This window comes from Cibotium barometz, chromosome 36, assembly GCF_041138505.1.
Source record: "Cibotium barometz isolate CiBa-2024 chromosome 36, ASM4113850v1, whole genome shotgun sequence".
NCBI lineage: Eukaryota > Viridiplantae > Streptophyta > Polypodiopsida > Cyatheales > Cibotiaceae > Cibotium > Cibotium barometz.
The window spans coordinates 21,431,814-21,503,902 of NC_141081.1; positions in this window are offsets into that span (position 1 = coordinate 21,431,814).

Sequence of the window (72,089 nt, forward strand, 5' to 3'; positions counted from 1 at the left end):
ATGATTTATGCCCTCTCTTACCCAAATGTTTATGTATGGACACCTCTAACCACCGATGATGTAGGTTATGTGTTTCTATGATGCTCACAATATCTCTCAGTAGGCCATGTAGCCCTCAAGGGGGGATTGATGGGGAGTTGGGTCTCCATGACCAACAAATGATGATGATGATGCCCATGGATATGATGATGATGATGGGGTATGGGAGAGGAATGTTTTCATGTCATTTTCTTTTTTGCAATGTAGAAGCTATGCTCCCTATGAGCGATGCTAATTTCTTTTATGTACTGTAGAGCTATACTCCTTATGAGTTAAGCTTTTTCTTTCATGTAATGTTAGAAGCAAGGAAGGGCATTATGATATGCCATGATCAAGGAAGGGTGTTAGAAAAAGTGATCTATGTCATATCATAGACAAGGTCAAAGGGATGTGGATGAATGTGGTGAAGGCTAGGAGTTATCCCACATGCAAAGGCAAAGCCCATATGGTACTTGGACCTATATAAAGGGTCATTTCAATGTAATGTATCACAACAACTCATTCTCAAGTACACAATCTCTTGGTCAAGTAAGTGCATCTTGTGTTGCTTTGTATTGCTTTTGTCATTTGTTTATAATCATGTTTAGCATTATGTTTGAGCCTCCATAGGCTAGCCTAGTCCTAGATCCATGATTTCCAACAGTTATTTTGTCCTTGATGCGCCCATAAGTCTCCGTTTGCAGACGTGGGTATTGATTCTTGACTTTGTTGCTCAAATGTTGTCGAGGAAGGAGACTGCTGAATGTTTGCTTGAACACACAAACTCTTGTGTTGGTGTGCTGAATGCACGAGAGTGGTTGAGTGATTTGCTTGTTGTTGCTTAGGCCTCCATTCCTATCGACTTTTAGGTGAAGCTGTTAGGGTTGAAGTCGATGGTGAGGTTTTTTTCACATTCTTCGATTTTGGCAACAATATGATGAAATTACCATCATAGTATCCTTGTTGTTGAAGCACATGCACAGGCACCCATCTTTGATGAACATTGTAAGTTGAGGCTTTCTTCTTTGTGCAAACACACGGGACTTTGTGATGTGTTTGGGGACCCAAGCTTTAGTATTTCCTTGGTAGTACCCTTGTGCGTGCAACAGTGTTTTTGGTACCCACACTTGATGACTTGGTGGAGATTTTTGAGAAATTCGTATAGGCTTTTGTGGATTGTGTTGTGGAGTACTTTTCTTTTTCCTTGGCCTCCGAGTGTTACGTTGAGGAAGAGGTTTTGACTATCGAGGCACCCAAATTTGTTTGACACCTTCATAGTAGCCTTGAGCTACAAGTAGCTGCTTCTCCACCCACATTTTGATACTATTAAGATATCCTGATTGTGGTAGTCTTAGTGGAGTTCTCTTTTGGGTTGATGTGGAAGGTTTGGGGCCCTCCTTGACTTTGGTTGTCATTAAGGGTGCAAGTTTGAGACTCATGGACATTGTTGATAATGATGAGGTTAGAGTCTCTTATGGAGTGGTTGTCCATGATGAGTGACTCCCTTGGTGAGGTTTGTTGATAAAGATGCATAGGCTCCAAGGTATTTCCTTTGAGTTCCTTATGAGAGATAGGTTGTTTGGCTGTGGGAACTTATTCAGGAATAGCTGTTAATTGCAAGGTTTTTGCATCGAACTTCGTAGAGGTGAGGATGGGATTAAAGGAGTAGATGCTCTATCAGAGTCGGCTGTTGACGTAGATGGTAGGTCATTGTGTAGAGGGGCTTTTGTGGAAGAGGCTTGTATCCTTTTGCATTCAGCATCATAAATATTAATTAAAGTTGGATCCTCTTCCTTGCAGTAGTATGGTATTGTCAACGTCGTTGATCATTATGATGACTCTATCACTAGTAAAGCACAATGGTGCTTGGGCAGCGATAGTCCATTTATTCCCCAAGATTAAATCTACTTCTAAGACATACTCAACCACCAAAAAGTTGCAAGTGAGGGGGTCAGTTTCAATATACATTGTATCTTTTGCATACCCCAAACATGACATGTTCAAGTCTTGTGTAAAGATAATCCTTTTAGGATGTGCCGTGAGTGTTAGTTGACCTAATAAATCCCATAGCTCCAGGGTCATGAGATTGTGTTCTCGTATTGGATAAATCTATGCTTGAGTTGTGGTTATTTGATTTGCAATTTCCAATCCAACCAGAATTCTAGGGATCTTTTCAGTGAGATATGTTGGAAGTTCTAGCTCTTGCAAGGTCTCTTCCTCTCATAATAATAGCAATTTTACATTGCTTATAGGAGTGTTCAAGGTAAGTATTTGCATGGATTCATCTATTGAATACAACGATTCACCTATATTGAGATCTAAAAAAATTCCTACTGCTTGGCCAAAATCTTGATGTGAACTTAGCAACTCTATCACTCACAATTCTCCTAGGCAATCCATGCAATCTGAAAATCTCTTTCAGGAAGACTTTGGTGAAATCTACTACAGTGTAAGTCTCGTTTATTGGAATCAGATAGGTAACTTTGATTAGTCTATCAACTACCACCAAGATGGGTTGTAACCTGATTGCACTGATGGTAATCCAATAACAAAATCCATCGTGATACATTCCCACTTCATTTTATGGAATGTCTAAAGGGTGCAACTTTCCTGGCATCTTAATTTTTTCTGCCTTGACTCTTTGGCATACTAAGCATTGACACACATGATTGAGTACATCCTTTTTGAGTCCTGGCCAAAAGAAACTTTTTTTGACAGACATGTAGGTCTTTATGAAACCTGGATGTCCAGCTATCAAGCTATCATGGGCTTCTCTCAGAATTTTTCCATTTATTTCTTCAACATTGGGGATGCATAGCTGATTATTGTAATACATGCATCCATCTTCTAATTTGTATCCATAAACTCGGCTCATTTCCCGAGGAATCTTGCTCTCTATCTAAGGTAGCAATAGAGCCAAAGGTTTTGTCCTACATGATTCTTTCTTTTGCTTCACTGATCAAGGGATTTAATATTGGGGTTACTATAAGCAAGGAAGCTTTCCTATTGAGCGCATCTGTAACCACATTCTTTTTCCTTGGTCGAACTTAATCTCAAAATCATACTCCTCCAGAGTCTGCATCCATCTTCTTTGACGCATATTAAGGTCCTTTTGAGTGAAAATCCACTTCAGACTTTGATGATCAGTCATTAAAGTGAACCTCTATCCCAGGAGATAATGTCTCCATAACTTTAGAGTGTATACTACTAAGAGTAATTCCAAGTCATGGACAACATAATTCTTTTCATGCGACCTTTCTGGATTCATAAGCTACTGCATGATCTTCATGCATGGGTACACCTCCTAAGGCAAAGCCAATGGCATCTGTTACTACTTCAAAAGGTATGGAAAAATCTAGCAATTTAAGAACAGGGTTAGTTACTAAGGCAGCCTTTAGCTTATCAAAAGCACTTTGACATGAAGCCATCCACACTGGAATAGGATATTCTTTTTGAGAAGGTTGGTTAAAGGATATGCTATCTGAGCATACCTAGGTATAAAGATTCGATACCACCCACTTAATCCTAAGAATCCTCTCACTTCTTTCACTGTCTTGGGCTCTGGCCAGGGCTCTAGCCAATCTATGACTGCTTGGATTTTAGCCAATCTACGACTGCTTGGATTTTAGCAGGATCAAGAGAAATTCCATCCTTAGATACTATGAATCCCAAATAATCAACACGATCTACTCATGAGAAGATGTTATGGCTCACCCTAACCTTCCTTGAAACACATCCAAAAAGAGATTACCTGGTGAACTACAATAGTCATGTGAGGAACTTTCCAATGGCCGAGCTCGTAACCCTTGAGATCTCCAAGCTCTACAACTCCTTGAGAAGCAATTCCATCGCGTCTCGCAAGTGTTATCACACCGTCACTTCACTCACACACACTCACTAGCATACATTAGGGAGAGATTAGCAAGAGGATTAGCAAAAGCAAGACTCAATTGCACAATGGGAGAGTATGTTGTATTATGAGAGATATTCACTTATATACATGGCCATAAGTGTTCACACTCACTTAAACTGTAGGTAGCCGGCCAAGCACTTTAGGCTCATAAGAGGCCTAATGCTATTACAATGACTACTCTCTCATAAGAGGCCTAATACTATTACAATGACTACTCTCATAATATATCCATGAAGTACATCACTTTTAGGACTTCATCTGAATTTGCTACCACACGCTCTTAAAGTGGGAATTACCAAATACTCCGTCACACCATTACGGGCGCCTGACCAAGTTGTAGCTTTGAACACTATTACTTTATACCTTGAATGTAGGACCCTTTGGTGTATCTACCGTGACTCCTTGATAAGATAATGGTGGTAGGTCTTGTTAATCCTAGAATTGGATTAACATCCCACCCTTCCTGAGGTCCTCATCGTGATCGTGTGGAAGACCTTTGTGTGGGGAGAATAAACAAGCTTTGTTAATTTTGTTGCTCTTGAGTGACGTTCAATGGTCTTTGTTCCTCCGGAAGAAATAAGAAAAGCTAGTTAATGAATGAAGAGGTTAGTGGTGTAGTGGTAATTCCTAACGGGATGGGGGTGGAGTTTTTTTACGAATGATTGCATTTTTATATTTGTGTGAGTCCCTTTTTTTTGGGCTGAATTTGTTTTTGGCAATCATCAACAAGGTTACATGTGATTTTTGTTAGTGGAGACACTAATAGATATTAATAATGGAATATAAGAGAGGGGGATCCGGAGGAACGTAGACTTAATCATCTGAACGAGATGGTGATTCTCAGTTTTTCTTTTGATTCATTGAAGCGACATTCATCTTTTGAAGTAATTGGCTTTTGATGATGTCCCTTTGTGTGGCAGTATTCTTGTCAAATGTTGTAGGACATATTCTTGCTTTCTTCTGTCCAAGTGCTTTTTATGTTTTTATGTATATTTAAGTGCTCTTAGAAGTAGATTTAGATGAAGTACAAGAATTGAGTCATATAAACTGTTATTGAACTGCTCTGTGTCGAATTAGCCACTTCTTAGTAGTGAGGATTGGAAGACTTACGTTGACTTGCGAGGCTAGATAGATCATTGATTTGTGAAGATGGTAGCATCGTTTGGAGAGGTTTGTAATTTGAAGGAAAATTCTAGGCAATGGGTTGTACCATTGACCAGGCTTTCGCCCACCATAGCCCCCTCCATCTAAGGATATATCTGGAAGTTGTCGATGGTGAGGCTTTGGTGCAAATGCTCTCCAGTGCATGAGTATAGATATGTACTCATGGAGCAGCTGCTACATTAATTTAGCCAAAAGAATAGTAAGCAATAAGCTTAACAAATATATAGTGGCTATTGCGTGATACAGGTTAATCTGTGATGAGACTTAAATCGTGAAAGTGTAGGTTCTTAAGCCATGAGATGGAACTCCGTGAATTGTAATTCTGGGAGATGGAATTCCGTAAATTTGCAGTCTTTGAACTCATGAAGTTGCAGGTTTTGACCTCGATAGTATTCATTTTTAATTTGATTTTATTGGTCAACTAGATCATGACTTGCGAGCAACAACTTCTTGTGTGCTTATTTCTCACATCCAGAGGGGTGACAAGAGCATTGTTATTTCTCACATCCAGAGGGGTGACAAGAGCATTGTTATTTTGTCCTTGATGCGCTCATAAGTCTCCATTGCACATGTGGTGGGTATTGATTCTTGACTTTGTTGTATCAAGGAAGTAGAGGAGAGTGCTGATTGTTTGCTTGAACACACAAGCTCTTGTGATGGTGTTGAATGCACGAGAGTGGTTGAGTGATCTGCTTATTGTTGCTTGGGTCTCCAGAGTCTTGTTGAACTTTAGGTGAAGCTGTTGGTGTTGAAGTTGATGGTGAGGCTTTTTTCACATTGTTCGATTTTGGCAACAATATTATGAAATTACCATCAGAGTATCCTTGTTGTTGTTGATGTTGAAGCACATGCACAGGCACCCATCTTTGATGAACATTATAAACTGGTGGCTGACGTGCTTGGTGTTGAGGCTTTCTTCTTTGTACAAACTCAGGGGACTTTGTGATGCGCTTGGGGACCCAAGCTTTAGTATTTCCTTGGTAGTACCCTTGTGTGTGCAACAGTGCTTTTGGTACCCACACTTGATGACTTAGTGGAGATTTTTGAGAAATTCGTATAGGCTTTTGTGGACTGTGTTGTGGAGTACTTTTCTTTTTCCTTGGCCTCCGAGTGTTGCGTTGAGGAAGAGGTTTTGACCGCCGAGGCACCCAAATTTGTTTGGCACCTTCATAGTAGCCTTGAGCTACAAGTAGCTACTTCTCCACCCACATTTTGATACTATTAAGATATCATGATTGTGTTCATCTTAGTGGAGTTCTCTTTTGGGTTGATGTGGAAGGTTTGGGGCCCTCCTTGACTTCCGTTGTTGAGGTTGCAGGTTTGAGACTCATGGGCATTGTTGATAATGATGAGGTTAGAGTCTCTTATGGAGTGGCTGTCGACGATGATGAGGCCTTTGAGCATGTGGTTGTCTCCCTTGAGCATGTGGTTGTCTCCCCTGATGAGGTTTGTCGATAAAGATGCACAGGCTCCTTCCGAGGTCTTTCCTTTGTGAGAGATGGATGGTTTGGCTATGGGAATTTCTTCAAGAATAGCTGTTAATTGCGAGGTTTTGGCATATCGAATGTCGTAGAGGTGAGGATGGGATTAAAGGAGTAGATGCTTTATCGGAGTCGGTTGTTGACGTGGATGGTAGGTCATTGTGCAGAGGGGCTTTTGTGGAAGAGGCTTGTATCCTTTTGCGTTCAGCATCATAGATATCCATTAAAGTTGGATCCTCTTCCTTGCAGTATGGTATTGTCACCTTTTTGTTGTTGATTATGATGACTCTATCACTAGTAAAGTGCAATGGTGCTTGGGCAACGATATTTCATTTATGCCCCAAGATCAAATCTGCTTCTAAGACATACTTAACCACCAAAAACTTACAAGTGAGGGGGTTAGTTTCAATATACATTGTATCTTCAAAGTACCCCAAACATGACATGTTCAAGTCTTGTGTAAAGATAATCCTTTTAGGATGTGCCGTGAGTGTTAGTTGACCTAATAAATCCCATAGCTCCAGGATCATGAGATTGTGTTCTCGTGTTGGATAAAGCTGTGCTTGAGTTGTGGTGATTTTATTTGCAATTTCCAATCCAACCAGAATCCTAGGGATCTTTTCAGTGAGATATGTTGGAAGTTCTAGCTCTTGCAAGGTCTCTTCCTCTCGTAATAGCAATCTTACATTGCTTGCAAGAGTGTTCAAGGTAACTGTTTGCATGGATTCATCTATCGAATACAACGATTCACCTATACTAAGATCCAAAAAAGTTCATAATTCTTTAAAGAAGGTAAATCTTGATTGAACTTAGCATCTCTATCACTCACAATTCTCCTAGGCGATCCATGCAATCTGAAAATCTCTTTCAGGAAAACTTTAGTGAAATCTACTACAGTGTAAGTCTCTTTTATTGGAATCAGATGGGTAACTTTGATTAGTCTGTCAACTACCATATTGTATTATTGTATGTATTATATAATACAAATTAGAAGACTAATCAAAGTTACATATCTGATTCCAATAATAGGAGTCTTGCTCTCTTACATAAGTAAGGTAGCAATAGGGCCAAAGGTTTTGTCCTGTATGATTCTTTCTTTTACTCACTGATCAAGGGATTTATACTGAGGTTACTGCAAGCAAGGAAGCTTTCCTATTAAGCGCATCTGCAACCACATTCTCTTTCCTTGGTCGATACTTAATCTCAAAATCATACTCCTGCAGAGTCTGCAGAGTCATCTTCTTTGACGCATATTGAGGTCCTTTTGAGTGAAAATCCACTTCAGACTTTGATGATCAGTCATTAAAGTGAACCTCTGTCCCAAGAGATAATGTCTCCATAACTTTAGAGTGTATACTACTAAGAGTAATTCCAAGTCATGGACAGTATAATTCTTTTCATGCGGCCTTTCTAGATTCATAAGCTACTGCATGACCTTCCTACATGAGTACACCTCCTAAGACAAATCCAATGGCATTTGTTACTACTTCAAAAGGTATGGAAAAATCTAGCAATTTAAGAGCAGGGTTAGTTACTAAGGTAGCCTTCAGCTTATTAAAAGCACTTTGACATGAAGCCGTCCACTAGAATAGGATATTCTTCTTTTGAAGGTTGGTTAAAGGAGATGCTATCTGAGCATACCTAGGTATAAAGATTCGATACCACCCACTTAATCCTAAGAATCCTTTGACTTCTTTTAGTGTCTTGGGCTCTGGCCAATCTACGACTGCTTTGGATTTTAGCAATCTACGACTGCTTGGATTTTAGCAGGATCAAGAGAAATTCCATTCTTAGATACTATGAATCCCAAATAATCAACACAGTCTACTGAGAAGATGTTATGGCTCACCCTAACCTTCCTTGAAACACATCCAAAAAGAGATTACCTGGTGAACTACAACAGTCATCTGAGGAACTTCCTAATGGCCGAGCTCGTAACCCTTGAGATCTCCAAGCTCTACAACTCCTTGAGAAGCAATTCCACCACGTCTCCCGTCTCGCAAGTGTTGTCACACCGCCACGTTGCACTACGGGTCCTCGTCCCTCCTCTCACCTCACTTCACTCACACGCACTCACTAGCATAGATTAGGGAGAGATTAGCAAGAGGATTAGTAAAAGCAAGGCTCAATTACACAATGGGAGAGTATGTTGTATTATGAGAGATATTCACTTATATACATGGCCATAAGTGTTCACACTCACTTAAACTGTAGCCGACCGAGCACTTTAGGCTCATAAGAGGCCTAATGCTATTACAATGACTACTCTCATAGTATATCCATAAAGTACATCACTTAGGACTTCATCCTACTTTGCTACCACACGCTCTTGAAGTGGGAATCGCCATAAATACTCCGTCACACCATTACGGGTGCCTGTCCAAGTTGTAGCTTTGGACACTATTGCTTTATATCTTGAATGTATGACCCTTTGGTGTATCTACCATGACTCCTTGATGTTAGATAATGGCGGTAGGTCTTTGTGTATCTACCGTGACTCCTTGATGTAAGATAATGGCGGTAGGTCTTGTTAATCCTAGAATTGGATTAACATCCCACCCTTCCTGATGGCGATCACATCCTCGTGATCGTGTTAAAGATCTTTGTGTGGGGAGAATGAACAAGCTTTGTCAATTTTGTTGATCTTGAGTGACATTCAATGGTCTTTGTTCCTCCGGAAGAAATAAGAAAAACTAGTTAATGAATGAAGAGGTTAGTGGTATAGTGGTAATTCCTAACGGGATGGGGGTGGGTTTTTTTACGAATGATTGCATTTTTATATTTGTGTGAGTCCCTTTTTTTGGGCTGAATTTGTTTTTGGCAATCATCAGCAAGGTTACATGTGATTTTTGTTAGTGGAGACACTAATAGATATTAATAATGGAATATAAGAGAGGAGGATCCGGAGGAAAGTAGACTTAATCATCTGAACAAGATGGTGATTCTCAGTTCCTCTTTTGATTCATTGAAGTGACATTCATCTTTTGAAGTAATTGGCTTTTAATGATGTCCCTTTGTGTGGCAGTATTCTTGTCAAATGTTTTTGGGTAGGACCTATTCCTGCTTTCTTCTGTCCAAGTGCTTTTTATGATTTTTTGTATATTTAAGTGCTCTTAGAAGTAGATTTACATGAAGTATAAGAATTGAGTCATATAAACTCTTATTGAATTGCTCTGTGTCGAATTAGCCACTTCTTAGTAGTGAGGATTGGAAGACTTACGTTGACTTGCGAGGCTAATATAGATAGATCATTGATTTGTAGCTTTCTCCCACCATGGGCCCCCCATCTAAGGATGTACCTGGAAGTTGTCGAAATGGTGAGGCTTTGGTGCAAATGCTCTCCAGTGCATGAGCATAGATATGTACTCATGGAGCAGCTGCTACATTAATTTAGCCAAAAGAATAGTAAGCAATAAGCTTAACAAATATATAGTGGCTAGTGCGTGATACAGGTTAATCTGTGATGAGACTTAAATCGTGAAAAAGCAGGTTCTTAAGTTGTGAGATGGAACTCCGTGAATTGTAATTCCGGGAGATGGAATTCTATAAATTTGTGGATTTTGAACTCATGAAGTTGCAGGTTTTGACCTCGATAGTATTTATTTTTAAATTGATTTTATTGGTCAACTAGGTCATGACTTGCGACGAGCAACAACTTCTTGTGCGCTTATTTCTCACAACCAGAGGGGTGACAAGAGCATTGTTATTTATCCTTGATGCGCTCAGAAGTCTCCATTTGCAGACGTGGGTATTGATTCTTGACTTTGTTGCTCAAATATTGTCGAGGAAATAGAGGAGAATGGTGATTGTTTGCTTGAACACACAAGCTCTTGTGATGGTGTTGAATGCACGAGAGTGGTTGAGTGATTTGCTTGTTGTTGCTTGGGTCTCCATTCTTGTCAAACTTTAGGTGAAGCTGTTGGGGTTGAAGTTGGTGGTGAGGCTTTTCAATTTTGGCAATGATATTATGAAATTACCATCACAGTATCCTTGTTGTTATTGATGTTGAAGCACATGCACAGGCACCCATCTTTGATGAACATTGTAAATTGGTGGCCGATGTGCTTGGTGTTGAGGTTTTCTTCCTTGTGCAAACTCGGGGGACTTTGTGATGCGCTTGGGGACCCAAGCTTTAGTATTTCCTTGGTAGTACCCTTGTGCGTGCAACAGTGTTTTTGGTAACCACACTTGATGACTTAGTGGAGATTTTTGAGAAATTCGTATAGGTTTTTTTAGACTATGTTGTGGAGTACTTTTCTTTTTCCTTGGCCTCTGAGTGTTGCGTTGAGGAAGAGGTTTTGAATGTCGAGGCACCCAAATTTGTTTGGCACCTTCATAGTAGCCTTGAGCTACAAGTAGCTGCTTCTCCACATTTTGATACTATTAAGATATCATGATTGTGGTAATCTTAGTGGAGTTCTCTTTTGGGTTGATGTGGAAGGTTTGGGGCCCTCCTTGACTTCGGTTATTGTTGAGGTTGCAGGTTTGAGACTCATGGGCATTGTTGAGATAATGATGAGGTTAGAGTCTCTTATGGAGTGGCTGTCGATGACGAGGCCTTTGAGCATGTGGTTGTCTCCCTTGGTGAGGTTTGTCGATAAAGATGCATAGGCTCCAAGGTCTTTCCTTTGAGTTCCTTGTGAGAGATAGATGATTTGGCTATGGGAACTTCTTCATCAGGAATAGCTGTTAATTGCGAGGTTTTGGTCATAGTCTTTTACTAATAAACCTTGTACATAGTCAACTCTTCATCTTATGTGGGCATTCACTCATTTTTGGGTATCTTCTTTAACAAATTGGATTTATCTCCTCCCCACACATGGATTGATCCTATTGGCGCACAGGAATCTTAATTGGACCATAATCCAAAAATTTCTGAAAATCTAGACCCTTAGGCTAAGGTCCTTTATACCCATTTCCAATTAATTCCAATTGCACATTGGAAAGTTCTTTTTGAATTTCTCTTTCAGGGGAATTCATTTTAGACACTAGGAGGATTTTTATATCCAAAAATATCTCAATTTTGGACTACCTCTCTCTAGACATTTTCTCTCTCTAGATCAAAACAGGGTAAAACAAAATCTTTCTTTTATTTCAGAGAGGGGAATAATTATAAGATCAGAAGGGGAGGTTCTTACACCTGCACACCTCAAAAAGCTGGAGGGAGGAATCTTACAATTCCAGCCATAAAAAACATTCCGGCCGTGAAAAAAAAATTCGACCGTCAGACGTGGAAAAAAAACTCTAGAAAACACCCCTGTTTGGAGGTCCGTATCTCCTAAATCGTATATCCGATGAGAACGCGCTCTAGGGCTCATCGAAAAGCTGATAATCGAGCTCTTCGACTTTGGATTTGGTCATCCACAGTCAAAATTGAGCATTTGGTCTTCGACCACCAACCTCAAAATTTGACCCAAAAATCGAGGCAAAAAACAAACTACGAAAAATTACAAAAGACAACGCAAAACAATGACGAGCCATATTCGGCTACTTTTTGAGGGTCCAAATGAAAAAATCACAAACAACTCAGGGAAACAAAGTTGTAGTGCTATAACTCCCTCGTACATAATTTTTCAAATTTCTTGTTTGGAACACTCTTAAAAACGTGTTGCGAAACAGGAAAAAAATTCTTGAATTTTTTTTTCGTGTTGAGACAGTGATGGAAAATAGGTTTTAGGACCTCCTCTATCTGGGAAGTTCCTAGCATACGCTTTTTTCAGAAAAATATCTCTAAGAGGTCACGTGCGTATAGTGCCTAAGCTAATTAGGGCAAATGGACACCCATTTAATCCAACAAAGAGTACACCAAGCCTCTTGAGGCTATAACGGGCTGTCGGAAAGTATAAAAAGCAAAAAAACAAACTGTGATTGCTCATTGAGGAGCATTTAGGCGCTCCGACATGGCCACGATAGAGGGATTGCTAGGGATCACACAAGGACTAAACCCAATGACTGATATCTTCGAGCCATTGAGATGTATGCCACAAATTCACCTCCTAATGCCATTGGCCATGCCTATAACAAGCGTGTCATCAGGTTTTATACCCATCACTTCGATCCCACCAGGCTTTGGCTCCTTGCCTAACATTCCGGTAAATCCTATTAGTAAGAATCCTTTCATGGATGCCCACACCTTGGACATACTGACTAGTCTATGAAGGGGGGTGGCCCAAGGACTCATTGAGTCTCTTCCAAGAGCACTCACATATGGCCTCAGTGATATACATAAATACGGCCGTACAAATTTTTAAAATTATGGGCAAATATGATGAAACAATAGACCGTGTTCAATTCATTCAAATGTTTGAACAAAGATGTGAAGCCCTTGGAAATCCCAACTGTCCCACTAAGGTACATGTGTTGAACTTATGCTTAGAGGGAAAAGCTAGTCGATGATTCATCGCATTGATGCCGGCGATCAAGACCAACTTTAAAACCTTGAAATTAGCCTTTATACATGGCTTTTCTAGACAAGGTGATCGGTGGAGTGCAGTAATAAAACTCTATTCTATTGAACTTCAACTAAATGAATCCATTAGAGATTTTATCCTTAGGATAAAACTCTTGGACTCATGTTGTGAGTCATGGGAAAAATTAAACGATGTTCAGTTGAAGAGATGTTTCTTGGTGGGCTTGAAGAATAACAGCTTACACAACTTGATTATTGTATCCAATCTGGAAACATTCAATCAATGTTGCAAAGAAGCAATACCTTTAGATGACAACATGCTAGAAGATGATCATGCTACGAGGTGTTCCTCATCTAAACCAAGTGAAGTAATGGCAAAAGAAAGATCGATCTCGGAATTGACATTCCCATAATTTTATATAGTCTTACTTAAAACCTTACAGCTAACATCTCTAAGAGAGGATGAAAACCTTCAAAAACCAGACATCCTTAATGCCTCTAAAAGTAAGGAACGAAATGCCTTGTGTTAAGTGCAATCACTACACGACCATCCCAATTCTCATTGTGCATATAAGTCACCTATTCTTCTATACTACATATATTGTAAAACCTTTCACCATGATACTAAAAAGTGTCCCGCATCATCCACAATGGACTCAAAACCTTCATCTCCCATGCACCAAACAGAAACAGTCCAAAGGGTAGAAACTGCTTGGAAGCAGTTAATCAAACACTTCAGTGTTTCCATTGTCGTGGACCTCACAAGGTGGCAGACTACACAGTTTGGAATACTTCCAAGCCCATAGTCACACTGACACCTTAAGACCCATGTGAATGATGTGGCATTGATCACATGTTCCAAGATTTCCTAAGACAATTTGCATCAATGCAATTCGTCTCACAAAATACAACTCTTAACATGTTAAGTGTACAAAACGGGCAATTGGCCACAATACCTTTGAATGTGCTTACACGCTTACAAGCCAAGGCATGAGAAATAGTAAAAAAGAAAGACATTACCTCAACATGGGTAGATGAACATGCTTTAAAACAAAACCAAAAAGAGAAAACAAAACCTTCTAAAACCAAGAAAAACAAAGGACAACAAACTGTCGAAACCATGGTCGAATTAAAAGTCAAGGAAAAGGAGCCTGTAGAAGACATAAACCCAAAAGGAGATATAAACACAAAAGAGCCAAAAGCTATACTTGATGCAGAAGCATCTACCTCTCAAAGACCACCACACAAACCTCAACACCCATATGTGCGATGCAGGATACAAAAACCTAAAAGAAAATTCAATCTCGTCGCATGGGTAAACACGATGAAAAACTGACAAACCAAAGAAAGTCAGAGAATGAAACAAGTTCTAGTAAGTGAGGATAAAACAAGTTCTTACTCTTCGTTCAGTGCACCACATAGACCAATCAAGAAACTAGAACCCACCCAACCACCCCAAATGGATAATAATGATCACATAACATATGCGGAACGCAAAAAGCAAGCTCAGAAGAGCATGCTTAGCTTGGTTGAATGTCTTATAGGGTCACTGGTTGTGATTGAGCCTCATAATACCAATCCTATAACAGCAACCAAAATACAAAGCCTAGAGGAGTTTCGCTTCCCCTTTCAAGAGAAAGACATACTATCTACTACAGATTGGAACAGATTGTACGAACTATATGCTTGAGAAAGCATGTGAGGAATTCGATAATTCCCTTACAAGATTAAAACAGCCTCTCAAAACCTCATTCGAAGGAATACTCTTCTCTGATGTGATAAAGCCAGCATCACATCAGCACTTGCACATTTAAGGGCTCAACCTCAATTATACCAAGACATAAAGAACTCCATAAAATAGGACTGTGAGGCTTCACAAGTTTCTAAACAGACCTCATTAAATATTGTCAGAGAGCCAAGTGTGCCAGTGTACGCATCGGGTACTTTTGAAAAAGGTGAGACCCAATTGTTGGGGGCCTCTACTGTGAGCAAAGAATCAAGCAATTTGTAAGGTAAAGGGTGAATTTTGATCTTTTCTATAATTTCTCAATGTTTCTCTCTTCTCAACCCCTCTCAAGCTTGAGAAGCTTAATTGGAATGGTTTTTGAATGCTATTGAAGTTAATTGATGAATGGTAGTAAAGAATTACATAAATTTCCATTTGTGCTTAATTTTAATGGTCTTTATGTAATTTCTCTCTCTCAATCAAAGAATGGTCATTCTCATGACCTATTCTCAATCCAAATGAAGCTTCTCATAAAGATTTTCCTTAATCCAAGATTAATCTATGCTTGAGGCCAAATTAATGGCTTTTTTCTATGCTTTTAGTTTATGTATTTCATGAAAATTGATGATTCAATCCATTATGGATTAATGATCCAATTAGGGATCATTCTAATCAGTTCCTTAATGTTAAGCTTTATTCTTTAAAATAATTGAGATTTATCAGTCATAGCAGCAACGCTATGGTAAAATTTCTGTAAAAATTATACATAAAACAAACAATCCTTCTTACCATGCCCAATAGTATGACAGAAAAAACATATGTTTTCTGACTGATACTGTCAACATATCATCAAAGAATACACCTGTGAACTTACGATGGGGTCGAAATATCCTGTCCATCATACGATTGAATGTTGCCGGGGCATTGGTAAGGCCAAAAGGTATTACCAAGAATTCATACAATGCAAAAGCTATCCTGAATGCAGTCTTATGGACATCCTGGGATACCACACGAATCTGGTGGTAACCACTCTTCAAATCTTAAGTTTTATGTTTAAAAGAATAATCCCCATTGTATGAGTATTCTTAAAGGGTTATTTTCATTCTAGGCATAGAAAAATGGGTGACTGTCAAAAAGGATGAAAGAGTCAATAATATTGTGAATGAAAGAGTCTTAAGAATAAGATTGTGAACATCATAGAGCCAAGGTTTAATGGTGATTGTCAAAAAGGTTTAAAGATTCTCGAGGGTAAGAATGCATACATGGTGGCCACTAGTTGATGGTTTATGTCTCTGTTGTTGGGAGCTAAAAGAGTGTTGTTTCAATATGTTGATTACACATGAATCAAAATACAGAGAGGATAGGAATATATTGGGTGTTGTCACCAAATACAAGAGCACCAAAGAATGTGTAGGTAGTTAGGACAATTTGTGTAAAAGGAAAAAGTTATGAAGCACTAAAGTGAAGGTTTATCATTCGAATGTGTAGGTAGTTAGGACAATTTGTGTAAAAGGCAAAAGTTATGAAGCACTAAAGTGAAGGTTTATCATTCGAATAACCTTGTTGCTATGACAACTATGAGACTTGATAAGGAACAATTGACACTGTAATAGCTACATGAAGTGATTCAAGAGTATAAACATTGAAGTAATGCTTGGGAGGCAATGTACCTTCATAGAAAAATCCTAGCTTTTTGCTAACTGTGGAGACTGGTTGGCCATGATCAAGAGAGATGATAATATGGAAACCCTATAGTGTCATGCATGAGCAAGACCCTTATTGTCAATTACATACCTTTTCTCTAGATGAATGCGAATTTGATGGTTATGCTTAGTGTTAGAAGTGGTTATTGCATGTTATTGGGTAAGAGATTGTATATCATGGTGCTCTATTAGAGTGTGGACATAACTTACAGTTACAATTACAAATGCTATGTGGAAATGCATTAATTCTTACATATCAAGTTGCCAAGTATCTTATCTCATGAGCTATGTAATTTTGAGAATGCCAATATCTTGTGGTTGACACAGTGACACTTGGAGTGGCTAGAAGTGATTATTGTAAGAGATTGTATATCATGAGGAGTGCTCAATAAGATGTAGATACTCTATAACAGTGTGGACATAACTTGTGGTTTTAATTGAAAATTCTATGTGAAAGGCACTAATTCTTACATATCAAGTTGCCAAGTATCTTACCATACACTATGCAATTTTTGAGAATGCCAATATCTTGTTATCTTATTTAATGAACGTACATTGGCTTAAAGGGATATGTCTACATGTGAGTGTAAATGTGTGTGCGTGTGTGTTTTATTTTGGGACATATTTAGTATTTAATTTTCCAAAGCCATAACCCCCTAACTAGAACCATTGTGACTAGTGTACCATATTCTTTCAAATTTTCCCATCACATTTTTGTTGAACCTATTGGTGAGGTTTCTAAATTATTATTGATCCCACTAGGGAGGGCTCTAAATTGTTGGTGATCCAACTGGGGAGGGTGATCCTCTAGGGGAGAGTTCTAAATTCTTGGTGATCTTATAGGGAGGGTTCTGAATTCTCGGTGAGCCTATTGAGGAGGGTTCTAAATTATTGGTGAGGGTTGTTCTTTTAGTGAAAATTGTGAAATTCCCAGGGTTTTGGTGATGTACATAGCCTTGGTGTGGATCAATTTCTAGAGAATGGTAGGGATTTGTGAGGGGATGTGTTTCCATGGACATGGATCTTGAGATGTTCCCCTAAAGTCGCGAAAGCACTTAGGTATCCATGGGAAAGAGGTCTAAGAAGTTAGATATCGATGGAGAATTTAGAAGCAATCCTACTTGGGTCAAGGTTTTGAAGGCCTTGCATAGAGGTGATTTAATAATTTACCTCTTACAGTGCAATGCAACTAGCATTCGCACTCTTTATAAGCGAGGTTATCTTCTCTATTTCTTTATTGTACTTTAGTATCTAATATCTATATTCATCTAGATAAGCTCTTAAATTTTCTATTATATAACTTCTCGATAGAGCATGTAGAATATCTAGCTCTTACCTCACAAGAGGAATAGGAAGAAATACCAAAATATCCTATAACTTGTTCTATAATATCACCTCTTCTATCATCTCAACCCCCCAAAACTAATGAGGCCTACAATGTTGATGATGAAAACATTACTAAATATTATTACTCTCCTCCTCATGATGATTATCCCACTGACACTCTCAACCTTAAGGATCCAATCATAGAGGCCTCTCACGATAAGGAGGCAAGCACACAAACACCTCATATCCATTCATGGACACCTCGCATAGTAAGGAGGCAAGCACATGCTAGCCTTGGCAAAAGAAGATGTTACGCAAGGTAACCCTCCACTTAAACCAAGCTCATGGTGTAGGGACTTATTGAGGATAACCCCTTTCATCCCCACCACTAGGATTTGGGTAGAAGAATACTCTTTAAGGCCACCAAATCCTTGCAGATCCACAATACGTGAGCTGCAACCTATGTAAGGGGAAGGAACATTATGGGAGAATGTGGCTAAACATACAAAATTTGCTCGCCCATAACTGGCACATGGGTTGGGAATCATACTTGCGTGTAGCATCTAAGCTAATTAAGGCAAATAGACACTCGTTTGATCCAACGAAGAGTACGCTAGACCTAAAACCTAAAAAGAAAAAAATAATTTAAAAAAACGCATGTGCTTGCTCATTAAAGGTGCAATTAGTAACATCAAGATATGGCAATGATAGAGAGATTGTGAGGGCTCACACATAGACTGAACCCAATGGCTGACATCTTCAAGCCATTGAGATTTATGCTGCAAATGCACCACCCAATCCCATTCGCCATGCCAACAACAAGAGTGTCATTGGGTTTTACACCCCCTGTCACTTTAATCCCACCAAGCTTCGGTCCTTTACATAACATTTCCACCATAAATCCTATAGATACCAATCCTTTTCAACCCCTGGATGCCCACACCTTGGACATACTGACTAGTCTAGGAAGGACAGTAGCCCAAGGACTCAGTGAGTCCCTACCATTAAGAGAGTACTCAAATACGGCCTCAGTGACATACAAAAATACGACCGTACAAATCTACAAATTATGGGCAAATACGACGGAACAACTAATCCTATTCAATTCATTCAACACGTGAGTAGGGTGGAAAGTGGGAGGATGGAATGCCCCGACGGCACCATCCTACGGACGGGTGGACACGATTAGTCGAGTATCGTTCCAACATATTAAGTGAAAGCCCTACATTAGATAAATAGGTTCTCAGGCAATTCTATTCTAGAAGACTAGGCCAGCGGGGGCTGTGCCTTGCATGGATGAGGGAAAAAGCGTTGTCTCTAAGAATCAAGATTAGGAGTTACCCAAATTATGATCAATTACCCTATGGGTAATTTGACTTTTAGAAGACCACGCTCCACTTGTGGGATAGGACTAGGTTTTACCTACAAATCGTATCCTTGAATCTTTACATGGTTAAGGTGTCAACAAGTAGGAAATTTTCTCCAAGCTAAGACTTAGTAGACTATCTTAAGTGTTTTTCCTATTTTGGAAGGGGGGAACCTTACACTCTACAGAAAAGTCATTAGAGACAGATTTCATGAATTATGCCGTTGAAAAAGCACATGAGGAATTCGATGAATCCCTTACGAAACTAAAGTAATCTGTCAAACCTCATTTGGAGGACTGCTCTCCTCTCATGGGTGAAGCCAACATAGCATCAGCACTTGCACCTTTAAGGTCTTAACATGAGTTATACCAAGACATAAAGAGCTCCATAGAACATGACTGTAAGAATTCACAAGTTTCCAAACCAAACTCAATTAAAATTGTCAAAGGACCAACAAGTGTGCCATTGTACATATTCGGTACTCTTGAAAAAGCTGAGAGCCAAAAAGAGGAAGAAAGTGAACGGGAATATGAAACAAAAACAAGATCTGAAGCTAAAACACAAACTAAAACATCCATGGTTCCTCTTGAGGATTCTATCATGATTTGGTTAAATTTTCCTATAGGCAATGATGTTAAGCACAAATGCGCGTTGATTAGCCCTCGAGCTAGTCACAAATGCGCGTTGATTAGCCCTCGAGCTAGTCATAACATCATGACAATAGACACTTGGGTTGATAAAATGCAAGCAAGATGATGGGCTATGGTGGATTAAATACAAGAACCCATATAATTAACAAGTGATTAGATAATGATTAAGATGAGATTAGTGAGCAAGTAATCTAACAGGGTAATGTAGGCATGGATACTCAAAAACCAACAAATACTCATTAGACCAATGCCTCAATTTATAGTGTTTACATCCACAAGATGCCAAGCATCTAATCCCACTGGTTTCTCCTTGATTTGTGCCACCTCCCCTACATTTGGGGGACACCTTATCCTTGATTCTCTCCACCTCTTCACTTTTTCGAGAATATCTCCACACATCCTAGATATTCTCATGCTACCCTTTATTCTCTCCTAGTAGATACCTCTCACCTTTTCACTGGTAGTAGCCACTCATTTACAAACTCTCTTTTACAGCCTCTTGCTAAGGGCTTGTTCCCGTATACACCCATTCACTTATATATTTCAACACCTCCCCTCAAGTGAATAATCCTAGCACACCTGGACCCTATACTACCAAGTTTCCCTCTTACTTGGTAGCCCGCGACCAGTGCCTCAAGTCCCTTCTAACTCATAGTCCTTGACACACACTCTCTCTCTCTATGTGTCCAAGGCTACTACAAGTGCCCGTGACCTTGACTAAAAATGCTCACACATATATCTACCACATGGCCTACATCATGGGTGGTTTTACTCTGTTGGGGTAGGTTACATTGGGTTGTGGGGTTTCTCTCTCTTTCTCTCTCAGAAAAGATGTTCTGACTCCACTTCCTTTAGGAGTCTCCATGAAGTTTGCCAATGTCGATCCTTCTTCACTGGGTTTGCTCTAGCAGTCTCTTGCCATGTGTCCCGTCTTCCCACAATTTTGGCAAGTGAAGGTCCTTCCTCCTCCCCGTCCTCGTCCTCATCTCCTCCCTTTCTTCTCTTTGACCTTGGTCCCTTGCTCTAGTAGAGCTCCTTCTATCTCATGTAGCTTCAATTCTGGTACATTCTTTAAGGTTGCCACAATGTTTTCATATTCTCCTTTGTCCACACTCTTCAGAAGCACTGCTAGTGCCTTATCATTCTCTACCTTCTTACTAATGGCTGCCAGTTGTTGCTTTAATGCTTTTATATTTGTTCAAGTGTGTGGTTAGAGGTTCACTTTCCTTCATATCAAGTTTGTAGAATTGTATTAGCAGATTTATCTTTGATCCCATGTATCTTTTGCCTGTTGTATCCCTGTGATGTGGTGGATGATTTCATCATTGAAACTGAGTGCAAAGAGTCCTAATACTCTCATTCTTGCTCTTCCACTCATTCTCCCTAATCTCCTCTCTGGGCATTCATCTCTTCCCTCAACTAGCCTGTTAAGACCCTAATCTCCTCTCTGGGCATTCATCTCTTCCCTCAACTAGCCTGTTAAGACCCTAAGATCTCTCTAGATAATTGTTATGCATAAACATGCATAAATCAGGTATAAACTCAACCACCCAACCACCCCCGAGCCCAAGGGATGCACACATGAATTATAAATGAAATACATCATACCATAACCTTGATGTCCCATACCATCAAGAGGTATAACTCCAATCCAATAGCATGTAGCTATAGTGTGAAATGGTAGATGAGTAGATATGGACCTCTACACAAGAGACCATAGCATAAGCCTCCAAGCCCTCAAGCTCCCTTGAGTGTGTCCCATGTCCCTATTATATAGGAGGGCCCTCAAGTGACTCTTGACTTTCCATTCCCCATGTGTGACCCTTGGAGGCCTGACCCTAACCTTAATCCTTAAGGTTAGTCCTAACCCATACTCCACTAGAGCTTGTTCCCATGCTCCCATGCTCACAAGCCGCCTAATGTGGGTTAGCCTCCTAGTATATGCACACATAATGTGTATATAACATAGCACACATAATGTACATATAACATACTTCCCCTCTCTCAAAACATTGCACTCTTGTAATGAAAAGAAGGAGAACTGCGCTGAACTTCCCAATGTTGGATTAGATCCACCAATGCCTAATTAACATCTTGATTAGGTGGATTAATTAAGCAATTTGCCAAGATAATTCACTGTTCATGTGCAGAAGACTGTCCTAACTTGGAGTCTTCAATTGATCCACTTGCACAAATCTAATCTCAAAATGCTTTAATATAGTAGTAGATAAATGTGTCTAGATATGTTTTGTGCCCACAAACATCAAGATTGAAGCTTTAATGAAGAATTAATCAAGCAATTAATAGAGGCACTTCCTTGATTATGCACAGTGCTGGATCTCACCGTAGACTTGATGAAATCAAACACTGTCTTCACCAGCTTGTAGAGCATTCTTGAAAACCCCCAGGCCTAGTTGGAATTAGACAAATTCGATGCGGTTGCATCGCATGGAGCTTTTTTTCCAAATCTGTTGGTGCCTACGAATCACGTTGTCACCAATGTTTTACGCTGAGATCGGCCGATTCCTTGGAGTTATGTGGAGGCCCTTGAGTCTAGTATGTACCTCTAAAAGGGCTTCTCTAAAAGGGCTTGGGCAATGGGTATGTGTGAAGGGAGAGAGAGCTCCTCCACCAGCTGGGGGTACAGAGGCTAGTTGAAAGAAACTAAAAATATGTGATTAACTCTTAATCTTGATTACCAAAGTAATTTATTGCTTAAAATCTAGATGGATTTTAAGCTATGGCTCTGATACCATGATAAAATGCAAGCAAGATGATGGGCTATGGTGGATCAAATACAAGAACCCGCATAATTAACAAGTGATTAAATGATGATTAAGATAAGATTAATGAGCAATTAATTCAAACAGGGTAATGTAGGCATGGGTATTTAAAAACCAGCAAATACTCATTAGACCAATGCCTCAATTTATAGTGTTTACATCCACAAGATGCCAAGCATCTAATCCCACTGATTTCTCCTTGATTTGTGCCACCTCTCCCCTATACATCTGGGGAACACCTCATCCTTGATTCTCTCCACCTCTTCACTTTTTCCAGAATATCTCTACACATCCCTAGATCTTCTCATGCTACCCTTTATTCCTCCCAGTAGATACCTCTCACCTTTTCACTGCTAGCCATTCATTTACAGACTCTCTTTTACAGCCTCTTGCTAAGGGCTTGTTCCTGCACACACCCATTTGCTTGTATATTTCAACATGAGTGTCATTGAGACAACCTAAACTCATCCCTACAGACAATGGTCTTGCAAGAGGAGCCAATGGACAAAACATTGAGGTTCTTAATTACTTTAGCTATGCTACTCAAACAATAGGTGGAGATGTGGAATTTACATTCCATGTTACCCTAGATTCCCTTGAGTATGATGGCATCCTTGGTGGAACTTGGATATGTGACTCATATTCAATTAATGAATCTATGCAAATAGTCACCTCCTTGACCACTCATGCAGGCATTATACAATTGTTATTATACGAGAGGAAGAGACCTTGGAGGAGCTGGAACTTCCAGCATATCTTACTGAAAAGATCCCTAGGATTTTGGTTGGATTGGAACTTTCCAATAAAATCACCACATCTCAAGCACAACTTTATCGAACACGAGAACACAATCTCATGACCCTCGAGTTATGGGATTTATTAGGTCAAACAACACTCATGGTGGCTCATTTTTTTGAAAGAATTTCCTTTACACAAGACTTGAACATGCCATGTTTAGGGTACTTTGAGCATAAAATGTATATTGAAACTAACCCCCTTACTTGCAAGTTTTTAGTGGTTAAGTATGTGTTGGAAGTAGATTTGATCTTGGGGAATAAATAGATTATTGCTACCCAAGCACCACTGTGCTTTGCCAGCAATAGGGTCATCATGATGGTCAACGGCACAAAGTTGACAATACCATACTGCAAGGAAGAGGATCCAACCCTAATGGATTTCTATGATGCTGAACGTAAAAAGTTACAAGCGTCTTCCACGAAAGCCCCTCTACACAATGACCTACCATTTGCGCCACAACGACCGACTCCGATAAAGCATCTGCTCCTTCGACCCCATCCTCACCAATGAAGTTTGATGCCAAAACCTCGCAATCAACAGCTAATCCTGAAGAAGTCCCCCCCTTGCGCAACCATCTATCACTTAACAAAAGGAACTCAAAGGAAAAGCCTTGGAGCCTATGCCTCTTCATTGACAAACCTCACCAAAGGAGACAACCACATGCTTGGAAGCCTCATCATTGAATGCCACTCTGTAAGAGACTCGAACCTCATCATCAACAATGCCCATGAGTCTAACACCTGCAGTCTCAACGCTAACTAATGTGAAGGAGGGCACAACCTTCCACTTCAACCAAAAAGAAAAATACACCAAGACAAAAAATCAAGGTATCTTAATGGTATCAAAATGTGGGTGGAGAAGCAGCTACTTGTTGCTCAAGGCTACTACAAAGGTGCCAATCAAAATCAGGTGCCTCGATAGTCAAAGCCTCTTTCTCAACACATCACTCAGGGGCCAAGGAAAAAGATAAGTACTCCATTCCACCCTCCACAAAAGCCTATGTAAGTTCCTCTGGCGAACTCTAACATCTCAGCAAGTGTGGGTACCCAAAAGATTACTACAAGCACAAGGGTACTACCAAGGAAATACCAACGTTTGGATTTCCAAGCGCATCACAAAGTCCTCTAAGCTTGTACAAAGAAGGAAACCTCAGCACCAAAAGCATTAGCCACCAATTTATGATATTCATCAAACATGGATGCCTGTGCACGTGCTTCAACAAAAAGGATATTATGAAGATAATACCATCATATGGTTGCCAAAATCAAACAACGTGAAGAAAACCTCACCACCGACTTCAACCCCAACATCTTCACTAAGTTCAACAAGGCTGGCAACCCAAGCAACACCAAGCAAGTTACTCAACCACTCTCGTGCATTCAGCACCTACACAAGAGCTTGTGTTTTCAAGCAACCCCAATGGTAACCAACCAGTAGGCTTACCTACCGCCTCGACAACATTTGAGTCAAAAATTCAAGAATCAATTCCCATTGCCCTGCTAAGCCTCGTCATCCGCTCATGCCTGCCCTGCTAAGCCTCGTCGTCGGCCATGGCCCCGCTTCGCCCATAACTCCCAGACTTCACAAATCAATGATCTCCAATCCTTAGTGAAGATATTTATATTAGCCTCGCAAGTCGACGTAATTCTTTTAATCCTCGCCAACCAGTGGTGGCTACTTCTACATAGAGCATTTCAATAAGAGTCTATATGACTCTACATAGAGCATTTCAATAAGAGTCTATATGACTCACTTCTTGTACTTCATGTATATCTGCTTCTCCTAAGAGGCCAATTTCTTCAACTGATGAATGTCGCTTCAAAACTCTAGGCCAAAGCCTATTCTAGATCAATTCATTTAAGAAACTTGCATAAAAGATTCCATCTATCATCCTCCCAGACAAAGGAGGACTCGCTCGAAGAAACGTGTGTGCATATGGAGTCCACCCTCGCCTCCCTCTTCCACGACATCTGCTTACGCCTGCCCTGCTAAGCCTCGTCGTCGGCCATGGCCCCGCTTCGCCCATAACTCCCACACTTTCCCCGCTCGGCAGATCCCTCGGACGCCCCACCCATGCCCCACTTTTTTGCCGCCCTTATCGGCTCCCTCACCTCACGAGGCCAAACGAGTCTTCCGCTCCATGCGGGACCTCCCAACATCCATGTCTTCAACGCCCTCCTCAACCCCAAGGGTAAAGTCTCCACCCAAGCAGAGGGAGCCACTGAAGCTTAATGGACACAGCGACTTGCACCAGCTTAATGGATGGCCTGTGCTCAAGACAGGCCGCCCTTCACATTCTTTCTCAGATGGAAGGATGCAACTCAGACACACTGACTTGTAATGCCCTGTTGCATTGGATGAAGCTGCCCAACTGTTGGTATGCGCTGCGTAATCATTCTCAAAGCAGGGAGAGGCAAAATGGTCCTGTCTGTTTTAGATCAGATGCTGGAGAGAGGATGCAATTTAAACACACGGTGACTTGCAATGTACAGTTCAAGTGGCTTGCAACAAAGAAAAGCCTTATTGAAGAAGCTTTTGAACTGCTAGACAAAATGACGAGAGTGGGATTACAGCCTGACTTACAACAACATATTTAGCCACACAGATTTTGACTCTTGAAAACCACTTTTGTCATTGCTTTTGGTTTTCTTTTGGAGTAAGTGATGCCTTTTTCCTTCGTGCCTCAATGCTGATATGACATTTGGTTTGATTGCATCAAGCTAAGCAAGTACTGGTTTATGGAGCAGCGTACTATCAAAATTCAAGCTTTCCAATAGAGTCCTGCCTTAATCCAGGATGTCAAAGGAGGAAATGTTCCTCTAAAGAGAAGAAAAACAAGCATCTTTCAATCATCTCAAGGATGAATCAACTAAGGCTCATATTCAATATCTTCTAAAGTAAGGTGTATTCAGCAAGGCCGTAGCTTTTATAGTTGCATGTTGCCTTGCTCAGAGCTGGGATGGCAAGAAGCACCATCTGATCTTATTTGTGACCAGTATAGTCACTTGTAAAAAAGTAAGATTTTCTTTATTTGCTTTATTAAATCTTTCTATTTGCTACTTCCCTTAGTGCTAGGCTTCATTATGGTGGCTAAGTCTGCCCTGCATCTCTAGAGGTTTGATAGAAACTCAATACGAAGGGCTTTGTGTGAATATATGCTCTTATGCGTGTGTGTGTGGAGTGTGTGTGTGAGAGCATATCTTGATACGGTGTTCTACACCCACTATTGGGCACTGATGACATTAGTGGGGATGTTGTAGTATCTAGTCCATACTATACATAATGGAGTTGATAGTTATATGGTCTTGTGGGTTGACTACCATGAGTATATAATATGCACGTTCCTAAAATGTGAATTTGGACATGTTCTTGGATTCATCTAGGTATATATATACACCATGCATTTATATACTCAAGATGTTCGAAGTGGTTAGTACTGTTGCATGGTTTGAGTATTGAGACGAGAACTTGTATTTCACAAATGCAAACTGTCATTGAGTGTTGAGTGAAAAGAGATAACCCTAAAGGAGTGCGTTGTAAAGAACACACATATGAAGGGAATTTCCAGGACAAGTTTGTGTGTAGAGAATCCTTAAGAGGTTATTCCTACACTATCTGTTGCACTCTCATGGTGGGCATTTTTTTCATGCATAAGAGAGATTGAGGCACCAAACCCAGACCATCATTAAACATTGGTATAAATGCTTTGTGATCAGTAATTTACTCATGTAAAAACACCATGCCCTCTTCATGAGAATCCTCAAATCAAAAGACTAAATTTATTATGCATCTTCAAGCAAGCAAGCTTGAATTTATTATGCATCTTCAAGAAAGCAAGCTAAAGATAGAAGTGAGTAGCTAATTATGATGCACTATATGCTTAGTACTATGAATATAAATGCAAGGAACCCTAGAGATGTATAGTATGCTGATTCGGGTGCCTCTAACCACATGACTTAGTGGAGTAGGGTATGTAGAAAAAGGTGATGATACTACGCATCCTATTACACATGTTGGAAAGGTGTCATTCTCTATATAGGATGGAAAAATAATGTACTAAGCTAATGCACTTCATGTTTGTAATATTATGAAAAACTTGGTTTCTATCGGTGTGGACAGATGGTTGAGCAAGGTGTACAAGTGAGGTTTACTCTCATAGATAAACTGTAAAAGACTTCGATAACCAGTGCCACATGGTTACAAAGGAAAACATAACTAGTGGAATGTCTATGTGATGTAAACATACCTGAAGTGAAGCCTATAATGTTTGTGCATGGTATAGGTGTGATTGTAGACATTAACATTTGGCATAAGCGTATTGTTTCTGTCAATATTCAATGGCTCAAAAATATACAGGCCCAAAGCATTGTTATAAGTTTGTTGAAGTTTAAAGGGGATGGAATGCACAAGGTATGTGAATCATGCTAATTGGGAGAACAATCTAAGCACGCATTTCCACATGATAGGAATCTAAGTCAAAGACGATTGGATGTGGTGCATTCTGATGTTTAGGGTCCAACAACAATAACATCAATCAAGGGATGCCATTGTTATGTGTCATTAATTGATGACACCACACTAGGTTTACTTTATGAAAGAGAAAAGTGAAGTGTATACATACTTTCAAAGCTTCAAGGATATTGTTAAGAGTTATTATGGCATGCACATAAAATGGCTAAGATTAGATAGTGGGGGAGAACACTTCTTCAATGATTTCAAGGATTATCAAAGAAAGCACATGATAAAGAGACAGTTCACATATAGGTATGTCCCACACCAAAATGGGGTTACAAAATGGAAGAACATGCATATTGCAAAAGTTTCTCGTGCGCGTTGATGAATGAGAAAGAAATTCTTCATTAGTTTTGAGTTGAAGCAATAGAGCAACTACAGTTTAATAATGAACATGAATCCACTATAGGCAGTTTATGACATGATTTCTTAACATAAATTAAATGAAAAAAAACTAGGTTTAGCAGGCTTGAAAGTGTTTGGCTATATTGATCATGTATATGTACTAAATGAAATGAGAAGCAAATTGGATCTTAAAGAAAAAAAATGTATCTTCATAATTTGGGTACTCCCTTGAGCAGAAAGATTATAGATGCCATGAGATATGAGTAAGTAGGAATGCTAGTTTTGATGAGATGAGTAGCTAGTATACTCTAGTGAAAGATACCATAGCTGATGTAAACAACAATATGACTAGAGTGAATGGACAGCAACAATCACATGTGTGCTTATTAGACTTGGAAAGTCCTCTAGTAGTGGGTCTATTATTAGACCATGTTCAAGAAGGTCGAAGAAGAATGCCAGAAACTGACACATGATTTGGTGGTACTATAGTGTTGAAAATTTAGCAAATTTACATGTATCACTTAAGGGAAAAGATAAGGTGGATCAATCTTTCATAATGCTTGATGTTTCAGTAGGGTCATTCATTTATTGATGGGGATAGCGGCTTAAAATAAACCCTTGATGGTGAGTTTGGGACCCCAGCTATTGTTATAGCTAGCAGGTGTACAAAGAGCCAAAGCAGTGTTGACAACACCTGGCAGTGATCCAGGTGTGTGCAGCTCTACGAGGGTTAGATATCCAATGGGAAGAACAGTTTGAGATATGATCGGTATACATCTCATTATTATGCTTAGATGTTAAAGAAATATAGAACTTTGAGCCTACTTGTTTTGAGTAGCAAGCATTGGATACAAGGGAAGATGACGTGGATGAGGTGATGGCAACATTGGATGCAAATATAACATGAGCGTTAGTGCCTTTACCTAAGGAAAGAAGGTAATATAAGTGGGTGTATAAGATCAAGCATAACTTGGATGGATCAGTGAGTAGGTATAAAGTAAGTTTGGTTGTTGCCAAGGGTTACGCACAAACTTATGGCATTGACTATGAGGAGACATTCAGCTCGGTTGTGAGAATGGCAACCATGAGAGCTATCGTTGCTATGGTTGCAGCAAAGGATTAGTCTTTACATTAGATGGTGCCTTCTTACATGGTGATTTACACAAAGAAGTATACATGATGCAACCCACCGAGTTATGAGAGTGATGTATATCCAAATTTTATGTGCAGGTTACGTAAAACCTTATATGGCTTGAAGTAGGCACCAAGAGCATGGTCAAACAAGATTCGTGAGTATCTTGTTATCCCAATGTATATTTTTCACTTTATGTGAAAAAGATAGATAGAGGGATCATGCTATTAGTCACTTATATGGATGACTTGATTATCATTGGTGATAGTGATGCTAACATACATGATGTTAGGATACTTTTGAAAGCAAAAGTTTGAGATGAAGGATTTGGGTGAGCCGTGATATTTCTGAGGTATAGAAATGGTAAACTTTTGGAGGATCCCACTATGTACAGGTGCATAGTGGGTACATGACCATTACTAGGCCAGACTACTAGACTAAAATTGAGCTATGTTGTTGGACTTGTGAGTCGATTTATACAGACCCCTCTAGAAGCCACAATTGGATGTGGCTAGATGGATTCTCAAGTACATAAACTCCACAATTGATTCATGGACTTTTCTACGAGGCTAGCATAGAGATATAGCTACATGGGTACACAGATGCTGATTAGGCTAGTAGTGCCACAGACATTAGATCTACCAGTAGCTTTATGTTTACTTTTGGGAGTGCTATCGTGAGTTGGCGCCACAAGAAACAGTTTCTGATCGTAATCTTGTCTAGTATAGAGGTGGAGTACAGGGGTGCCACAAGAAACAACTGCTGATAGTAATCTTGTAAGTATAGAGGTGAAGTACAGGGGTGCTACTCTATGGTAGCGTGTGAGGTAACTTATTTTTAGAAGCTACTTGTTGGTGATATGGATATAGGGATATTATAATTTATTATGACACATGAGTAGCATATAGCTAGCTAGTAACCCAGTCTATATACTAAGATAAAGCACACTGAGGTGCATTATCACTTAGTACCACTTTGTGAGAGAGAAGGTTCTAGGAGGAAATGTGGATTTGGTATATATTAGCATAGAGGATTAGGTGGTTGACATCTTCATGCTCTATAGGTTTAGGAGCTACTTGGAGTGTAATGTGTGGAGTTAAGCTCGAGGAGGAGTTAATCTATCTTGGCGGCATAGTTGGTGAGATTATTGTTGATATGCGGCCAAGTGAATGTCATGCTATTACTAGAGTTTGACATAGTTAAATTGGTAGCTCATATAGTAGGCTTCACATTATGGACCCGACCTTTGTATGTTATAATAGAAGAGTACTTTCTCTTATAGTATGTACTCTTATCACTTTATGTTATTGTTTTTAGAGAAGAGAAAAGATAGAAGAAAAATTCACCCATCCATCTCTATGTTGTGTCTTGCTCTCTATTATGTGTGTGTTTGATTACAAGGAACTCAATCTCTCTCTCTCTCTCCCCCACATTCTCTTTAATTCCCTTTTCACCCCCTATTGCCATTCTCAACAATTTATGCCTTAAGAAGAAACCTCTTCCCTGCACTATGGAAAGTGAGGGTCAAATGAAGGCTCAATCATGTATAGAGAGTATGTGTACTTGCTAACAATTGACTCCCAAGAGAAAGAGTGTGTGTAGATGCAAGGTGGGTTTTCCTATAGTCACAATGGGTTGAGATCTCATATATAGTCAAGAGAGTTCTCCTTATGAATATACAAGATAATTTTGTGCCATGTAAATCCTAGCTCATAAAATAGAGTGTGTTGAGATCTCATATAGGTGTTGTCACCAAATACAAGAGCACCAAAGTCTGAATGTGTAGGTAGGTAGGACAATCTGTGTAAAAGAAAAGTTTTGAAGCACTAAATTGAAGGTTTATCATTGGAAGAACCTTGTTGCTATGACAACTATGAGACTTGACTGCAGCCTATGCAAGGGGAAGGAATATTATAGGAGAATGTGGCTAAATATACAAAGTTGGCTAACCGATAACCCACACATTTGTTGGGAATCATTCTAATAACATATATCATGGTATTCAACTATCTATATACACGTATCCTAGGTGTGGAAGCCAAACACCTAGCCTACATAAGGGGCGGCTATGCCACCATATATGTTGATAAATGGAATTTGACAATTCCAATCGAAGACTTCACATTCAACCCAAATAATCAAAGTACTTTCTCGCCATACATGAACATGCCTCTATAGAGAGAAAGATTAGTAAAAAGATTAATCTTTGATTAATCTTTAATCACTTTTTTATATAACTTATTATGGTTACTGAGCATTGAATGAGTAGATGCTCTCATGAGTTATCAAATTGTCCATTTTGGGAGTAATTTATAAAGGGTGTAAGAAGGGGGTGTCATAAAAAGGTTGATATTTTTTATTTTCACTTGCTTTTTTGGGATATTGTCCATATCTCCTTGATTTAGAATTCAAAAAATATTCTCCTAAATAAGGAAATTTGAATTTTCCACTAGTCTCCAAAAAAACAATTTCAAAAAATGGATCCGTGTAGAAAAACAATTTCAAAAAATGGTTCACGCGTGAACCATTTTCTACACTCACACGCCTTAAGCGTTCACGTCCTAGGGGTCCATGTGATTTTTTTTTGGAAAATGGTTCACGCGTGAACCATTTTCCGCACTCTCATACCTTAAGGGTTCATGTCCTAGGGGTCCGTGCCCAAAAAAAATTCACGCGTGAATCATTTTCTACACTCACGTCCTAGGGATCCGTGTCCAATTTTTTTTTCTTCGAAAATAAGTTCACATCCTAAGCGGTTCACAGCATGAACCCTTAAGTGCTTCACGTTGTGAAATGGTCCCCGTGCCTTTAATTTTTTTTAAAAAAAAACGGTTCGCACGTGAACCATTTTCTACACTCGCGCCTTAGAGTCTCACCTCCTAGGAGTCCGCTCTTAAAAAAAAAAACAAATTTAATTTTTTCATGTAGTCCATCTGGTTCACGGCATGAAACCCTAAGCATTTCACGGCATGAGACACTAAGTATCTTACGGCGTGAAACTGTCCAAAAAAAATCAAATTTGATAAAAATCCGTTAATTCTGCTTCACGGCGTGAACTGCACCTTGCTAGTTCACAACGTGAAAGGGGGTCCGGACCGTCAGCCTAAAAAAAGAACTATGGAAAACACTCCTATTTGGAGGCTCGTATCTCCTAAACTGTGAATTCGATGAAGACGCTCTAGTGCTCATCGGAAAGCCGACATCGAGCTCTTAAAATTTTGTGTTGACTGTTCGAAGTCAAAATCGATCATTTTGGCCTTCGACCAATTACAACCTCAAAATTTGATCCGAAAATTGAGACAAAAAATAGCCCGAAAAGCACAAAATCGTAAAACAATAGCGTGAAAATGACTTTGAACCATATTTGGGTTACTTTTTAAGAGTCTAAACAACAAAATTACATACGACTCAAAGAGACAAAGTTGTACTACTGCAAAAATACTATAATTCTCTCATACAAAGTTTTTTCAAATTCCTTTTGGAACACCTTAAAAAACGAGTTGTGAAACAGGGAAAAAATTCTCAAATTTTTTTTTCATCGTAAGACAGTGATGGAAAATAGGTTTCAGGATCTCCTCTTCCATCTGGGAAGTTACTAGGATGCACTTTTTCCATAAAATATCCCTAAGAGGTCATTCACGTGCGTGTAGCATCCAAGCTAATTAGGGCAAGCAGACACTCGTTTGATCCAACGAAAAGTATGCTAGGCCTCTTGAGGCTGTAACATGCTGTGAGAAAATCTTTAAAAAAAAAAACACGTGTGCTTGCTCATTAAAGGTGCAATTAGTAACATTAAGATATGGCAACGATAGAGAGATTGTCAAGGCTCACACATGGACTGAACCCAATGGTTGACATCTTCGAGCCATTGAGATCTATGCTACAAATGCACCTCCCAATCCCATTCACCATGCCAACTGTTGAGATTCAAGCTTGATGATGTCAGCTTGTGCCAGTTGCACTACGTGCTGGCACGTTAGATAGTAACATGTGTGAGACATAAATGACCACATCCAGCTGGTCATAGTGTGTGGACACAACATAAGTAGTGTGTTGTAGATTATGGATTATGGCTTTATGCATTGTGTGAGAAGGGAAATGGCTTCCCTCTATGGTTAGGGTTTGCATAATACATTAGGGTTTGCTCCTGTGTGTGTGTCTCCTCTCCCTCTACCTGTTTTTCATTATGGTATCAGAGCCTGGTGCTCTCTATTAGGGTTTATGAGTGAGTGAGAGAAGAGGGAGAAGAAGCTATGAAGAAAAGCTGTGAAGTTTAGGGTTTGCTCTTGTGTGTGTGTCTCCTCTCTCTCTACCTGTTTTTCATCATGGTATCAGAGCCTGGTGCTCTCTATTAGGGTTGATGAGTGAGTGAGAGAAGAGGGAGAAGAAGCTGTGAAGCTTACCATTAGAGTTGTGAAGCTTGGAGCACACCGATTTTCATCAAATCTGAGAGCTTGGCCTACCGGGTAAGGACTACTAAACATCCTTGAGCGGATTGCAGGTGCAAAAACACAAACAACACCAGATTTGAGCAAAGAGAAATTTCTGTTTTGCAAGCTCTCCAATGAAGCTTGAGTGTGGTGAATGTATGATGCAAATAGTTGCAAATCTGATAAAGAATCAGATTTGAGCAAAGAGAAATTTCTGTTTTGCAAGCTCTCCAATGAAGCTTGAGTGTGGTGAATGTATGATGCAAATGGTTGCAAATCTGATAAAGAATCATGTATCTAGCAAAGGGGAATGTATTGGAAACTCATGTGCAAGCCCTACATTGAATTTGGAGCAAAGTTGATGCATATTAGTGAGTGGAAATTCACTGGTTTGAAGCCCTCACAAAAATAGAGAAGTGATGTCCATTGTGGATGAAATTAAAGCCGATTTTTTTTTTTGTAAAAATCACTACATTGATGGGTAGTGTACATGCCTAGGAGTGTTGGGCACCCATATCTATCTTCAATTACCATTATAAACCTCTTAAATCACCTCAGGAGTAGGCGGCGCAGCCTATAGGGAAGAAACAGAGCAGTTTTCTCATCTTTTTGAAAAGTGGAGGCCAAATTCTACTTGTTGATTAATTAAATTCAGAATTTGCTTAGCAATTGTGTGATACACATACTTGAGGAGGTTGCTATATGATTGGTTGAAGCAATTATGCATTATGGAGCTGATTAAATAGGCTGTCCCCATAATGATTAGTCAAACAGAGGGTGATTAATCGGCTAATTACTCTCTCAACTTAAACAAATGGTCTAATTCCTTTTACATGGAGTTAGTAGATATCATTGCTAAGCTAATGAATGTCTGGTTTCTCCATTTGGACAAGAATCAAAGGAATTTGGCCCCCATGCCTGATGATGATTTGGTAGACATTACCTTGCATGGTCTTGGCAAGGAGTACAAGTCTTTTGATACATCTATTTCTGTTCAGAGTACAGGTTTACCAGATTTTGATGAGTTGGTTTTACTCTTGCTTGTTGAGGAAATCAAACTCAGTGACTCTTTTCATGATGCATCTACTAGCCATGATGATAATGGCAGAAATCAGGCTTTTTATTCACAAAGGGGATTTAGAGGCAGGGGGAGATTTGCATCACGAGGTCGTGGTAATGGTCGTGGATGGCAGGATAGGTCACCACAACATAATTTTCAGCCTTCATATGGTGCCAGAGGTGGTTGTGGATATACACCTCAGAGAGGCAGAGGTAATCCTTGTGGTATGGTAGAGGACGTTGGTAAGGCCAACAAGCATCTATGCAAAATGTGGAATGCCATTACTGTGAGAAATTTGGTCATATGGCACGTGATTGTTTCCACAAACAAAATGATTTGAGAGGGGGTAGAGCACAACATGGTGGACATTATGCACAACATGGTGGAAATTTTGCATCAAGCAGTAATGATGGCAGCGCAAATCACTTGTTTGCCATGAAACATGTCATGGGATCTATGATGACAAATGGTGTTAGTGATGACACTTGGTATATGGACTCTGGAGCATCAAACCATATGACTTGTCATGGCGAATGGTGTGAACATATGAAGCCTATGGATGTGAAAGGCTATGTGGAGACAGGAGATGATCCTCAACATGCTATCACACATATTGGAAATGTACCATTGGTTATGCACAATGGTGAAACAAAGTCTATGGCAGATGTCTTGTATGTGCCTTCTATTACAAAAAAAGTTTGGCCTCAGTTGGTCAAATGGTGGAGCAGTGTTTACAGGTTCGTTTCAACGAGCATGGTTGCTTCGTTGAGGATTTCAAAAATGGATGTAGAGTCATTGCCAAAGGCAAGAAATCCCTTGGATTTGAGGTTTCTTTAGCAGATTCTTCACTCTATGTGAAGAAAACAGATCATGGGATTGTCTTACTTGTCATCTATGTGGATGACTTGATTGTCACAGGAGATTATGCTACAGATGTTATGCATGTCAAGAAGGCCTTGAGTGGGCAGTTTGATATGAAAGACGGGTGAATTGAGATATTTTCTTGGGATTGAAGTGATCAAAGACCATGCAGGGACATGGTTAGAGCAACGCCAATATGCATTGGATATGTTGGCAAAATATGGGACGACAGGGTGTAAGCCAATGAGTACACCTTTGGAACAGAATGTGAAGCTACGGGCTGATTTTGGTGAAGAGTTGGATGATCCATCTATGTATAGAAAGATGGTTGGCAGTCTTATTTACATGACTATCACATGCCCGGATCTCAGTTATGCTGTGGGGCTAGTAAGCCAATTTATGCAAAGCCCTAGAAAACCTCATTTGGATGCAGTGAGATGCATTATGTCACATACAAAAATACGACCATACAGATATGCAAAGTTATGGGTAAATACGATGGAACAACTAATCCTGTTCAATTCATTCAACTGTTTGAACATAGATGTGAAGCCTTTGGAAATCCAAACTGTCCCACCAAGGTACATGCGTTAAATCTATGCTTAGAGGCAAAAGCTAGTCGATGGCTCATCACAATGTGAAGCCAACATAGCATCAGCACTTGCACCTTTAAGGGCTCAACATGAGTTATACCAAGACATAAAGAGCTCCATAGAACATGACTGTAAGGATTCATAAGTTTCCAAACCAAACTCAGTTAAAGTTGTCAGAGGACCAAGTATGCCATTGTACATATTGGGTACTCTTGAAAAAGCTGAGAGTCAAAAAGAGGATGAAAGTGAATGGGAATATGAAACAAAAACGAGATCTGAAGCTAAAACACAAATTGAAACATCCATGGTTCCTCTTGAGGATTCTATCATGGTATGTTTAGATTTCCATATAGGCAATTATGTTAAGTGCAAACACGCGTTGATTAGCCATCGAGCTAGTTATAACATCATGACAATAGACACTTGGGTGTCACTTAGACAACCTGAACTCATCCCTACAAACAATGGTCTTTCAAGAGGAGCTAATAGTAGACAAAACATTGAGGTTCTCGGGTTACTTTAGCTATGCTACTCAAACAATCGGTGGAGATGTGGAATTTACATTCCATGTTGCCTTAACTTGGATATGTGACTCGTTGTATTGAATTGATGAATCCATGCAAATAGTCACCTTGACCACTCATGCATGCATTGTACAATTGTTATTACGAGAGGAAGAGACCTTGGAGGAGCTGGAACTTCCAATATATCTTACTGAAAAGATCCCTACGATTTTGGTTGGATTGGAACTTTCCAATAAAATCGCCCACAGCTCAAGCATAACTTTATCCAACACGAGAACACAATCTCATGGCCCTCCAGTTATGGGATTTGTTAGGTTAACCAACACTCACGGCTCATTCTAAAAGAATTCTCTTTACGCAAGACTTGAACATGCCATGTTTGGGGTACTTTGAAAATAAGATGTATATTTAAACTAGCCCCCTTACTTGCAAATTTTTTGTGGTTGAGTATGTGTTTGAAGTAGATTTAATCTTAGAGCATAAATAGACTATTGCTACTTAAGCACCACTATGCTTTGCCAGCAATAGAATCATCATGATGGTCAACGGCACAAAGTTGACAATACCAGACTGCAAGGAAAAGGATACAACCCTAATGGATTTCCATGATGCTGAACGTAAAAGTTACAAGCCTCTTTCAAGAAAGCCCCTCTACACAATGACCTACCATCTACACCAACGATCGACTCCGATAAAGCATCTACTCCTTCGATCCCATAATCACCAAAACGAAGTTCGATGCTACCAAAACCTCGCAACTCAACAGCTAATCTTGAAGAAGTCCCTCCTACGCAACCATTTATCACTAACAAGGAAGTCAAAGGAAAAGCCCTGGAGCCTATGCCTCTTCATCGACAAACCTCACCAAAGGAGACAACCGCATGCTTAAAAGACCTATCATCGAATGCCACTTTGAAAGAGACTCGAACCACATCATCAACAATGCTGTAAGATTTCTCCTCCAATCTCTAAAGGTGTATAACACATGCCCTCAATCCCCAGTGATCACCTCTATTCAATGTAATGAAAGACCTTGTTTACCCTATATTTTTGATGGTGAAATTGTCCTAGACTTTATGATCACATTTCTCAGAGCAGCATCTTAAAAAGGATTTTCACTTAAGAGATATTTTGGATGACGGATGCATATCGCACATAAGGTAAGAATTAAGTCTAGATTTAGAAAGTGGAATTTTAATAAATCCTTTTGATGGAAAATAATTTTCTAGGCTCTATAATATAGAATGACCGATTAGAAACCAAAAAGGATTTATAGATTGGGTTAAAATCTTAGACGGTGGGGGTGCATGGAAACACACCCTTATTCAAAAATGATAGTGTAAAAATTTTCAAAGGTAAAAAATAAGAGATCTTTCTAGATATCAATATTTACACACATGGGAAATGTGGAACATTGAAAAAATAATAAGATAATTGTCATTAAAAACATAAAATATTCAAGCATGTGTGGTGACAAATAAGTAGCACTTTTTGGTGGCATAGACTTGGGAGAGTGTGATTTGTTAGAATTTCGTGGTGCTCATGCTAGATCAATATGTGGAGGAGAGAGACTCACAATACACAAGAAAATATCTTGCTTATTAAGTTGCTCAAAATACAACTAAGCTTCATGCTTCATACAAATGCCTTTGGCATGTGCCTTTAAATAGACTTGCTAGTGGCCTAGGTGGCTCCCTTAGGACCATTCACACCCACACACCTTCTACACCCTTGTTCACTAAGGCTCCAAGGCCTATATCTTAATACCCCCCCTCAATACCAGCCATGAAAAAATGTGCTTGGAATGGGTGGTATTGGACATATGGAAAAAATGTGCCTTTATAACATTAGGCTTACAAGAATGTTCATGGTGGTGTGGTTATCTAGGACTCACAACTATGTTTTTAGAGCCTTAGAGGCTAATACAATGATGCCTTGTCATTATTTGATGTTGATGAAGATGTACGCCTTAATGATGGTGCAACCCACTCTTTGTGCTTGCTTGTCCTCTTGTAGTTGACATGCTTTGGATGCCATTACTTCCACATGCTTTCCATTTTGACCATTCTCACACAATGATCAAAACATGGATGCCACCCTTGCTTAAGTGGTTTGCACATAGATGTTCCTTCAACATGCTTGATGCTTTTCTGCAATTTATACCTCCTCCATGGGCAATGAGGGCCTTCTTTAGAGTAATGGTTATGAGGTAGATATATATGGGAAAGGGAAAGGGAGGGTCTTACCACTTGCCTTATAGATTGGTCAAGGGCAGTGTCTACTCCTTGATTACAACCCTTGATTACAACAAAAGCTTTTGTGCATGTTGGTTACATGATACCCATTAGCGTTTGAAGGTACAAGCTTAATGAAAGTGGGTAAGTGGTTGAGGTAAATGCTCAAACCAATAAGGTACATCATTCTTGGCTCGAGAAGGTGAGGGCATGGCTCATAATATTGCCTATGCCTCTTACAAAGACAATGCCAAGAGATGCTTAAAAACATGACAAACAACAAGGTTGAGCACTTAGTGATGCTATGCTCAACCTTACAACTCATCTTAGAAGATGAAAATGTTGAATATGCAATGGAATAACATGCCTTGGACTTGGGAAATGAGAGCATATGGCTTATGACATGCCTATGCCTCTTACAAACAAGAGCCTCAAGGGTGATACACAAAACCATTAAAGGTGAGCACTTAGTGTACATGTGCCCAACTTTAAACCACTCAAGGAACTAAGTTTGTTGATAAAAAACCAGAAAACTTCAACCTCATTGGCTTATAGAATGAAGACAATGGTTTATGGTTGCACCATTTTTCCTTGGAAGCTTGCCAAGGTAAGCATAGAAGCGGGTTGATGAAGATTTATAATGTGGCACTTATGGTGTGTGCCCGGCCTCCAATATTGATGAAGAATCGGCTCCTTAGTGTTAAAGACCTTCTCCTTTAATGGTTATGACCACTATTAGTGTTAAGCAACACTATTAGTGCTTATAAGCACACTTTGAAAAGCTTTGTGCTCTTGAAGATGATGTTGATGAAGCTTGATGAGAATGAGGGTCATGAATACCTCATGGTGTATGCCCACCACTTCAAGCTCAAAATAGGATATGCAACAAGCCCTCACAAAAGCACTTAAGTGATTAGAGCAAAGAGGAGAGGATTAGAGCAAGAAAAAACTTGATTTTGAAGCTTTAATGGAAGCTTCAATGGCTTTCAAGGAGAGCAGCCTGGTTTTTCTCTGATTTGTGAGCGCTTGGAGAAACCATTAGGGCTAGGATTTGGACTGTACACCCTTGAGGTTATGGGCTTCAAAAACCCTAAGCCCTCACAGCCTGCCATCGCCTATACACGGCGTATGGCTGTACGACTTCAAGCCTAGCAGAAATCGGCACCGGCGAATTTAGGCGGCAATGCTGCGGGCAGCAAAGGAGGAAACCCGATGATTGACTGTACAAAAATGAGCGCTCAGACGTCCTCTTCACTTTCCCAGTTGAAAGCTCCTCAAGATCTTGCCTCCACGAGTTGCTAGAGCTCCTCCATTGGCAGGAGGTTCAGCTCCACAAGGAAAAAGATAATGAAGTTGACCTATTCTACACCACAAAAATGACCTAATCTTGCCAAGCTCTAGATACCATGTTAGAATTTCGTGGTGCTCATGCTAGATCAATATGTGGAGGAGAGAGACTCACAATATACAAGAAAATATCTTGCTTATTAAGTTGCTCAAAATACAACTAAGCTTCATGCTTCATACAAATGCCTTTAAATAGACTTGCTAGTGGCCTAGGGTTAGGTGGCTCCCTTAGGACCATTCACACCCACATACCTTCTACACCCTTGTTCACTAAGGCTCCAAGGCCTATATCTTAATATGATTATTGTCATAATGAGCGAATTGACACCTTGTAGGAGGAGAATCTGACTTCAAGGGGGCGCCTAGAAATCATATCACTGGGCCATTTTTTAAATTCAAAAAGTACATGAGGTGGCTAGAAATTTCTCCAATTTTTTAGATGGGAATAACTAGGCCAATTTTGACTAAAATCAAGCTAGATTAAATGGGAACCTATAAACTTAGAGGGCACCACCATCTTCCCTATAAATATTATAGAGCCTCCCCCTTTGTAAAAAGTTAGTGTAAATATCATTCTAGTGTAATTTTCTCATTTCTCCCTTCCTCTCCCTTGGTGGAAGCTTTGGGGCTTCACTAAACCAATCTATCTTGCCCTAATCCTCTCCATGGTGGCCATGGCTCTCTTCTCTTGAAGCCTACTCCTTTTCATGGTGGTCTAGCCTCTTCTCCTAAAGGTGAACCCTCTTTTGAAGGCTCCTTCTTCTTCTCTTGAAGGCTGTCTGTTCTTGAAGACTACACTCTTCCCTCCAAGCTCAAGAAGCAAGCTCACACTAAGGGTAAGTCTAAACCATGATGCTTATACTCTCTTCTTCTTTCTGTCTTCTCTTCCACATGCTTTGGAAGCTCTCCACTCCATGCTTCTTCTCCTAAACCGTGTAGAGTTGATCTATATATCTTCATGTTTTAGTATGAATCATGTCAGATGCTAAAAATAAGAAGTTTTGTCATAATTCCATATTCATATTCATGTATGTGTATACATGAATCATATAAATGCTAAAAGAGGATGTCTAGTCACATTTTCACATTCATATTCATGTCATGTGTAAACATGAATGTCATAGATGTCAAAAGAGGAATTTTAGTTATATTTTCATATTCACATTCATGGCATGCTTACGCATGAATGTCATAGATGTTAAAAGAGGATGTTTGGTTACATTTTCATGTTCATATTCATGGGATGCTTATGCATGAATGTCATAGATGTCAAAAGAGGAATTTTAGGTACATTTTCATGCCATATTTATGGCATGCCTATGCATGAATCATATAGATGCTAAAGGAAGATGTTTGGTTCCATTTTCAGGCTTACATAGCATGTTTATGTCTCAATAGTTTAAATGAAATAAATAGAGAAAGGTTAGAGAAATTTCCTTTGTTTTCATGGATAAGAATTTAACACATGGAGTATGTAAAAATAAACCTGTCTATGTATCAGCCAGCGTTGTCCGGTGGTTGTCGCGAATGATTTTTGTAAAAATATCCGGTGCTGTCCCGTGACCATAAGGGTACTTGTGGATAAGAATTTAACACATGGATTATGTAAAAATAAACCTGTCTATGTATCAGCCAGCGTTGTCCGGTGGTTGTCGGGAATGATTTTTGTAAAAATATCCGGTGCTGTCCCGTGACCATAAGGGTACTTCCCGTGTGTCCGTGTGTCAAATAGACAATTGGATGACCTTTTATCTTGGACGGTGGACCGTTGGATTATAAATTTCAATCATGATTAAAGTAGTCCCGGGTACCCATTTGAGTCTCGAAAAAATAGGAGACTAGGTAGTAGGATATTGTGATGGTGTTGATTCCAAATTTAACCTCAGAATTCTTAAATTCATATTAGAAATAGTCTAACTTGAAAATACCCCTTTTGGACTTATAAAAATAAGATGTTAAGAGTAGGAAGAATATAGGGACTTCATTGTGGTTATCATTTCAAAGACCCCAGACCTTACCCAAAGGCCATAATTGCACAAGTAAGGGTTAAATGGTAAAATAATTGACCGGCCTTGGTATGATTAAAATGGTGTGCTCCCGGTGTACGATGGGCGAGGGGCCGACGAGGTGGTCCTTGAGTGAAGTGCTAAGACACCTAAGAAGGATCCTAGAGGGTTCTGACCAGGCGATGCTCGGCCTCGGTTGATGACACCCGTGCGTATGACGAGGGAGATCTTCATGGATTAGCGAGAAGTTTTATGTATAGAAATGAATTTTCTAAAACTCATCGGTTGGTTAGCAGACCTTCAAACGGGGCATTCGGAATGATACATATGTTGTTTGAAAAGGATGGAACTTGGTATATTCAAGCTGTGAAAATGTATTGGTACTGATGTTTGATTATTCATCCTTGTCTTAAGAGGAGTGTGTGCGTAAATGTTTAAGAGGAGTGTGCGTGTATTTTTCTTCCAAGCAAAATGGCATTTCAATTATGGGCGGATGAGTTATTGAATTTCCACCAATACAGTGGTTGGGTGGTCGGCTAACCCATGGGACTGGACGGGGTTAGACTGGATCGGTGGAATTTCTTATAGTTGAAATATAAATAAATCAAGGGTAGAAGTTTAGTTCAAGATACGTACGATAGATAGAGAACCCAGATAAGTCTTATTTTAGGGGATCGGATCAACGGCTCTGCCTCACTTGAGGGGAAAAAATTGTGTTGATCTCTTTGAACCAGTGCAAGACTTGCTCCTCTTATGGACTGGGTCACTCAACCATATAACACAGTCTGGGTAGAAGACTAGTACACTAAATGACCACGTTAGATAGTTTGCGTTAGATTTTTCCTTGGAGGAATTGCCCATGTTTTCCCAGCTAGATTTTTTTAAAGAGTTTAGCTTAGGGAAGAGTCACTGGATAGTCTCTTGCTCAGATAGACGTAGGCGAGGCCTCAAGTGGGATACTTTACCTTGTGTAGTTGTTATTCCGATGCTAGCATTCTGATAAGATTGTAGAGGGTAGGGGTCTCACAGTTGGTATCAGAGCTTTGTTTAAAGCTACCAAACTTATCAAAATTTTGTGAAGTAAATTTCAGAAAGATGTATTCACATGATGAACTTCAGTTCCATGGTGAAAACTTATAGTTAGTAAATTGGGTTTTATAGATGGACATTCCGTATCTGTCGGGTATCCCTGACCTGACCCAGAGTTAGGATATGATGGCATTCGCATTTGAGCACATCATTTTATCAGCTCTAGGACCTCTTCCAGCTTGCAAAACACTTTGAGAATCCTTTTATACTTTACGTATCCTTGGTTAAACTGATTAGAGAAATTTTACTCATATCACGTGATTGCCAAGATCATGAATCGTGTTAACTGGAGTAGACAGGCTGATCCTCAAGTAGAGGAGGAAGAGCTCAATTCTGATGTTTGCAAGGCCCTTCATTGAGCCCAGCCGGGCCCTTTCAAAGAAGAAGGAGAAGATTTAGGTGAAACTCCTGAGAAATGGATAGAAGCCATGGAGGAATACCTTGATGTGACTGGGTATAATGACAAGAGCAAGATGGCTCTTGGCAAGCTGAAGATCATTGAGATAGCTCGACTAGCTTGAAGAAATCATTGTGATACTAATCATTTGGACAGGAACACCCAGATCTGGGAGGATTTGAAAGCCTATCTCCGGAATAGATTTTGTCCCCCATGGTTAATCTTTTATTTTTTTCCTTAAAACCATAAAAAAACTCTTGAAGTTGACTAATTTCTCTTAATAGACTGGTTTTTGTTATTAAGGTTAATTAATCTTGTTCAAGAGGCCAAAAAATTAGAAAATGTGTTAATTTTTGGGATCTAAATTGATCATATGAGTAGTTGAAATTGGTGTTTTTGAGTGTTTTGAGAGCATCTAGATGCATTAAAACACCTAACATCAAATTTTTCATCAATCGATGAAATTTGACTCTCTTTGCTTAATTTTACCTTAAAAGAGGAGACTATAATTAAGAGTCTATTCAATCTCCTATTTTAAATTAATTTACACACTTGTTGATGCATAAAGATTAGCATTTCCTTGCTCTATCTAATGATGTGCTCAATTGTGTGAATTAGTTAAGGATTAGTGATTAATTAGAGTCCTTGATTATAAAAGAGGGAAAGATTATTGAAAGGATTAATCTTGGATTAATCTTTAATCATTTTTTAACATAACTCATTAAGGCTAATAATCATTCAATGAATACATGCTCATGAGTTGTCAAATTATCCATTTTGGGAGTCACTTATGAAGGGTGTAAAGGGTGTCATTAAAAGGTTGACTTTTTTGATTCTCAGTTACCTTTTTGGAAAAATGTTCATATCCCTTTCATTTTAAATTCAAAAAATATTCCCTCCCAAAAAAGAAAATTCGTATTTCTCACTAAACTTAAAAAAAATGACGGCCGTGAAAATTTCGGCTATGAAAAACATTCCGCGTGAAGAACATTCTGACCGTCGTGAAGAAAATTCTAGTCTTGAAAAAAAAAATCTGGTATTAAAAAAAGTTCCGGCCATCAAAAACATTTCGGCTATGAAAGAAAATTCCGGTCGTGAAAAACATTTTGGCCATGAAGAAAATTCAGGTCATGAAAAACATTCCGGTCGTGAAGAAAATTCTGACCATGAAAAACATTCTGATCATGAAGAAAATTCCGACCGTGAAGAAAATTCCGACCTTGAAGAAAATTTCGACCGTGAAGAAAATTCCGACCGTGAAAGAAAATTCTGACGGTGAAAAACGTTCCGGCCGGGAGTGAAAGAAAATTACGACTGTGAAGAAAATTTCGGTCGTGAAAAACATTCCGGCCGTGAAGAAAATTCTAGTCATGAAAAACATTCCAGCCGTGAAAAACATTTCGACCGTGAAGAAAGTTTCTACTGTGAAAAAAACATTCCGGTCGTGAAAAACAATTTGGCTGTGAAAAAAAATTCCGATCGTGACGTGAAAAACATTCTGGTCGTGAAAAACATTACGACCGAAGAAGAAAATTTTGGCTGTGAAGAAAATTCTGGCCGGAAAAACATTCCGAACTCTAGAAAACACCCTTGTTTGGAGGTTCGTATCTCCTAAACCGTATATTTGATGAACGCGCTCTAGGGCTCATCGGAAAGCTGATATCAAGCTCTTCGACTTTGGATTTGATCATCCACAGTCAAAATTGAGCATTTGGTCTTGGACCACTAGCCTCAAAATTTGACCCAGAAATCGAGGCAAAAAACAACCTACGAAAAATTACAAAAGACAATGCAAAACAACGACGAGCCATATTCGGCTACTTTTGAGGGTCCAAACGACTCAAGGAAACAAAGTTGTACTCCAAAAATACTACAACTCCCTCGTACATAATTTTTCAAAGTTCTTGTTGGAACACTCTTAAAAACGTGTTGCAAAACAGGAAAAAAATTCTTGATTTTTTTTCCTGTTGAGATAGTGATGGAAAATAGGTTTTAGGACCTCCTCTTCCATCTGAGAAGTTCCTAGCATACGCTTTTTTCAGAAAAATATCTCTAAGAGGTCAGGTGCGTATAGTGCCTAAGCTAATTAGGCAAACGGACATCCGTTTAATCCAACAAAGAGTACACCAAGCCTCTTGAGGCTGTAAACGGGCTGTGGGAAAGTATAAAAAGCAAAAAAATAAACTGTGATTGCTCATTTTAAGAAGCATTTAGGCGCTCCGACATGGCCACGATAGAGGGATTGCCAGGGATCACACAAGGACTGAACCCAATGACTGATATCTTCGAGCCATTGAGAGGTCACGTGCGTAAAGTGCCTAAGCTAATTAGGGCAAATGGACACCCATTTAATCCAACAAAGAGTACACCAAGCCTCTTGAGGCTGTAATAACGGGCTATGGGAAAGTATAAAAAGCAAAAAAACAAACTGTGATTTCTCATTAAGAAGCATTTAGGCGATCCGACATGGCCACGATAGAGGGATTGCCAGGGATCACACAAGGACTGAACCCACCAATGACTGATATCTTCGAGCCATTGAGATCTATGCCACAAATTCACCTCCTAATGCCATCGGCCATGCCTATAACAAGCGTGTCATCAAGTTTTATACCCATCACTTCGATCCCACCAGGCTTTGGCTCCTTGCCTAACATTCTTGCAAATCTTATTAGTAATAATCCTTTCATGGATGCCCACACCTTGGACATTCTAACTAGTCTATGAAGGGGGGTGGCCCAAGGACTCACTGAGTCTCTTCCAACAAGAGCACTCACATATGGCCTCAATGACATACAGAAATACGACCGTACAAATTTTCAAAATTATGGGCAAATATGATGGAACAACAGACCATGTTCAATTCATTCAAATGTTTGAACAAAGATGTGAAGCCCTTGGAAATCCCAACTGCCCCACTAAGGTACATGCGTTGAACTTATGCTTAGAGGGAAAAGCTAGTCGATAGTTCATTGCATTGATGCCCGCGATCAAGACCAACTTTAAAACCTTGAAATCAGCCTTTATACATGGCTTTTCTAGACAAGGTGATCGGTGGAGTGCAGTAATAAAACTTTATTCAATTGAATGTCAACCAAATGAATCCATTAGAGATTTTATCCTTAGGATAAAACTCTTGGACTCACGTTGTGAGTCATGGGAAAAATTAAACGATGTTCAGTTGAAGAGATGTTTCCTAGTGGGCTCGAAGAATAACAGCTTACACAACTTGATTATTGTATCCAATCCGGAAACATTCAATCAATGTTGCAAAGGAGCAATACCTTTAGATGACATGCTAGAAGATGATCATGCTACGAGGTGTTCCTCATCTAAACCAAGTGAAGTAATGGCAAAAGAAAGATCGATCTCAGAATTGACATTCCCAGAATTTTATACAGTCTTGCTTAAAACCTTACAGCAAACATCTCTAAGAGAGGATGAAAACCTTCAAAACCAAACATCCTTAATGCCTCCAAAAGTGAGGAACAAAATGCCTTGTGTTGAGTGCAATCACTACACGACCATCCCAATTCTCATTGTGCATACAAGGCATCTGTTCTTCTATATTGCATATATTGTAAAACCTTTGACCACGATACTTAAAAGTGTCTCGCATCATCCACAATGGACTCAAAACCTTCATCTCCCATGCACCAAACAGAAATAGTCCAAAGGGTAGAAACTGCTTAGGAAGCAGTTAATCGAACACTTCAGTGTTTCCATTGTCGTGGACCTCACAAGGTGGCAGACTACACAGTTTGGAATACTTTCAAGCCCATAGTCACACTGACACCTTGTGACCCATGTGTGAATGATGTGGCATTGATCACATGTTCCAAGATTGCCTACCAAGATTGCCTAAGACAATTTGCGCCAATGCAATTCGTCTCACAAAATACAACTCTTAACTTGTTAAGTGTACAAAACGGGCAATTGGCCACGGTACCTTTGAATGTGCTTACACGCTTACAAGACAAGGCATGAGAAATAGTCAAAAAGAAAGACATTACCTCAACATGGGTAGATGAACATGCTTTAAAACAGAACCAAAAAGAGAAAACAAAACTAAAACCAAGAAAAACAAAGGACAACAAACTGTTGAAACCAAGGTCGAATTAAAAGTCAAGGAAAAGGAGCCTGTAGAATACATAAATCCAAAAGGAGATATAAACACAAAAGAGCCAAAAGCTATACATGATGCAGAAGCATCTACCTCTCAAAGACCACCACACAAACCTCGACACCCATATGTGCAATGCAGGATACAAAAACCCAAAAGAAAATTCAATCTCGTCGCATGGGTAAACACGATGAAAAACTGACAAACCAAATAAAGTCAAAGAATGAAACAAGTTCTAGTACATCACTAAGTGAGGATAAAACAAGTTCTTACTCTTCGTTCAGTGCACCACATAGACCAATCAAGAAACTAGAACCCACCCAACCACCCCAAATAGATAATAATGATCACATAACATATGCGGAACTCAAAAAGCAAGCTCAGAAGAGCATGCTTAGCTTGGTTGAATGTCTTATAGGGTCACCGGTTATGATTGAGCCTCATAATAATCCTATAACAGCAACCAAAATACTAGAGGAGTTTCACTTCCCCTTTCAAGAGAAAGACATACTATCTACAAAAGAGTCATTTGGAACAGATTGTACGAACTATATGCTTGAGAAAGCATGTGAGGAATTCGATAGTTCCCTTACAAGATTAAAACAGCCTCTCAAAACCTCATTCGGAGGAATACTCTTCTCTGATGATAAAGCCAGCATCACATCAGCACTTGCACCTTTAAGGGCTCAACCTCAGTTATACCAAGACATAAATAACTCCATAAAATAGGACCGTGAGGCTTCACAAGTTTCTAAACAGACCTCATTAAGAATTGTCAGAGGGCCAAGTGTGCCAGTATACGCATCGAGTACTTTTGAAAAAGGTGAGACCCAAACAGAGGATGAAAGTGAATGGAAGTATGAAACAGAAACGAGATCTGAAGCTGAAACAATAACTGAAACACCCATGGTTCCTTTGGAAGATTCTATCATGGTATGGTTGGATTTTCCTCCAGGCAATGCTGTAAAGCGCAAACGCGCATTGATTAGTCCTCGAGCTAGTCATAATATCATGAAAATAGACACTTGGGTGTCATTGGTACAAACTGAACTCATCCCTACAGATAATAGCCTTGTAATTGGAGCCAATGAACAAAACATTGAAGTTCTAGATTACTTTATATACACTAAAACAATCGATGGGGTGATATGGAACTTGCATTCCATGTTATCCTAGATTCCCTTGAGTATGATGTCATCCTTGGCAAAACTTGGATAGGTGAATCGTTGTATTCAATAGATGAATCCATGCAAACAGTTACCTTGAACACTCTTGCAAAGCAATGTAAAATTGCTATTACGAGAGGAAGAGACCTTACAAAAGCTAGAGCTTCCAACATATCTTACTAAAAAGATCCCTAGGATTCTGGTTGGATTAGAAATTGCAAATAAAATCACCACAGCTCAAGCACAACTTTATCCAACACGAGAACACAATCTCATGACCTTGGAGCTATGGGATTTATTAGGTCAGCTAACACTCACGGCATATCCTAAAAAAGGATTCTCTTTACACAAGACTTGAACATGTCGTGTTTGGGGTACTTTGAAGATACAATGTATATTGAAACTATATTGAAACTAACCCCCTCACTTGCAAGTTTTTGGTGGTTGAGTATGTCTTAGACTTGAACATGTCGTGTTTGGGGTACTTTGAAGATACAATGTATATTGAAACTATATTGAAACTAACCCCCTCACTTGCAAGTTTTTGGTGGTTGAGTATGTCTTAGAAGTAGATTTGATCTTGGGGCATAAATGGACTATCCTTGCCTAAGCACCATTGTGCTTTACTAGCGATAGAGTCATCATGATGGTCAACTACAAAAAGTTGACAATACCATACTGCAAGGAAGAAGATCCAACTTTAATGGATATCTATGATGCTGAACGCAAAAGGATACAAGCCTCTTCCACAAAATCCCCTCTACACAATGACCTACCATCTGCGTCAACAATCGACTCTGATAAAGCATCTACTCCTTTAATCCCATCCTCACCTCACGAAGTTCTATGCCAAAACCTCGCAATTAACAGCTATTCCTGAAGAAGTTCCCATAGCCAAACCATCTATCTCTCACAAACCATCTATCTCTCACAAGGAAGTTCCCATAGCCAAACCATCTATCTCTCACAAGGAACTCAAAGGAAAGACCTCGGAGCCTATGTATCTTTATCGACAAACCTCACCAAGGGAGAGAACCACATGCTCAAAGGCCTCGTCATCGACAGCCACTCCATAAGAGACTCTAACCTCATCATTATCAACAATGCCCATGAGTCTCAAACCTGCAACCTCAACGACAATCGAAGTCAAGGGAGGGCCCCAAACCTTCCACATCAACCCAAAAGAGAACTCCACTAAGACTACCACAATCATGATATCTTAATAGTATCAAAATGTGGAGAAGCAGCTACTTGTAGCTCAAGGCTACTATGAAGGTGCCAAACAAATTTGGGTGCCTCGACAGTCAAAACCTCTTCCTCAATGCAACACTCAGAGGCCAAGAAAAAAGAAAAGTACTCCACAACACAGTCCACAAAAGCCTATACGAATTTCTCAAAAATCTCCACCAAGTCATCAAGTGTGGGTACCAAAAACACTGTTGCACGCACAAGGGTACTACCAAGGAAATAATAAAGCTTGGGTCCCCAAGCACATCACAAAGTCCCCTGAGTTTGCACAAAGAAGAAAGCCTCAACACCAAGCACATCGGCCACCAATTTACAATGTTCATCAAAGATGGGTGCCTGTGTATGTGTTTCAACATCAACAACAACAAGGATACTCTGATGGTAATTTCATAATATCGTTGCCAAAATTGAACAATGTGAAAAAAGCCTCACCACTGACTTCAACCCCAACAGCTTCACCTAAAGTTCGACAAGAATGGAGACCCAAGCAACAAGAAGCAAATCACTCAACCACTCTCGTGCATTCAGCATCATCACAAGAGCTTGTGTGTTCAAGCAAACAATCACTTCCTCGATAACATTTGAGCAACAAAGTCAAGAATCAATACCCACGTCTGCAATGGAGACTTATGAGCGCATCAAGGAAAAATAACAATGCTCTTGTCACCCCTCTGGTTTGTGAGAAATAAGCGCACAAGAAGTTGTTGCTCGCAAGTCATGACCTAGTTGACCAATAAAATCAATTTAAAAATAAATACTATCGGGGTCAAAACCTGCAACTTCATGAGTTCAAAATCTACAAATTTACGGAATTCCATCTCCCGGAATCACAATTCACGGAGTTCCATCTCACGGCTTAAGAACCTGCACTTTCACGATTTTAGTCTCATCACAGATTAACCTGTATCACGCACTAGCCACTATATATTTGTTAAGCTTATTGCTTACTATTCTTTTGGCTAAATTAATGTAGCAACTGCTCCATGAGTACATATCTATACTCATACACTGGAGAGCATTTGCACCAAAGCCTCACCATCGACAACTTCCAGGTACATCCTTAGATGGGGGGGCATGGTGGGCGAAAGCCTAGTCAATGGTATAACCCATCGCCTGGAATTTTTCTTCAAATTACAAACCTCTCCAAATGACGCTACCATCTTCACAAATCAATGATCTATCTATATTAGCCTCGCAAGTTGACGTAATTCTTCCAATCCTCACTAAGAAGTGGCTAATTCGACACAGATCAGTTCAATAAGAGTTTATATGACTCAATTCTTGTACTTCATGTAAATCTACTTCTAAGAGCACTTAAATATACAAAAAATTATAAAAAGCACTTGGACAGAAGAAAGCAGGAATAGGTCCTACCCAAAAACATTTGACAAGAATACTGCCACACACAAGAATACTGCCACACACAAGAATCATCAAAAGCCAATTACTTCAAAAGATGAATGTCGCTTCAATGAATCAAAAGAGGAACTGAGAATCACCATCTCATTGAGATGATTAAGTCTACGTTCCTCTGGATCCTCCTCTCTTATATTCCATTATTAATATCTATTAGTGTCTCCCCCACTAACAAAAATCACATGTAACCTTGATGATTATTGCCAAAAACAAATTCAGCCCAAAAAAAGGGACTCACACAAATATAAAAATGTAATCATTCGTAAAAAAACCCACCCCCTTCCCGTTAGGAATTACCACTACACCACTAACCTCTTCATTCATTAACTAGCTTTTCTTATTTCTTCCGGAGGAACAAAGACCATTGAACGTCACTTAAGATCAACAAAATTGACAAAGCTTGTTCATTCTCCCCACACAAAGATCTTTAACACGATCATCATGACGAGGACGTGATTCGCCATCAAGAAGGGCGGGATGTTAATCCAATTCTAGGATTAACAAGGCCTACCGCCATTATCTTACATTAAGGAGTCATGGTAGATACACCAAAGGGTCATACATTCAAGATATAAAGCAATAGTGTCCAAAGCTACAGCTTGGACAGGCGTCCGTAATGGTGTGACACGGAGTATTTATGGTGATTCCCTCTTCAAGAGCGTGTGGTTGCAAATTAGGATGAAGTCTTAAGTGATGTACTTCATGGATATACTATGAGAGTAGTCATTGTAATAGCATTAGGCCTCTTATGAGCCTAAAGTGCTCGGCTGGCTACAATTTAAGTGAGTGTGAGCACTTATGGCCATGTATATAAGTGAATATCTCTCATAATACAACATACTCTCCCATTGTGTAATTGAGTCTTGCTTTTGCTAATCCTCTTGCTAATCTCTCCCTAATCTATGCTAGTGAGTGTGTGTGCGTGAAGTGAGGTGAGAGGAGGGACGAGGACCCATAGTGCAACGTGGCGGTGTGACAACACTTGCGACGAGAGACGCGGTGGAATTGCTTCTCAAGGAGTTGTAGAGCTTGGAGATCTCAAGGGTTACGAGCTCCGCCATTGGAAAGTTCCTCAGACGACTGTTGTAGTTCACCGGGTAATCTCTTTTTGGATGTGTTTCAAGGAAGGTTAGGGTGAGCCATAACATCTTCTCAGTAGATCGTGTTGATTATTTGGGATTCGTAGTATCTAAGGATGGAATTTCTTTGATCCCGCTAAAATCCAGCAATCGTAGATTGTTGGCCAGAGCCCAAGACAGTGAAAGAAGCGAGAGGATTCTTAGGATTAAGTGGGTGGTATCGAATCTTTATACCTAGTTATGCTCAGATAGCATCTCCTTTTAACCAACCTTCTCAAGAAGAATATCCCATTCCAATGGACAGCTTCATGTCAAAGTGCTTTTGAAGCTGAAGGCTGCCTTAGTATGAAGTAGTAATAGATGCCATTGGCTTTGCCTTAGGAGGTGTACTCCTGCAGGATGGTCATGCAGTAGCTTATGAATCCAGAAAGGCCGCATAAAAAGAATTATGTAGTCCATGACTTGGAATTACTTTTAGTAGTATACACTCTAAAGTTATGGAGACATTATCTCTTAGGATAGAGGTTCACTTTAATGACTGATCATCAAAGTCTGAAGTGGATTTTCACTCAAAAGGACATAGGTTCACTTTAATGACTGATCATCAAAGTCTGAAGTGGATTTTCACTCAAAAGGACCTCAATATGCATCAAAGAAGATGGATGTAGACTCTGCAGGAGTATGATTTTGAGATTAAGTATCGACCAAGGAAAGAGAATGTGGTTGCAGATGCGCTCAATAGGAAAGCTTCCTTGCTTGCAGTAACCTCAGTATTAAATCCCTTGATCAGTGAAGCAAAAGAAAGAAGATGGATGCATGTATTACAATAATCGGCTATGCATCCCCAATGTTGAAGAAATAAAGGGAAACATTCTGAGAGAAGCCCATGATAGCTTGATAGCTGGACATCCAGGTTTCATAAAGACCTACATGTCTATCAAGAAAAGTTTCTTTGGCCAGGACTCAAAAAGGATGCACTCAATCATGTGCGTCAATGCTTAGTATGCCAAAGAGTCAAGGGAGAGAAAATTAAGATGCCAGGAAAGTTGCACCCTTTAGACATTCCACAAATGAAGTGGGAATGTATCAGTATGGATTTTGTTACTGGATTACCATTAGTGCAATCAGGTTGCAACCCATCTTGGTGGTAGTTGATAGACTAATCAAAGTTACCCATCTGATTCCAATAAAAGAGACTTACAATGTAGTAGATTTCACTAAAGTCTTCCTGAAAGAGATTTTCAGATTGCATGGATCGCCCAGGAGAATTGTGAGTGATAGAGATGCTAAGTTCAATCAAGATTTTAGATTGCCTTCTTTAAAGCAGTATGAACTTTTTTGGATCTCAATATAGGTGAATCGTTGTATTCAATAGATGAATCCATGTAAACAGTTACCTTGAACAATATAAAATTGCTATTATGAGAGGAAGAGACCTTGCAAGAGCTAGAACTTCCAACATATCTCACTGAAAAGATCCCTAGGATTCTGGTTGGATTGGAAATTGCAAATAAAATAACCACAACTCAAGCACAGATTTATCCAACATGAGAACACAATCTCATGATCCTGGAGCTATGGGATTTATTAGGTCAACTAACACTCACGGCACATCCTAAAAGGGTTATCTTTACACAAGACTTGAACATGTCGTGTTTAGGGTACTTTGAAGATACAATGTATATTGAAACTATATTGAAACTAACCCCCTCACTTGCAAGTTTTTGGTGTATGTCTTAGAAGCAGATCTGATCTTGGGGCATAAATGGAATATCATTGCCCAAACACCATTGCGCTTTACTAGCGATAGAGTCATCATAATCAACAACAAAAAGGTGACAATACCATACTACAAGGAAGAGGATCCAACTTTAATGGATATCTATGATGCTGAACGCAAACAGATACAAGCCTCTTCCACAAAAGCCCCTCTACACAGTGACAAACCATCTGCGTCAACAACCGACTCCGATAAAGCATCTACTCCTTTAATCTCATCCTCACCTCTACAAAGTTCGATGCCAAAACGTCGCAATTAACAGCTATTCATGAAGAAGTTTCCATAGCCAAACCATCTATCTCTCACAAGGAACTCAAAGGAAAGAAATCGAAGCCTATGCATCTTTATCGACAAACCTCACCAAGAAAGACAACCACATGCTCAAAGGCCTTGTCAATAGCCACTCCATAAGAGACTCTATCATTATCAACAATCAACAATGCCAATGAGTCTCAAACCTGCAACCTCAATGACAACCGAAGTCAAGGAGGGCCCCAAACCTTCCACATCAACCCAAAAGAGAACTCCACTAAGACTACCACAATCATGATATCTTAATAGTGTCAAAATGTGGGTGGAGAAGTAGCTACTTGTAGCTCAAGGCTACTATGAAGGTGCCAAACAAATTTGGGTGCCTCGACAGTCAAAACCTCTTCCTCAATGGTGGAGGCCAAGGAAAAAGAAAAGTACTCCATAACACAGTCCACAAAAGCCTATACAAATTTCTCAAAAATCTCCACTAAGTCATCAAGTGTGGGTACCAAAAACACTCTTGCACGCACAAGGGTACTGTGACATGAAAAATTGATATCTTTCATTTTCAATTTTGTGCATATTTTGATGGTTTCTCAATGGTAATAAGGTGGAAGCTTGTCCTAGAAGATTGCGGCGCCCACAATGGAATAACGGCGTGGTGATGCGGCGGCTTGGCGGCTACCCCGATAACAACATTCTATCTTCAAATATAATGGTTTTACTTGATTTAGGGTGCACACATTGTAAATGCCACAAGTATGCTTGATAAATACTTTGGTATGGTAGATAGGCTAGTGATGTGGAAAATAAAAGTGGGCCTTCATGCTCACATGGATTTTTATTGTATTATTAATATGGTATTCACCATAAGGCTACAAGTTGGGGAGTGTGGAAGGCATGTGGAGGAGTGTGTGTAGGTGCATAATTGGGAAAGATTCTTCTAGAATGCCTATATGGAAGAGGAGAATTCCGCCATGTGTAAGTGGGATCTCCACCTACACGCCACTTAGGCTTGGCTATTATCTCATCACACTCTCAAAGTAAAAAAGTCTTCAATTTAATAATCAATAGAAGACTTAGCCTAAGAGGACAATTGATGGTGACATCTACCCTTATGTCACTGAAGGGTTGAAGATTTTTATGTTGTAATTTGTAACAATGGAAGAGAGGGTGATTCTCCACCTATAAAAGGAGCCCTCCTCTCCCTTTCAAATCAAGGAATGAGCCTCCTCAATTGAGCATTTTGTGTCATTGCCATTCTCTTATCTTTCAAACCCTTATTCAAACACTCTCTTTACATGTGAATGTCTCATTTAGCATTAGCTCCTCATGCTTAACCCAATTTTGGACCTCTTTGATGATTCATGATAAGGGGGATAAGGAGTTATTATCTTGGCGGGCCTGTGACTTCTCAAGGTAGCCCTTGCCTTATTGCCGCCCTCCTTTGGAGGTACCAATGGTTTTAGCGGTAATGAGCATGTGGAAAGACTTTGGGGACCATAGGTAAATCTTTACGATTGTCCGCTGAGCAATGTTAACCCTTACCCTCTAGCTTGAATCATGAAGGAGATGAGAGGTAAGAGGCTATGTGAAAATTGAGGTTTCATGCAAAGAGAGAGAAGTGCAGTTTTTTGTGGTCCAATACCCAAATTTCAACCGGTAATTACTCATCACTCGGGTATTGTTTTCTAAAATTGATCATATGTCTAGGAAGCTCTTTCTATGCTCTTTCCACTCATGTAACTAATTTCTTAATCCCTTACTTCATTGATGATTAGAATTTCTCCCAAAGTTGCTAATTTTTAGGCGAATTTTGGCAGTTTTATAGTCTCGTAGTAAAATGCTCATAACTTTTCGCTCGGTTGTCCGTTTTTGAAAGTTTTTATATGGGCGTGAAGCTCTCTTCAAGCTCTACGCATCTATCTAATCATCTCTTGCACAGCCTATATGGATTTAAAACTGCAATTCTCTGTATATCTCTATTTTTATAGAATTTTGGCAGTTTTATAGTCTTGCAGTAAAATGCTCATAACTTTTCACTCGGTTGCCCGTTTTTGAAAGTTTTTATATAGGCGCGAAGCTCTCTTCAAGATCTACACATCTATATAATTCTCTCTTGCACAGCCTTTATGGATTTAAAACTGCAATTCTCTGTGTATCTCTGTTTTTATAGTTTTTTGGCCATTCTTTCTTCTTAATCATGATTAATTCCTCCTAATTCCTTATCAAAAGGCAAACCCCATGTGTCTTATCCTCTTGTAAGTGATTGCCATATTCATTTTCTTTAATATGTTCCGTCCAAATCGCCCAATTCGAACGGATGAACCTTACCAATATTCCCCGTATGTTTCCGTTCACATAATCCTGAGTCGGAAGATTTTCTTCCAACAAAGAATCGCCCTTTTGTTTGGAGCTGCAAGACTGGCAGAAATTCTTGCTTCTCCGGAGCCTTTCATCTTTCCTTCCATGAATTATGATCTCACCATTTATGTGTATATCTTTATCCTAATCTAGGGAGAGAAAGGGAGGTGAGGAGGCTGTGAGGTTTCATACAAGTGTGTTTTGATTCTGAGAAGTGACTGAAGTCCAAACCCCAACTTCGTGTCACATCTTTTGGTGGAGACGGCGGGCAGGTTTTACTTAGAATTATTCTATTTTAACCTCAAGGTCCCGCATGATTAAAGGAAAGTTGTTTTGAAACAAGTAAATTTCCCTTGTCACTAATCTTTTGGTGCAAGATGTTCAACATTCTGGTGTTCCGTGGATCGGAAGGAGAAGACCCGGGGAGTTATCTCCGAGAGTTTAACCGAGCATGCCGCTTGACGGGTTGGTCTATGAAGGAGAGGGCAGAAATACTTCCAGATTTCTTGGAGGGTATGGCCTTAACTTGGCATGAGGCTTTGCCAAAGGAGTCCAAGAATGATTGGGAAAGGTTGACCAAAGCAATGAAGGAGAGATTTGGGACAGTGGAGTCGCCAAATGCTTTACTATTGCAATTGGATCAAATTTTCTAAAAGGATGGAGAGTCAGTTTCTGCCTTTTCAGTTAGGTATGAAGCCTTATTCATCAAATATCAACAAGCTGCTTTACATGTTGTTGCTTCTTCTTCTTCACCTTCTATGGAAGATTCAAAGAGTTCTTTAGCAATGGAGCACCTTAAGATGAGCAAGTTTATCAAGGCTTTGGATCCCCGCTTGCATGGAAAAGTTCTTAGCAAAGATCCCACTAGTTTTAAAGAGGCCCTTCGTATTGCATTGAAGAAGGAGGCCACTCTTCATATTGAGTCCACATTCCAATCTTCTCCAAGTGTGCCAACCCCACCACGAGTAGAGATAGCCTCAACATCTCAGGTACAAGCTCCATCCTTGGATCATAACATTGCACAACTTATGGCAGAATTTGCTGATTTGAAGTTACACTTAGTCAATGCAAGGCCACCTAGGGTTCCACGAGCTGAGGATAAACCTAGGGATAGAAGTAGTGTCACATGCTATGAATGTCAAGAGAAGGGGCACTATCGTACTGAGTGTCCAAAGTTGAGGAAAAGTGAGGATAAAAGTTTAGCACTTTTAGAGGGAACATGCTCAGAAGAAGAAGAGGAAACATTGATGCTATTAATGGCAAAAAGGGGTCGTAAAACTAGAAGCCAGGAAGAAGAAGAACAAGAAGATAAATCTGAAGAAGAGGAGAAAAATAAGAAGAAGAAGAAGAAGTCATCTAGGAGAAAAATTGGACAATCTGACTTTCCTCTTGGACAAGGATCTCTTAGTTATGACCTCTTAACAGATCTTAGGGAGAAAACAACACAAATCACATTTGGGCAGCTTTTGGCACTCTCTCCCAAGCTCAGAAAGGAATGGGGTAAGCTGGCTAGCACAAGAGAATCTAGGAAAAAGAAGAAGAGGGATAATGGGACTCCTATGGTTCAAAAGGTGGATATTGATGTAGGAGATGATGTGCCTGTGATTGATGTCATCATTGAGGGGCAGACAATTTCTAATGCATACATTGATGGAGGTGCGTCAATCAATGTCATGAGTGAAAAAACAATGAAAGATGCTGATTTAAAGTTGTCTTCTACTAACTCTCCCTATCGCATCAAACTTGCTGATAATACTAGGGTGAAAACCTTAGGAATTGTCAAGAATTTGGGAGTGGATGTATGTGGTATTTCTGTGCCTACAACTTTCCAGGTCATTCCTACAAAGCCTAATGCTAGGGCTTACCCATTGATATTGGGTAGGCCATGGCTTCGCCAAGTGAAGGCAATTCAAAAGTGGGAGACAGGTGATCTTATTCTACAAGGTGAGAATAAGAAGGTCCACTACAACATCAAGAGTCATCGCAAGAAGGTGGTAAGAGGTGAACCTCAACTTCCGGAAGTTCAGAGTCAGAGTCATCCGATGAAGAAGAGACAAGTGGTAGCTCCGAGGATTCCATCTCAGAAGGAGAGGTGGAGGGAGTTGCATTTGGTCTTTCCCTAGGAAGGGATCGAGGGGATGCTGAAGACAATGGAGCCTTGGAAGGGGAATCTTCTTCAACCATGTGCAAGAAAGGAGATGTGGACCTCACTAGTCTTCACCAACAAAATGAACTTCTTCTTGATGAGTCCATAGCAGGTACTGAAAGGGAGGATTACTTAAAAATGTTGGATGGATTTCCTAACCTTTTTGCAAACAGCTACTCACAAGTACGCCAAGTTACCCTAGTAGAGCACAAGATTGATCTCAAGCCCCAAAGCAAGCCAGTGGTGCAGCGGCTAAGGCATTTGGGAGTAGTGCAAGCAGAGGTGCTTAAGAAGGAGGTAACTAATTTGCTTGAAGCTGGATTTATTTTCCCAGTAGAGAATTCAGAGTGGATTTTCCCAATTGTAGTCACTCCCAAAAAGGGTGGAAAATGGCGTGTGTGTGTGGACTTTTGCCCTCTGAATGCATGCACAAAGAGGGATTATTATCCTCTACCCTTTCAGGATGAGATTTTGGATCAAGTTTCAGGTCATGAGTTGTATTCAGTGTGTGATGGATACTCTGGATACTTTCAAATCCGAATTTGTGAAGAAGATCAAAGGAAAACCTCATTTATCACCCCTTGGGGAGTGTACGCCTATAGGGTGATGCCATTTGGCTTGACCAATGCACCAGCAACTTTTCAACGCTTCATGAGTCAGGTATTTGCACCTTACTTGGGGAAGTTTATAAGGGTCTTTCTGGATGATTTTTGCATTTACTCAAGCCGCATGGATCACTTGGAAAAGTTGAGGTTGGCCTTGCAAAGTATTGATGATGCAAAAGGGTGTCTTAATCCTGGAAAATGCCGCTTGGCACGAAGGAAGGTGGTTCTCTTGGGACATGTTATCTCAGAAGAAGGCATAGAGATGGATCCTGAGAAGGTGCAGGCAATTGTGGCCCTCCCACCACCTACCAATGTAAGGGAGGTAAGGAGGATTTTGGGTAAAACAAAGTATTACCAACGCTTTGTTGACATGTTCTCTGAAAAGATGTATCCTATAAATCTGTTAACAAAGAAGAATGTTTCTTTCCAATGGGGGCCCGATCAAATTCAATCTTTTTGTTTGCTCAAGGAATGCATGAGTCAAAGTCCAATTGTGCAGCCTCCTAGGTGGGGGGAGGACTTTTATGTGAACCCAAGTGTCTCATCACATTCAGTGGGTGCTATACTCTTGCAAAAGGGAGAGCAAGGGCGTATGCAACCAGTGTATTATGCAAGCCGACAACTCACTAATGCCGAGGAGAGGTATGGTGAAATGGAGAAAGGTGGTTTGTCTCTTGTTTTTGCAGTAAAGAAGTTACGGTCATACTTGTTACCTCGCCCTTTTTTCTTCCTCACATCTCAACCTTCTTTACAATTCTTGGTCCGCAAACCCAATCCTGCAGGAGGGAAGTTTGCAAAGTGGATTTGCGAGCTTCAAGAATTCTCTTTCACTTTTATTACAGAAAACACCACTAGGGCCTCTCTTGCAGATTTGCTTACCAGGAAGGAAGAGGAAGAAGAAACAGGAGCAAAGGAAGAGGTATATGAAGATTTGGAAACGCCACCAACTGCTTTCACTATGCATTTTGATGGAGCCTTTAGCCCTTCCAGGCAATGTGGGGCTGGGGGGATAGTTTTATTCGATCCAGAAGGAAAAGAGGTATGGGCCAAGGGTAGGGAATTTCCAAAGGCTATATCAAATAATGTGGTTGAGTATAATGCATTAATTTGGGGATTAGAAGATTGCATAAAAGATGGAATTGAAGAGGTAGAGGTTAAAGGGGATTCACAATTGGTCATCCGACAAATGAAAGGAGAGTATAAGGCAAGGAGTCCTAATCTCCAAGAATTGTATAAAAGGGCAATGGAGTTGAAAGAAGCTTTTGAGTTTTGTAAATTTGTGCATATTAACAGGAAGGATAATCAAAAGGCTGATGAATTGGCTACTAAAACCTTGGCTTCTTTCAAAGTAGCTACTCTTGCATTAATGGATACAGGTTGGCCTGAGCTCCAAGATGTTCAACACTATTTAGATACAGGATACTTCCCTCCTGGATTGAATCCTCAACAGAAGCAAAGGCTTACCAGGAAAGCTCATCCTTACACAGTTCTAGGGGATGTTCTTTACAAGCAAGGTAAGGATAAGATCCTTAGGAGAGTAGTGAGTCTGGAAGAATCTAAAAGGATTATGGAATTATGTCATGAATGTTCAGGTCACTTTGCCTCAGCCAGCACAACTCGGAGGATCCTTAACACAGGGTATTATTGGCCTCGACTCAGCAAAGATGTCTATGAGTGGTGCAGAAGCTGTGAAGTATGCCAGGCATATGGGCATAAGCAATTGATTCCCGGACCCTTAAACCCTATCCCAGCATATGGTCCATTTGAAAGGTGGGGATTAGATTTTGTAGGCCCACTTCCTCGTTCCTCACATGGGAAGTATTACATATTGGTGGCCACAGATTATGCAACAAGGTGGGCAGAAGCAAAGGCCATGGTCAGTAATAAGGCAGTAGCTGTGGCATCCTTTCTCAAGGAATACTGATGTGCCCGATTTGGGTGTCCATTGGAAATCCTTACAGATGGGGAGAGGTCTTTCAGGAATGACTTGATTGAAGCTTTGGTGCAGAAATTAAAAATAAAGCATGCTATGTCAACTCCCTATTATCCCCAATGTAATGGTTTAGTAGAAAAAACTAATGGACTGCTTTGTGGATCTTTGTCTAAGCTAGTGGATACTATGAAGAGAAAGTGGGATGTGCATTTGCCAGAAGTCCTATGGGCCTATAGGACAACTCACAAACTCTCTCTTGGTTTCACACCTTTTCAGTTAGTTTATGGGATGGAGGCTATTTTGCCAATAGAATTGGAAATCACAAGCCTTCGCACATCTTTTGCACGCTTAAATAATGAAGAAGAAACACATGCCCAACGCCTAGCACAACTGGAGATCTTGGATGAGAGGTGACTTCAGGCACTTCAAAATTTGGAGGCTGCACAACAACGGCGCAAGGCAAGGCATGACACTCTCACAAAGAAGAAGAAGAAGCCAGAACTTAAGCAAGGAAGCTTAGTCATGAGGTATGATGGCCGTGTGGAGAAACGGCTAGATAAGAAGCTTCTTTGACGTTGGGAAGGCCCCTTCAGGATAAAGCAAAAGTTCAAAAATAACACCTATCTTCTAGAGGATGCAACTGGCCAGGAGGTTCCCGGACGTGCCAATGAGTACCGGCTAAAGATATTCTACCCTCGAGCACCATGGCCAGCAGACCCCCCAGACAAGCCTGGAGGATCTGCTGGGGGGGAAAGATGTGACATGAAAAATTGATATCTTTCATTTTCAATTTTGTGCATATTTTGATGGTTTCTCAATGGTAGTAAGGTGGAAGCTTGTTCTAGAAGATTGCGGCGCCCACAATGGAATAACGGCGTGGTGATGCGGCGGCTACCCCGATAACAGCATTCTATCTTCAAATATAATGGTTTTACTTGATTTAGGGTGCACACATTGTAAATGCCACAAGTATGCTTGATAAATACTTTGGTATGGTAGATAGGCTAGTGATGTGGAAAATAAAAGTGGGCCTTCATGCTCACATGGATTTTTATTGTATTATTAATATGGTATTCACCATAAGGCTACAAGTTGGGGAGTGTGGAAGGCATGTGGAGGAGTGTGTGTAGGTGCATAATTGGGAAAGATTCTTCTAGAATGCCTACATGGAAGAGGAGAATTCCGCCATGTGTAAGTGGGATCTCCACCTACACGCCACTTAGGCTTGGCTATTATCTCATCACATTCTCAAAGTCAAAAAGTCTTCAATTTAATAATCAATAGAAGACTTAGCCTAAGAGGACAATTGATGGTGACATCTACCCTTATGTCACTGAAGGGTTGAAGATTTTTATGTTGTAATTTGTAACAATGGAAGAGAGGGTGATTCTCCACCTATAAAAGGAGCCCTCCTCTCCCTTTCAAATCAAGGAATGAGCCTCCTCAATTGAGCATTTTGTGTCATTGCCATTCTCTTATCTTTCAAACCCTTATTCAAACACTCTCTTTACATGTGAATGTCTCATTTAGCATTAGCTCCTCATGCTTAACCCAATTTTGGACCTCTTTGATGATTCATGATAAGGGGGATAAGGAGTTATTATCTTGGCGAGCCTGTGACTTCTCAAGGTAGCCCTTGCCTTATTGCCGCCCTCCTTTGGAGGTACCAATGGTTTTAGCGGTAATGAGCATGTGGAAAGACTTTGGGGACCATAGGTAAATCTTCACGATTGTCCGCTGAGCAATGTTAACCCCTACCCTCTAGCTTGAATCATGAAGGAGATGAGAGGCAAGAGGCTATGTGAAAATTGAGGTTTCATGCAAAGAGAGAGAAGTGCAGTTTTTTGTGGTCCAATACCCAAATTTCAACCGGTAATTACTCATCACTCGAGTATTGTTTTCTAAAATTGATCATATGGCTAGGAAGCTCTTTCTATGCTCTTTCCACTCATGTAACTAATTTCTTAATCCCTTACTTCATTGATGATTAGAATTTCTCCCAAAGTTGCTAATTTTTAGGCGAATTTTGGCAGTTTTATAGTCTCGTAGTAAAATGCTCATAACTTTTCGCTCGGTTGTCCGTTTTTGAAAGTTTTTATATGGGCGCGAAGCTCTCTTCAAGCTCTACGCATCTATCTAATCATCTCTTGCACAGCCTATATGGATTTAAAACTGCAATTCTCTGTGTATCTCTGTTTTTATAGAATTTTGGCAGTTTTATAGTCTTGCAGTAAAATGCTCATAACTTTTCGCTCGGTTGCCCGTTTTTGAAAGTTTTTATATAGGCGCGAAGCTCTCTTCAAGCTCTACGCATCTATATAATCCTCTCTTGCACAGCCTTTATGGATTTAAAACTGCAATTCTCTATGTATCTCTGTTTTTATAGTTTTTTGGCCATTCTTTCTTCTTAATCATGATTAATTCCTCCTAATCCCTTATCAAAAGGCAAACCCCATGTGTCTTATCCTCTTGTAAATGATTGCCATATTCATTTTCTTTAATATGTTCCGTCCAAATCGCCCAATTCGAACGGATGAACCTTACCAATATTCCCCGTATGTTTCCGTTCACATAATCCTGAGTCGGAAGATTTTCTTCCAACAAAGAATCGCCCTTTTGTTTGGAGCCGCAAGACTGGCAGAAATTCTTGCTTCTCCGAAGCCTTTCATCTTTCCTTCCATGAATTATGATCTCACCTTTGATGTGTATATCTTTATCCTAATCTAGGGAGAGAAAGGGAGGTGAGGAGGCTGTGAGGTTTCATACAAGTGTGTTTTGATTCTGAGAAGTGACTGAAGTCCAAACCCCAACTTCGTGTCACAGTACTACCAAGGAAATACTAAAGCTTGGGTCCCCAAGCACATCACAAAGTCCCTTGAGTTTGCACAAAGAAGAAAGCCTCAACCCAAGCACATCGGCCACCAATTTACAATGTTCATCAAAGATGGGTGCCTGTGCATGTGTTTCAACATCAACAACAAGAAGGATACTCTGATGATAATTTCATAATATTGTTGCCAAAATCGAACAATGTGAAAAAAGCCTCACCACCGACTTCAACCCCAACAGCTTCACCTAAAGTTCGACAAGAATGGAGACCCAAGCAATAAGAAGCAAATCACTCAACCACTCTCGTGCATTCAGCACCATGACAAGAGCTTGTGTGTTCAAGCAAACAATCAGGAGTCTCCTCCACTTTCTCTCGACAACATTTGAGCAACAAAGTCAAGAATCAATACCCACGTCTACAATGGAGACTTATGAGCGCATCAAGGACAAAATAACAATGCTCTTGTCACCCCTTTGGATGTGAGAAATAAGCGCACAAGAAGTTGTTGCTCGCAAGTCATGACCTAGTTGACCAATAAAAGCAATTTAAAAATAAATACTATCAAGGTTAAAACCTGCAACTTCATGAGTTCAAAATCTGCAAATTTACGGAATTCCATCTCTCGGAATTACAATTCACGAAGTTCCATCTCACGGCTTAAGAACGTGCACTTTCACGATTTTAGTCTCATCACACAGATTAACCTATATCACGCAATAGCCACTATATATTTGTTAAGCTTATTGCTCACTATTCTTTTGGCTAAATTAATGTAGCAGCTGCTCCATGAGTACATAGATCTATACTCATGCACTAGAGAGCATTTGCACCAACCTCACCATCGACAACTTCTAGGTACATCCTTAGATGGGGGGAGACATGGTGGACGAAAGCCTGGTCAATGGTACAACCCATCACCTGGAATTTTCCTTCAAATTACAAACCTCTCCAAATGACGCTACCATCTTCACAAATCAATGTATCTATCTATATTAGCCTCGCAAGTCGACATAATTCTTCCAATCCTCACTAAGAAGTGGCTAATTCGACACAGAGCAATTCCATAAGAGTTTATATGACTCAATTCTTGTACTTCATCTAAATCTACTTCTAAGAGCAATTACATATACATAAAAACATAAAAAGTACTTGGACAGAAGAAAGCAGGAATAGGTCCTACTACCCAACAACATTTGACAAGAATACTGCCACACAAAGGGACATCGTCAAAAGCCAATTACTTCACAAGATGAATGTCGCTTGAATGAATCAAAAGAGGAACTGAGAATCACCATCTCATTCAGATGATTAAGTCTACGTTCCTCCGGATCCTCCTCTCTTATATTCCATTATTAATATCTATTAGTGTCTCCCCCACTAACAAAAATCACATGTAACCTTCCTGATGATTGCCAAAAACAAATTCAGCCCAAAAAAAGGGACTCACACAAATATAAAAATGCAATCATTCGTAAAAAAAACCCACCCCCTTCCCGTTAGGAATTACCACTACACCACTAACCTCTTCATTCATTAACTAGCTTTTCTTATTTCTTCCGAAGGAACAAAGACCATTGAACGTCACTCAAGATCAACAAAATTGACAAAGCTTGTTCATTCTCCCCACACAAAGATCTTTAACACTATCTTCGGCGACCCAGAGCCCGAGCACCGTATGGTCAGCACCCTCTAGGATCCTTCGCAGGTCACCTGGTGCTTCACTCATAGGCCGCTTCCTTGGTCCCTCATCCACCATACAATAAGCTCACCATTTAAATCGAACCGAGGCTGGTCAAGACCTCGGCCGACCTTGCTACGTGAGATGTCCTCCGTTGACTCTCCGTCAGCTATTGCAACTTTATCAGGTAGGTCTCCACGACCACATTCTCAAGACAGTCAAAATGCTTCCCCAGCATTCTTGACATAAAACAGTCATTTACAAACAGTTCACAAATATAGTTTCTATAATGAACTCACATCTTTCCAGATTGTTCCACATCAATCCATATTACTTAATCCAAATTCAAATCATATGTGTATCCATTCTTGACCAGATACATCATTTTCCATCCCATCACATCGGATTCATTCACTTCACATAACATCCATTCCTATCTTTCTTAATTTACATTACGTCTCATTCGTTCAGATCTTATATTATTCATTCACATTCTGATTCACATGACATCTCATCTCATCCATTCGTTCAGATCTTATATTATTCATTCACATTCTGATTCACATGACATCTCATCTCATCTATTCGCTCATATCGACTTTATATCCATTCACATTCATATTTGTATTCATTATTCCACCTACACATCCACATTCGTACATCCACATTCACATCTACATCCATGCATCCACATTCACATTCACACCCATATATCCATATCCACATTCCACATTCATACATCCATATCCACATTCCACATTCACACATCCATTTTCACATCTTCATTCATACATCCACATCCGCATCTACATCCATACATCCACATCCACATCCACATCCACATTCACATCCATACATCTATATCATACATTCACATCCGCGTTCACATTCATACATCCACATCCACATTCACATCCATACATCTATATCATACATTCACATCCGCGTTCACATCCATACATCCACATCCATACATCTACATCCACATCCACATCCACATCCACATTCACATCCATACATCTATATCATACATTCACATCTGCGTTCACATTCATACATCCACATCCATACATCCATATCCACATTCCACATTCATACATCTCTATCTATTCCTCGTTCATTTTCATCTATCTGATTCGTTTCACATCCTCATATCTATTTATAGAATACAAGAGAATTCTTATTTTTTATATAAGATTTCTTTACGCATCTATTTATGCATAAATTCCATTTTAAGGAGAATAACACCTTCGAAATAAAAATCAATCTTTTATGCATCTTCCTATGCATAAATTCATTTTAAATGAGAATGACACTTTTGGATTAAAATAAATTCTTTATGCATCTTTCCATGCATTGTAAGGTCCCTCCCAAGCCATGTATGTATGTGTCTCTTTTAATATAGATTTCAATAAGGAAAGAGAGTGTAATTAGAGAAGAGTGAGACAACAAGGCTAGAAACATTAGGAAAGTGTTAGAATAAAAATATTAGCTCCAAAAAAATCCTAAAAGAAATAAGAACATAAGAATAGTTCTATTAAGAGATAAGTATCCCCAAAAATAGAATTTCGAGTTTAGGTGATAACAGGTCATATTTAGAGTACTTTTACACATTTAGAGTCCATGCATACTAAAAATGTGGAAAAACAACGCGTTTCTAAAGATGGCACGTTTGTGGCTACATACAGACATTTGTGGCTACATACAGACGTTTGTGGCTACATACAGACGTTCTTGCCTATTCTGCCCGCGTAAGCTTGTAGACCAGATGCCTTCCCGTTCTTTCGACTGGCTATATGACCATATTCTGAGTTTTTATCAGAGAGTTATGGCCAAAACAATTTGCTGTTTCTGTCAGGGTCTCTACACAGAGAAAACTGTGAGAAGACAGCAAGTAGCCTCAAGGTAATCCTAGAGTTTGAGATGTATATATCCCTTCATTCTTATCTAATATCTTAGAAAAGAAGCTTAGATTGCTATGGTCTTTTGGAGAAAGAGACCAAATTTCCATAGCTTTTCTTTTAGAGAAAGAATAGTATGCCGTAGTCCTGTAAGAGAAGGCTATTTTGCAATAGACCTTAGAAAGAGAGAAGAGTCACAGTACAAGTAAGAAGAGATAAAGCTTGGAGATTATTGGATAATTTCAATCAAAAGACAAGGTATTAGAAGACTCTATTCTCATATGTCAAGTTCTAAAGCTCTTGTTAACGAGCAAAGGTAACGATAAATGACAAATTTCTATAAGGTATATATATGCTTTGTTTTCCAATTATATATCATTCTTAGGAGTTGAGGTATGGCCCTGGCTTCTCTATTAATTGTTAATAGTGATCTATTTGATTGATTTACTATTTAAAGTTTGTATTCTTTTAAACAATAGTATATGCCTAAATAAAGAATGTCTTATCCGCAATCTCAAGTTGAAATGCAAAAATCTTTGTGAAAAGGATTGTTTTCTTAAGAAGGTAACATGGATTCTAGTCCTATGGTTTAGTTGAGTAAATGGATTGTTATCTTGGTTAAATTCAGGTACAGGTACAACTTCTCCCTGCCTTGACGCTGCTCCGTTCTTGTGCTTATATAGCCGGACGGCGAAGACGTTAGTAAGGCTCGGAGTTGGCCCATGGTAGCCCTCATACCATTGGGAGAATGAGGTTCGCCGATTGAGGCGAGTGATTGTGATACTCCCTAGTTCTGAGGGCCCAAGCTAGTGCGGTGAATTGGCCCACCCTAGTGCACAGACATCCCTCCGAGGGACGGGAGGATCGAGCGATGGAGCCTGAGAGGACGAAAGGCCGGCTTGAGTCCTCGCCAGCAGTCGACGATGAGGTGTATGGTCCTATAGGGTTTTGCCCAGCATGTAGAGGCTGGAAGGCCGAATTCTAGATCATCGGCGGTATAAAGGAAAAGAATAAGAGAGCCGGTTTGGCTTGTATGAAATTGATTCATGCTTAAACTTTGTTTTTATAAATCTTGTCTTTGGTATGATTATATTGTAGAAAAAGGATGTTTTAACAAACCTTCTGAAAAGGGCCTTAATTAAGGAACATGTTTTTTTATGTCAAACAGTGTGGTAGGATTAATTAGAAAATAAATTGACGCATGAGCAGGGTGGAAAGTGGGAGGATGGAATGCCCCGACGGCACCATCCTACGGACGGGTGGACCCGATTAGTCGGGTAGCTTTCCAATAGATTAAGTGAAATCCCTACGCTAGATAATTAGGTTCTTGGGTAACTCTATTCTAGAAGACTAGGTCAGCGGCTGTGTGCCTTGCATGGATGAGAAAAAACGCGTTGCCTCTAGAAATCAAGTCTAGTAGTTGCCCAATTTATGATAAATTATCCTATGGGTGATTTGACTTTTAGAAGACCACGTTCCCCCTGCGAGATAGAACTAGGTCTTACCTATGAATCGTATCCTTAAATCTCTGCAAGGTCAAGGTGTCGATGAGTAGGAAATTTTCTCCAAGATAAGACTTAGTGGACTATCTTAAGTGTTTCCTCTATTTTTGGAAGGGGGGAAACCTTACAAGTGGTATCAGAGCCGATCTTAGTTCCTAGGATTTGTTTTTCAAAGGTTAACTGTCAAGGGATTAAAACAAGTGATTGTTTATCATATGAGGACGAATCAATCATCTCTACTGGCCATAAAAGTGATTTGAATATCCTCACATGTTGAGACAATCATCCTATGAAATTGTTCTTGTATCTTGGGGGTGCACACGATGCAAGATATTTATACAATAAATTTGAGAAATAAGATTGGGGAGAAAACCTTTTATGAGGAAAAACATAGGGTAATCAAATTAAGAAACTAGTGAGAGACTGAATGACTAGAAGGATAGACCGAAACTTGTTTAGAGAAATTTTCAAGATATATCTCATTAACTTGCATATTATAAATTATTAAGATTATAACTCCATTAAGATTTGAATAGTTAACGTGTGAATGCCATCCATTGGATGCTTTACACTAGGATGATCATCCAAGATCTAGAACCCATCTCAGACAAACATGGGTCTAACTTCGGATGTGTAATTCCCAGAGGATCATGCTCTTAGATGTGTTAATCCCAAGCTACTAGATGTGTAATTTTTAGAAAACTAATCATCTCAGACATGTTAATCCTGATAATCTTTGGATGTATCAATCCCAAGGCACCAGATGTGTAATTCTCAAAAAATGAAGATCTCACATATATTAATCCATAGTGGCTTTAGATGTGGTGCTATGATAAGTATTTGATAGTTTTGAGCTTTTCATGGATACAATGAAAGAAGCAAGCTCACCCTTGCTCGCGTCTAAAAATCATAAGAAATGCCAAATTAGTTGGAAGCATTGTTGTCAATCTAACCATTGGAGCTAAAAAGTTAGAAGCATTGTTGTCAATCTAACCACTGGAGCTAGAATCAGTTATGAGATGCCATGAAAGTACACCTTCGTGAAAGGTTTTGTCCTCCAGGATTTCGAGAGGATAAAATGAATGAACTTTTGGAGCTAACCCAAGAAAGGAATACCCTAAAAGAATACCACCAAACTTTTTTTGAACTTCTTTGATTTGCTCAAGAGATGGATGAGGTAACTCTTCTCCATCGATTCATTTGGAAGCTTAATCTATCTTTGAATAACCTCATCAAGAATGTAAAACCATCCTCTATTTTAGAAGCTATAATTATAACCAGAGACTATGATAAAGTTTTTAATATAGAAAGTGTCGAGAAGGACATGAGTCCTTCCATGTTAATCAAGAAGAGGTCTCCTAATTCAAGAGGAATGTCAAGCCCACCCCTAACTACAAGGAATCATGAGCTAGAGTAAAAAAATAGGTCAAGAAATAGGGATAGCAGGGTTAAAGATAACCAAATTCAACAAGTATTTCTATGAGTAAATAGAAGAGGATTGGTGCAAGATTTATGTGAAGTAATGTGCATGATGAATAGAGGTATTCTACAAGACGATACTAAGATTATGAAATTGCTATCATAGATTAGATTGCGTAAAGGATTAATTCCCTTACGTTTTTCCATGATAATTTGTTAAGTACCATATTACATGGGGGTATAGAATAAGGAAATTTGAAGGTTCATACTATATATGAGAGGTATATGGATACATGAAATTAGGATAATAAGGCCAATTAACTTTAGAATAATAAAGACCTTTTGGAGGCACAACAAAACGAGCCAAGCACATGAAATAAATGACTCTTTAAGAACAATATTTAGATAAAAGAAGATTTTTACCTAGTGGAGACACCACTTGGAAAGAGACAGGAGGATTTACTTAGATACTACCCCAGCTCGCGAGATGAGGACATCTCGAATCTTTTAAGTGGGGGAGATTGTAAGGTCCCTCCCAAGCCATGTATGTATGTGTCTCTTTTAATATAGATTTCAATAAGGAAAGAGAGTGTAATTAGAGAAGAGTGAGACAACAAGGCTAGAAACATTAGAAAAGTGTTAGAATAAAAATATTAGCTCCAAAAAAATCCTAAAAGAAATAAGAACATAAGAATAGTTCTATTAAGAGATAAGTATCCCCAAAAATAGAATTTCGAGTTTAGGTGATAACAGGTCATATTTAGAGTACTTTTACACAT